This window comes from Schistocerca serialis, chromosome 12 (assembly GCF_023864345.2).
Source record: "Schistocerca serialis cubense isolate TAMUIC-IGC-003099 chromosome 12, iqSchSeri2.2, whole genome shotgun sequence".
Lineage (NCBI taxonomy): Eukaryota > Metazoa > Arthropoda > Insecta > Orthoptera > Acrididae > Schistocerca > Schistocerca serialis.
This window is the reverse complement of record NC_064649.1, coordinates 85,312,822-85,384,910: the sequence shown is the minus strand read 5'-3', so window position 1 is coordinate 85,384,910 and position 72,089 is coordinate 85,312,822. Positions and strand designations below refer to the sequence as shown.

The 72,089-nt window shown below is 46.4% G+C and overlaps 1 non-coding gene across 1 annotated transcript; it reads right to left on the bottom strand.

Moving 5' to 3' along the window:
* Positions 1 to 42,853: 42,853 nt before the first annotated feature.
* Trnat-ugu (transfer RNA threonine (anticodon UGU)) lies at positions 42,854 to 42,927 on the bottom strand. Its single transcript has one exon. It is a non-coding gene; the product is annotated as a tRNA-Thr (tRNA).
* Between the last annotated feature and the right edge of the window lie 29,162 nt (positions 42,928 to 72,089).

Sequence of the window (72,089 nt, the reverse complement as noted above, 5' to 3'; positions counted from 1 at the left end):
CGTTACCAGGGGGTACGTACGTGTCCTACCTGTCTACCCGGGGCGGGGAATTACGCGTTACCCCGTCACCGGCTACGCATGGAAGTGCGTGGGTCGGCCTTCAGACACGCACAGGGAGGAAGAAAGAGACAGGGAAAGGAAAGAAGAGAGGTCTCAAACGCCGCAGCGGAGAAAAGGGTAAAGAGAAGAGGTAAAGAGAAGAGGTAAGGAATAGAGAAGGACGAAGAAAGATGAAGACATACAAGCAAGGAAGGCGAAGAGTGCGGTACATTTACAAGCGTCCGTCTCCGGACGTAGGCACAAACCATACTCCCCAGAGGGGGAGAAAGGGAAGGGAAGGAAAGAGCCAGAGGTGAGGAGGGGGGGGGGCGAAGATGGGGGATGGGGAAGGATACGGAAAGGGAAGGTATGCAGCCCGGAAAGGAAGGAAGGCCACATTAGCTCGGGGTCCCGTGCTCGCTACACACGTATCCACAAAAGAGTTGTGGATCCCCTGGGGGGCTGACACAGCTTGAATTGGCAGATGAGTCCCGGTGGTATCCGTACGTACCAACTGAAGTCTTCTTGTCAACTCTTAGCAGTTATTGCGACAATATCTGGCGGCATGAGCTGGTTAACAACGAATTTATTTCTCATATCTTATTGAATTGACTTACAGTCACCAATAACTGGACTGACAGGCATAGATAGCCTACTTCATTTGCCTTTTCGGTATGATTGCTGTTACCCACCCTCCGTTTTCGGTGTGATTGCTCTGATCAACCCATGGCTGTGTGGTGTTGAATTACTAACCTTGGGAAATTGACTGCTACTGACTCCATCTCCTTGTCAAGCAGCATCGCCAAATTTGAACTATTGAAGTGTCAATACCCAGGATTCAATACTTGGACCAGAGCCACGTTGCAACAGCATTCATTAAAATTCGCTGCGTAAAATTTTAATGAGCCCCTAAATTCTTTGGGGAGCTAAATGCCTCAGGCGCCCGACTGACTCACGTCATGCCGACTTGTTAGGTTGTAAAATTAATAGAGATAGTGGTTTCAATCTTGATAAATCATGGAATCCGGCACCTGCTGTAATAAATTCGCAAAGACGTCGTCACAGTGTAGCTCAATGATATATCGATATGCCAACACGGATCAACTGCGGAGTCATAGATACAACTCACGCATTATGCACGTCTCTGCCGCCGACCAACGTCTCTGGCGCATTTGCATCTGTGGCCGCATGCGCAGTCGACTAGTACAAAGGGACGAAGCGAGCACTGAAGGGGCAGTCTTGCAGCTCACTCTGAAGATGGCTGAATGCTAGGGAGTTGAAATATTAGGAGATTTCTTGCGGCTGCACACCCGAAACTTAATGGAACAGTCTTTGCGCCGCCAAAACCTGAAGATCCTTTTACATTATTTTCATTCATTACGTATTTTGTCGTACCTTAACAGCTAACTGCCTCTCCATGTATTGTCGATCTCTGTAAGATTCACCCACTCAGTACTGCTACACTTTCTCTGGGACCACGTGGACGTCCTTGAACCTCACCCCACCACCCCTCCCTGCTGCCTTCAGGTTCGTTTGAGCAGTTACCAGCGGTCTCACGCGCATGCGCAGAGCTGAAGTCGCGTATGAGCAGTGTTTTCTCCCGCCTTCAGGCTACTTTGAGTGGGGCTGCCTGCTGTATGAACAGTAGTAGCAAGCTGCCAGATGCTACCCTGAAAAAATGTTTCTGGCGCAGCCAAGCAGCCAGATTCGCGCATCCGCAGAGCTGTGTGAGTTGGGGTGGGGTCTGCTCTCTTGCTGTTTACGATCCATCATCGTGAATTGTAAGGTAAGCATTTTATTTATTCTCATATGAAGTCACATTTACTAGGCAGAGTGCAAAGGAATTTCATGTGGTTGAAACGTGAAATTTATTAACAGTATTTATTCCAGATGTCCAGCGGATCTGAATCAGATTGAGTGTGGAGCGATGAGGTGCTGGAAATGTTCCAACCGCAATGGAGACAAAGGATCGAAAACAATGTAGAGAATGTAGCGCCACACTATAGTGACAGTGGATTTGTAGAACATTTTCGGGTGTGGCGTCACGTGGCAGATGGCCTTATAGGACCTTGAATTTCTGAATCTCTCATTATCAGGCAGGGGGAAACGGGAAACTCCTCCCACTGAAGCACATCTTGTTTTGTATTTTGGTGATCACGAAGCTGCAGGTTTCAGGGATGTTGCAGATGGGTTCAGTATCTGTATTTCTTCTGTGCTACGTGATATACAGATAGTTACTAACTTCATCAGTGATTTAGGATGAGAAGTTATACAGTCGACGTCCGCAGAAGAAAGAGTAGAGATTGAGGCTCATTTCCGGGGAAATGGATTGCCTCGTGCGATTGGGGCAATCGACGGCACACACATTAGAACTGATAGTCCTCAGAAAGATCACAGTCGTGTATGAATAGGAAGAATTATTTTTACATTCAACTGCTATTAGTTTAAAATCATACCGGTGGATTAGGGACTTATTCTTCGCCTATCCAGGCTCTGTGCATGACAGGAGGGTGTTCACACTACCAAATGCTCGAAGGAAAGTGTGGAGATTTTCATCATTTGGCTGGCAGTGCCTATACGTTCAGAAATACAGGGCATTTGTCCAGAGTGCAATGTGACTTCATATGGCACTCTCAAAAAAACACGTGTGTTGTAGAACACTGCTTTGGCCAGTTGAAGCAGCGTTTTAGAGAATAACACTTGAAATTGGGGAGTGTGAAAGAGATGGCGCACTTTATCCGAGCGTGCTTCACAATCTCGCCATGGAGGGTAACTTGGAGTTATGAGACTACGAAGGTACATATCGCAGTAACTATCATTATTGTACTACATTCACAATAATTTTGTAAGCGCTGCTGACAAGAATTCAGTTATTTGATTGGTTGGTTGGTTTGGGGGATTAAAGGGACCAGACTGCCATGGTCATCGGTCCCTTTTTCCAAAGACAAAGAACACCCACAGAGAATAAAAACAAGGAACAGAAGATATCACAGACGATACAGAACAAGGGATACTGAGACAAAGACAAGACAAAACAAAACAAACTAAAACCACACAGAGTGTGACGGTGGTTGGCCGACCATAGACATAAAAAAGGAAAGGCCAGCCACTTAGAAACACATTAAAAAAATCAGTGTAAAACCATAGGCCAAAGGCCAGAATCAACACAAAACAATAAAATACAACAGAAACACTCAGAGTAAATGATAAAATCCCCCTGCCCGAATAAAACGTAAAACTAAGTCAGCCATAGTGGAGTCGTCTGTTAAAAGGGCAGGGAGCGTAGCAGGCAGCGCAAATGTCTGCCTGACCACTGCTAAAAGGGGGCAGGCCAGCAAAATGTGGGCCACTGTCAAAGCTGCCCCACAGCGACATAGAGGAGGGTCCTCCCGGCGCAGTAAATAACTGTGTGTCAGCCGGGAGTGGCCAATGCGGAGCCGGCAAAGAACTACTGAGTCCCTGCGAGTGGCTCGCAGGGATGACCGCCACACAGCCGTCGTCTCCTTGACAGCACGGAGTTTATTGCGCATTGGCAGTTCGCGCCGTTCATCGTCCCATAGCGCCAAGATTTTGCGGCGGAAGACTGCCCGCAAATCAGTCTCTGGGAGGCCAATGTCCAGACATGGCTTACTGGTGGCCTCTTTCGCCAGGCGGTCAACATGTTCGTTACCCGGGATACCGACATGACCGGGGGTCCACACAAAGACCACAGAGCGGCCGCAACAGGCGAGAGTATGCAGAGACTCGTGGATAGCCATCACCAAACGAGAACGAGGGAAACACTGGTCGAGAGCTCGTAAACCGCTCAGGGAATCGCTACAGATAACGAAGGACTCACCTGAGCAGGAGCGGATATACTCTAGGGCACGAAAGATGGCGACCAGTTCAGCAGTGTAAACGCTGCAGCCATCCGGCAAGGTACGTTGTTCGGAAAGGTCCCCTAGAGTGAGCGCATATCCGACACGACCAGCAACCATCGAACCGTCAGTGTAAACAACACCAGAGCCCTGATACGTGGCCAGGATGGAATAAAAGCGGCGGCGGAAGGCCTCTGGAGGGACTGAGTCCTTAGGGCCCTGTGCCAAGTCGAGCCGAAGGCTAGGGCGACGAACACACCATGGGGGTGTATGCAAAGTAGCCCGGAAAGGAGGTGGAACAGTGAAACCCTGGAGCCCAGAGAGAAGCTCCTTGACGCGGACCGCTATTGTACAACCAGACCGGGGCCGACGTTCTGGCATACGGACGACCGACCGCGGGAACAGGAGACGATAGTTTGGATGCCCGGGCGAGCTTAGAACATGGGCAGCATAAGCGGCCAGCAAACGTTGGCGTCGGAACCGCAGTGGAGGTACACCTGCCTCCACTAGTACGCTGTCCACAGGGCTGGTGCGGAAAGCACCAGTGGCAAGGCGTATCCCGCTGTGGAGAATCTGGTCCAGCACCCGTAACGCAGATGGGGATGCTGAGCCATAAGCCAGGCTCCCATAATCCTGACGGGACTGAATTAACGCCTGGTAGAGCCGCAACAGTGTAGAGCGGTCGGCGCCCCAGTGGGTGTTGCTCAAGCATCTCAGAGCGTTTAGATGCCGCCAACACGTCTGTTTCAGCTGCCGGATATGAGGCAGCCAAGTCAACCGGGCATCGAAAACCACCCCCAAAAACCTGTGGGTCTCCACCACAGCAAGGAGTTCGTCGGCAAGATAAAGCCGCGGCTCAGGATGGACTGTTCGGCACCGGCAGAAATGCATAACGCAGGTCTTGGCTGCCGAAAACTGAAACCCATGCGCTACAGCCCAAGACTGCGCCTTACGGATAGCGCCCTGTAGCTGACGTTCAACAGCTGCAATGCCAGTAGAGCTGTAATAAAGGCAGAAGTCGTCAGCATACAGGGAAGTGGAGACAGAATTTCCCACGGCCGCAGCAAGCCCGTTAACGGCTATTAAAAACAGACAGACACTTAAAACAGAGCCCTGTGGCACACCGTTCTCCTGGACGTGGGAGGAACTATACGAGGCCGCGACTTGCACGCGGAAGGTACGACACGACAGAAAATTGCGGATAAAAATCGGCAGAGGACCCCGAAGACCCCATCCATGAAGCGTAGAAAGAATGTGATGACGCCACGTCGTATCGTACGCCTTCCGCATGTCGAAAAAGACAGCGACCAGGTGCTGACGGCGGGAAAAGGCAGTACGGATGGCCGACTCCAGGCTCACCAGATTGTCGGCGGCGGAGCGGCCTTTACGGAACCCACCCTGAGATGGAGCCAGAAGGCCCCGAGACTCCAGTACCCAATGCAAGCGCCGGCTCACCATCCGTTCAAGCAACTTGCAAAGAACGTTGGTGAGGCTAATGGGACGGTAGCTGTCCACCTCCAGAGGGTTCTTTCCAGGTTTCAAAACGGGGATGACAATGCCTTCCCGCCATTGCGACGGAAACTCCCCCTCGACCCAAAGACGGTTGTAAAGATCGAGAAGGCGCCGCTGGCAGTCCACTGAAAGGTGTTTCAGCATCTGACAGTGGATGCCATCTGGCCCAGGAGCGGTATCAGGGCAAGCAGCGAGGGCACTGCGAAATTCCCACTCACTAAATGGAGCATTGTAAGATTCTGGGTGGTTGGTGTGAAACTAAAGGCTCCGACGTTCCATCCGCTCTTTAATGGAGCGGAAGGCCTGGGGGTAATTCGCAGAAGCGGAACTCATAGCAAAATGCTCTACTAAGCGATTGGCAATGACGGAGTCAGTACAAACTGCTCCATTCAGTGAGAGCGCAGGGACGCTGGCAGGTGGCCGATAGCCGTAGACGCGTCGAATCTTGGCCCAGAGCTGCGAGGGAGTGACATGGAGGCCAATGGTGGACACATACCGCTCCCAGCACTCCTTCTTGCCTTGGCGGATAAGGAGGCGGGCCCGCGCACGCAGCCGTTTGAAGGCGATAAGGTGGTCGAGGGAGGGGTGTCGCTTGTGACGCTGGAGCGCCCGCCAGCGATCTTTAATCGCTTCAGCGATCTCAGGCGACCACCAAGGCACAGCCTTCCGCCGAGGGGACCCACAGGAATGGGGAATGGCAGATTCGGCGGCAGTAACGATGCCGGTGGTGACCGATTGAACCACCGCATCAATGTCATCGGTAGAGAGAGGCTCAAAAGCGGCAGTGGAGGAGAACAAGTCCCAGTCAGCCTTATTCATAGCCCATCTGCTAGGGCGCCCAGAAGAGTGGCGCTGTGGTAGTGACAAAAAGATCGGAAAATGGTCACTACCACACAGGTAGTCATGCACACTCCATTGGACAGACGGTAAGAGGCTATGGCTACAGATTGAAAGGTCAATGGCGGAGTAGGTGCCATGCGCCACACTGAAGTGTGTGAAGGCACCATCATTTAACAGCGAGAGATCGAGCTGCGACAATAAATGCTCAACGATGGCGCCTCGACCTGTTGCCACTGATCCACCCCACAGAGGGTTATGAGCGTTGAAGTCGCCCAATAGCAAGAAAGGTGGCGGCAATTGGGCGACCAGTGCAGCCAGGACATGCTGCGAGACATCACCATCCGGTGGAATGTAAAGACTGCAGACGGTAACAGCCTGTGGCGTCCACACGCGTACAGCGACAGCCTCTAAAGGCGTCTGGAGAGGGACAGACTCGCTGTGCAGAGTGTGAAGGACATATATGCAGACGCCACCATACACCCTTTCATAAGCTGCTCGGTTCTTGTAATAACCCCGATAGCCACGGAGGGCGGGGGTTCGCATCGCTGGAAACCAAGTTTCCTGGAGAGCAATGCAGAAGAAAGGGCGAAGGCTGAGAAGTTGGCGGAGCTCAGCTAAATGGTGGAAAAAACCGCCGCAGTTCCACTGGAGGGTGGTATTGTCCATGGCTGAGAAAGGCGTGAAAGGACTGGGAAGGCAATTTACGCCGCTTGTTCACTCACTGCCACCGATTCAGTACCCGTACGAGAGGCATCCATGGCGTCTGAGGGACCAGCGAGATCAAGGTCCTCAGCGGACGCTAGAATCTCGACTTCATCCTCAGACGCAGAGCGCGAAAGGTGCGGTGGGGTTGGTGCCACCGCAAGTTCTTTAGCCTTAGAGGTCTTTCTCTTGGACTTCTCTCGCTGAACCTTGGGTTTCACCGGCTGGGAAGGCTTCACCGATTCAGTCTCCGGGACAGAGGAGGATCGTGAAGCCCTACGCCCGGCTGCTGGTGAGGACTTATGCCACTGGTGGCCGTCATCCTTCCCGCTGGTGGAACCCTGGAAAGGGAGGGTCCCAAGGGAACTCTTACAGGCGAGAGTAGCCGAAGAAGTTAGACGCTTCTCCGGCTGAGAAGCGGGGACGGACGTCCCCGACGGGTGGGAGGAGGTTGCTCCTGAGGTAGGTGGTGCAGGAGCAACCGGTTGGGGAGAGCCCCCCCACGGGCAAGTGGGCAGAAGGAGTCGTACTGCTTATCGAGCTGGCTGGAAGTTTCGAAACTGATGGAGCTAGCACAGTTGTTGTAGCAGCTGCATACGAAGATGTCATTCTCACAGGATGGAGTCTGTCATATTTCCGTTTGGCCTCAGTATAGGTCAGCCGGTCCAGGGTCTTATATTCCATGATTTTGCGCTCTTTCTGAAAGACTTTGCAGTCAGGCGAGCAAGGTGAATGGTGCTCCCCGCAGTTGACGCAGATGGGAGGCGGGGCACATGGAGTATCGGGATGAGACGGGCGTCCGCAATCGCGACATGTGAGGCTGGAAGTGCAGCGGGAAGACATATGGCCGAACTTCCAGCACTTGAAGCACCGCATCGGGGGAGGGATATAGGGCTTGACGTCACATCGGTAGACCATCACCTTGACCTTTTCCGGTAACGTATCACCCTCGAAGGCCAAGATGAAGGCACCGGTAGCAACCTGATTGTCCCTCGGACCCCGATGAACGCGCCGGACGAAATGAACACCTCTACGTTCTAAATTGGCGCGCAGCTCGTCATCAGACTGCAAAAGGAGATCCCTATGAAAAATAACACCCTGGACCATATTTAAACTCTTATGTGGCGTAATAGAAACGTTAACATCCCCCAACTTGTCACAAGCAAGTAACCTGCGGGACTGGGCGGAGGATGCCGTTTGTATCAGTACTGACCCAGAGCGCATTTTAGACAAGCCCTCCACCTCCCCAAACTTGTCCTCTAAATGCTCGACGAAGAACTGAGGCTTTGTGGAGAGAAAAGACTCCCCATCAGCTCGTGTGCCAACTAAGAATCGGGGCGAATAACTGTTAACTCCATCCTGCGACTTACGCTCTTCCCACGGCGTGGCCAGGGAAGGGAACGTTTTCGGATCGTACTTCTGAGCATTAAATTGAGCCCGAGAACGCTTAGAGACTGCTGGCGGCTGGCCGCCAGCGAGAGATGATGTACCACGCTTCATTGCGGGTCATCCGCCCTGATGCCACCTACTCCGACCAAGGGCCCTCCCCACGGGCGCCACCCAGCCACAGCAATAGCCACCTGGCAGGATGGCCATTGTCGGGAGTCCTGATGCCCCAGGGAGATGGGCATCTACTCCTTGGCATACGTGGGGAGTGAACGGCGCAGGCATCAGTAGAGCGATCCCTGTGTTGTCAGGGGGCTACAACCAAGAGGGTACATGGCGGCCCCACCACAACGGACTGGCTACCGTGCTGGATGTTAGGTGACATGTGGTCCATGGGCGTCGTCAGTGCAGAAAATGGCCCTGCACAGTGCTTGGCAGAAAGTGCACGCAGGGGCGCATCGATGCCCAAGAGATGGAGAGCGGGCAAGACTGCAATGCAACGACGAATAAGATGGCGAAAGTTCTCAACACAACACGGACACAATGCACCAAGTAAGGCGCCCTTCCCCAATCGGCTCGCTCTTCGGAAAAATTTTGAGATATGGAGGTCAAACCCGACAGGGGACCATCACATAAGGCCGAAACGTTTGAGACTCCTTTTAGTCGCCTCTTACGACAGGCAGGAATACCACGGGCCTATTCTAAACCCCGAACCCGCAGGGGGGAGTTATTTGAATACTAAGCTTATGAGTGTATTTAAGTATCTGATCCACACAGGTGAAGATGATGAGCCAGTAGTTGGCTTTTACAACAGGGATGGCAAGTGGCATTACCAAGAGGAACCTTAGTTGCAGTCCAGTTGCTAATGTAAAAGCAGCACCAGATGCCCAATCACCAACATATGGCAACAAATGTAAGTAAAACCCTATCGGATAAAACTATACCCTCTGATTAACAGCTTTAGTTACTCCTTTTTTAGTATGGCAAATTACCGAAAAATTCTATAAATTGTTTAGCATTGGATCGTGTAGTCTTGTGACACGTTTGGTTATTTGTTCAAGATGGAGCTGTTAACATCAGAATTCGCGAAATCTCGAGGCCTCAGTGGACCTGAAATTCAGTGTCATTAGTGGTATCGTTTCAGTGATGTGAGTTTGTTTCGTAGCTGTTTGAAAGCATCCAGCTTTTTCACCGTGTTGAAGTGTACACACAGGGCTCGAGACATACATATGCATATCCCCTGTTAGTAGATCTGTCTCATCGACTCACCCGGCCTTGTACATGTGAGCGTGCCGGACAGCTGATGTTAAGACACCTGGGGGCAGACAACCTTTCCATACTGTGACCTAAATAGCACTGCCTATTAGATGTTAAAAATTTCATGTGAGCCACTAAAATGGACGACGAGCGCTATCGCCACTACCAACAACTCTCATACTGTAATCGTCTTCTGTCATCTTCTCTGTGGCCACACTATGTAATCTTTCCTGCTGCATTGTTGGGAACACCTAACAGGCCACATTTCTTATCTCGCCTCGAGCCGCACCTCTACACCATTTTCAAACAACACTACAGAAAAATATAGAACGACTAGATTTCATTTAACAATCACTATACAGATTGTAAATATATATGTAACGGTTAGACAAAAGTCTACATTTTACTGTGATGTCACCCATAACATATTTTGGCATGTTAAAATTTTGCAGTTTTGTAACTGCATAGTTCCTGAGGTATTTTATACCTAAATTTTCTTTCAATATCTTCTTTTAGCGCATGTAATTTGTCTGTCATATAGTGAACATATATACTTATTTTTTGTGATTTCAATGCAGTGAAAATGGAAGAACATTCTCAATAACAAAAATAAAATCGAGACCGAAACAAAATTCAATTCGAACTAAAAGTGGGGCCTTGTGTAAGCTAGGCCATATGTGAAGTGACAGACATGCTTACCACTAAGGTTATGTATCTTACTTTGAAGGAATTTTAAGTATCTGGGAAACAGCATTGGACATTTTCTTGTATATCTGATTCTGGCACAATAGAAATATAGGAGTGAAGGCGACCACTGACTGAAGTGAAATTCATTAATTTTTTGATAGTACTGTATCTACTGTTACCATGTTGCATTCGTGCATCTGAAGAAAAACAAAATTTACAAAGGGAAAATTGGAAGATATGGAATAATTTTTAACATAAGCACATACTTTTATGTTGTTGTGTTAACGCTTCATCACATCTGTAGCGTTGTGTGAACACACTGAATTAGAGCTGGCTGATGCTAAATTCCAGCTGTGAAATGATCTTGACAAATTGCAGTGCAGATGCCTGATATCACATGCTGCACTATGTTCAGTCTAGGGAACTTGATGGAAAAGAATGAGAAAGCTCAGAAAAGTAACAGACCATACAAATAGGTAGGTAGAGTGTGTGTTATCTGTTTGTGCTGCAAAGTGCCACAAGAATCTTGAAAGTCTGACCTGGAGGCACATTAACGTAGATCTGGTAAGCTGTCATCTGAATCACCCATGGCATCGGTTGTGCTGCTTATGTAGGATCACATACACGGTGCTCATGAATCTCACACTGACCTCGCCATGTGACATCCCTATCCCAGATTCTCTGTTTTCCACCACAGAGTCATGTTGCCCCAGCTTAAAAGCAGCATCTACGGCTTTTCGGTGTCCCAGTTGCTATCGAGTTTACCTTTCTCATGTGCATGTTGTCGATGTTGTGGTCGTCTAAATCTACTGTTGATATCTCGACTCATTTGTGAGTACAGTATGACACATGACAAAAATATTATTCCGTTATCACAGAAGATTGGGGTTTTTTTTTGTGGTTTTAGGGCGCAAAACTTCTATGGTCATTAGCGCCCAGCCCGTGACGTAGAAAACAGGAAAAAAACGAAATTTAAAATCAGCAGCAATGGAAACAAAGTCAGAAAATTTGAGAAACTAAAGGCAGAAGGAATGCTTAAAAGTCCACTATAGAAAGGGGTGACACATGACAAAAATATTATTCCGTTATCACAGAAGATTGGGGTTTTTTTTTGTGGTTTTAGGGCGCAAAACTTCTATGGTCATTAGCGCCCAGCCCGTGACGTAGAAAACAGGAAAAAAACGAAATTTAAAATCAGCAGCAATGGAAACAAAGTCAGAAAATTTGAGAAACTAAAGGCAGAAGGAATGCTTAAAAGTCCACTATAGAAAGGGGTTGGTTGTCCCCCAAAAAAAAGCTTCAAATGACTGACGTCATTTCACTGTCACTAATAAACTGTAGAACGCGGTCAGCTGAGTGCGTGTCATCTGGTAAAATCGACGATAGATCAGGCGATAGCTGTAGACGGGAGCGTAACGGATTAAAATAGGGGCATTCAATTAAAAGGTGTCTGACCGTCCACAGCTGAGAGCAGTGGGGACAGAGTGGGGGAGGATCACCGCTTAAAAGATGTCGATGACTGAAAAGACAGTGCCCTATCCGGAGTCGAGCTAAAATTACCTCCTCCCGACGACGCGTTCGGGAGGAAGAGGTCCAAGCGCAAGGAAGGGCTTTCACTTCCCGCAATTTATTGTGGGGAAGTGTTGACCAATGCACATGCCATAAATGAGTAACTTGGCGACATAAACCGCTCCGTAGATCGGTAAACGGAAGAGACTGAAGAGCTGGCCGAGGAAGAGAGACTGCAGCCTTGGCCGCTATATCGGCCGCCTCATTTCCACAGATACCAGCGTGTCCCGGGAGCCAGAGGAACGCCACTGAGACGCCCCCCAGGTGGAGCAAGCGCAGACAGTCCTGAATCCGGTGGACCAGAGGGTGCACAGGGTAAAGAGCTTGGAGACTTAGGAGAGAGCTGAGAGAATCTGAGCAGATTACGTACTGTATCCGCTGATGGCGGCGGATGTAGTGGACAGCCTGGAGAACAGCGTAAAGCTCTGCAGTATAAACCGAACACTGGTCGGGAAGCCGAAAGTGATTTGGGGTGTCGCCAACAATATAGGCACTCCCTACACCTAACGATGTTTTCGAGCCATCGGTGTAAATAAATGTGGCTTCCGTCATTTGTGCACATAGAGCAGCAAATGCCCGACGGTAAACAAGTGTAGGGGTACCATCCTTGGGAAATTGACATAGGTCTCTGAGCAAGTCGATCCGGGGACGGAGCCAAGGCGGTGCTGTACCCCAAGTTGTCAAGAGGTTTTAGGAAAGCGGAAGGAAAGAGAATGGAGCAGTTGACGGAAGCGGACTCCCGGGGGTAGTAGGGAGGAGGAGCGGCCTGCATACCCGACATCAAAGGAGGCGTCGAAAAAAAGGTTATGGGCTGGATTAGCAGGCATGGAAGACAGATGGCTAGCATAACGACTCAGAAGGACTGCCCGCCGATTGGACAGCGGAGATTCAGCAGTCTCAGCATAAAGGCTTTCCACAGGGCTGGTGTAAAAAGCTCCAGACACTAAACGTAATCCACGGTGGTGGATAGAGTCGAGACGCCGAAGAATAGACGGCCGAGCAAAGGAGTAGACTATGCTCTCCATAATCCAATTTCGAGCGCACTAAGGCGCGATAGAGGCGGAGAAGGACCACCCGGTCCGCTCCCCAAGAGGTACCATTCAGGACACGGAGGGTGTTAAGGGAACGCAGACAGCGAGCCGAAAGATAGGAAACGTGGGAGGACCAGCACAGTTTTCTGTCAAACATAAGACCCAAGAATTTAGCGACGTCGGAAAACGGAAGGTTGACAGGACCTAGATGTAAGGAGGGCGGAAGAAACTCCTTACGTCGCCAAAAATTAACACAAACGGTGAGAAACGGAAGCCGGTTTCGATGCTCCACGAGTGGAGGCGATCGAGACATCCTTGAAGACGTCTTTCAAGAAGGCTGGTCCGTTGAGAGCTGTAGTAGATCGCAAAATCGTCCACAAAGAGGGAGCCCGAGACATCAGGAAGGAGACAATCCATAATTGGATTAATGGCGATGGCAAACAGTACAACACTCAGCACGGAGCCCTGGGGTACCCCGTTTTCTTGGGAGAAAGTACGGGAGAGAGTAGTGTTCACCCGCACCCTAAATGTGCGCTCTGCCATAAATTCGCGAAGAAAAAGGGGCAGCCGGCCTCTAAAGCCCCAAGAGAACAGTGTGCGGAGGATGCCTGTCCTCCAACAGGTATCGTACGCTCTCTCCAGATCAAAAAATATTGCTACCGTTTGGCGTTTCCGGAGAAAATTGTTCATGATATAAGTGGAGAGAGCAACAAGATGGTCAACAGCAGAACGATGCTTTCGGAATCCGCATTGGGCTGGTGTTAAAAGACTGCGGGACTCCAGCCACCAAGCTAAACGGTAATTCACCATACGCTCCAAAACCTTACAGACACTACTCGTGAGAGAAATGGGGCGATAGCTAGAGGGGAGATGTTTGTCCTTTCCAGGTTTCGGAACGGGAACGACAATAGCTTCCCGCCATCGCCTGGGAAAGGTACTGTCGGTCCAAATTCGATTATAAAGGCGAAGGAGGTAACGCAGGCTATGGGTTGATAAATGCAGCAACATTTGGACATGGATACCATCCGGTCCTGGGGCGGAGGAGCGAGAAGAAGAGAGTGCATGTTGGAGTTCGCGCATGGAGAAAACAGTATTGTAGCTTTCGCGATTTTGAGAGGAGAAAGTAAGATGTCGCACTTCCGCTGCACGTTTCTTCGGGAGAAACGCCGGCGGGTAATTTGAAGAGCTCGAAATCTCAGCAAAGTGCTGACCCAATGAGTTAGAAATTGCGACGGGGTCCACTAAGGTATCATGCGCGACAGTGAGCCCAGAGACCGGGGAGAAACTAGGCGCGCCTGAGAACCGTCGAAGCCGACTCCAAACTTCCGAGGAGGGAGTGAAGTTGTTAAATGAGCTAGTAAAGAATTTCCAGCTTGCCTTCTTGCTATCGCGGATGACGCGACGGCATCGCGCACGGAGCTGCTTATATCGGATACAGTTGGACAAAGTTGGATGGTGACGGAAAATGCGAAGAGCACGTCGCCGCTCACGTATTGCGTCACGGCATGCCTCGTTCCACCAAGGGACTGGAGGGCGCCGGGGCAATTCGGAGGTGCGTGGTATTGAACGTTCCGCAGCTGTGAGAATAACGTCGGTAAAATGTGTGACCTCATCGTCGACGCTGGGAAAGCGACGGTCATCGAATGTCGCTAGAGACGAAAAAAGTGTCCAATCGGCTTGGGCAAACTTCCAGCGTCGCGAGCGCATATATGGCAGTTGAGGCTGCAGTCTAAGAACACATGGAAAGTGGTCACTCGAGTGTGTATCATCAAGGGCGAACCATTCGAAGCGCCGAGCTAGCGGAACAGTACCGACCGCAAGGTCCAAATGGGATAAATTTGCCGTGGAGGCAGACAAAAATGTGGGGACCCCAGTGTTGAGGCAGACTAAATCCGCTTGGTGGAAGACGTCTAGCAATAGTGAGCCACGTGGACAAGGATGTGGAGATCCCCAAAGTGGGTGGTGGGCATTGAAGTCCCCAACCAGCAAATAGGGGGGTGGAAGCTGATCAAGAAGATGAAGGAGATCAGCTCGTGTCATTGGTGTAGACGATGGAATGTATACCGTACAAAGAGAGAACGTGTATCCAGAAAGGGAAAGACGGACGGCGACAGCTTGGAAGGAAGTGTTTAAGGGGATTGGGTGATAATGGAGAGTATCATGGAGCAGAATCATGAGTCCTCCATGGGCTGGAGAGCCTTCAACAGAGGGGAGGTCATATCGGACGGACTGAAAATGAGGGAGAACAAAGCGGTCATGGGGACGCAGCTTTGTTTCCTGAAGACAAAAGATGACCGGCGAGTAGGATCGTAAGAGGATCGACAATTCCTCCCGATTGGCGCGAATTCCGCGGATATTCCAGTGGATAATGGACATAGGGTGAACAGAAAATGGAGGAACGTGACCAAGGGTGCTGTCAACTCAACGACTGCTCAGAGCTTGCGACCGACAGCATGGAATGGCATTCAGTCGAAGGCAGAAGATCCTGATCCATAGGTTGGTCAGGAGCAGCTCCTGCGACCAACGATCGGCCAGTTGACCGGCCACCAACAGTGCGCCTCGGCGACACAGAAGATGGCCGAGGGCGATTTCCGCCAGGTGGTGCTGTAGATGGCGGATAAGGAGAGGAACTGTGTTTCTTCGTAGCCTTCTTGGAGGTATGTTTAGATGATTGAGGAACCGATGGTTGTGAAGTTGCAGTACGGAAAAACTCTTCACGAGAATGCTCTTTTTTTGAAGACTTGGCGTCTGACTTTTGGGCTCGAGATTTAGCAGAACCCGACGAAGGGTGAGCCATAGAGTGGGCAGGCGAAAGAGGTGAGGTTGAACGGGCGATCTTTGCGCTGGCCGATCTGACGACCGTGGTACTAAATGTGAGGTCGCAAGTCTGCGTGGCCGCCTCCTTTGTTGGCCGAGGAGAAGCAAGGACAGTGCTGTATTTTCCTTTCTGAGGCACGGTGGGCTGTCGACTGGCGAGTAACTTTCGAGCAGCAAAGGTCGACACCTTTTCCTTCACTCTTATTTCCTGGATCAGCTTTTCGTCCTTAAAAACAGGGCAATCTCGAGAGGAAGCAGCGTGGTCACCCATACAGTTGATGCAGCGAGGGGATGGAGGTGGACAAGCACCCTCATGGGCATCCCTGCCACACGTAACACATTTGGCCGGATTGGAACAGGACTGGCTGGTGTGGTTGAACCGCTGACATCGATAGCAACGCGTAGGGTTTGGGACATAAGGGCGAATGGAAATTATCTCATAGCCTGCTTTGATTTTTGATGGGAGTTGAACTTTGTCAAATGTCAAGAAGACAGTGCGGGTTGGAATGATGTTCGAGTCAACCCTTTTCATAACCCGATGAACAGCCGTGACGCCTTGGTCAGACAGATAGTGCTGAATTTCTTCGTCAGACAATCCATCGAGGGAGCGCGTATAAACGACTCCACGCGAGGAATTTAAGGTACGGTGCGGTTCCACCCGGACAGGGAAGGTGTGGAGCAGAGAAGTACGCAGCAATTTTTGAGCCTGGAGGGCACTGTGTGTTTCTAACAACAGGGTGCCATTCCGTAATCTGGAACAAGACTTTACAGGACCCGCAATTGCGTCGACACCTTTCTGAATAATGAAAGGGTTGACCGTGGAAAAGTCGTGACCTTCGTCAGACCGAGAAACAACAAGGAACTGTGGCAACGATGGAAGAACCGTCTGTGGCTGAGACTCAGTGAACTTACGTTTGTGAGCAGACATAGTGGAAGGTGAGGAAACCATTGCGGAAGAATCCCCCATGATTACCGGCGTCTCCGGTGGCACGCTCCTCCCTTGTGGGGGCCCTCACCGAGGGCACACCCGCCTTAGGTGATTGTTCACACCTCAGGTCACGCCTCCCGACAAACGGACGGAGGGACCAATCGGCACTTTCGGAAGGTATCAGCTCGGGTAATCACCCCTCCCTGGGCCTGGCCTTTACCAGGGGGTACGTACGTGTCCTACCTGTCTACCCGGGGCGGGGAATTACGCGTTACCCCGTCACCGGCTACGCATGGAAGTGCGTGGGTCGGCCTTCAGACACGCACAGGGAGGAAGAAAGAGACAGGGAAAGGAAAGAAGAGAGGTCTCAAACGCCGCAGCGGAGAAAAGGGTAAAGAGAAGAGGTAAAGAGAAGAGGTAAGGAATAGAGAAGGACGAAGAAAGATGAAGACATACAAGCAAGGAAGGCGAAGAGTGCGGTACATTTACAAGCGTCCGTCTCCGGACGTAGGCACAAACCATACTCCCCAGAGGGGGAGAAAGGGAAGGGAAGGAAAGAGCCAGAGGTGAGGAGGGGGGGGGGGCGAAGATGGGGGATGGGGAAGGATACGGAAAGGGAAGGTATGCAGCCCGGAAAGGAAGGAAGGCCACATTAGCTCGGGGTCCCGTGCTCGCTACACACGTATCCACAAAAGAGTTGTGGATCCCCTGGGGGGCTGACACAGCTTGAATTGGCAGATGAGTCCTGGTGGTATCCGTACGTACCAACTGAAGTCTTCTTGTCAACTCTTAGCAGTTATTGCGACAATATCTGGCGGCATGATCTGGTTAACAACGAATTTATTTCTCCTATCTTATTGAATTGACTTACCGTCACCAATAGCTGGACTGACAGGCATAGATAGCTAACTTCATTTGCCTTTTCGGTATGATTGCTGTTACCCACCCTCCGTTTTCGGTGTGATTGCTCTGATCAACCCATGGCTGTGTGGTGTTGAATTACTAACCTTGGGAAATTGACTGCTACTGACTCCATCTCCTTGTCAAGCAGCATCGCCAAATTTGAACTATTGAAATGTCAATACCCAGGATTCAATACTTGGACCAGAGCCACGTTGCAACAGCATTCATTAAAATTCGCTGCCTAAAATTTTAATGAGCCCGTAAATTCTTTGGGGAGCTAAATGCCTCAGTCGCCCGACTGACTCACGTCATGCCGACTTGTTAGGTTGTAAAATTAATAGAGATAGTGGTTTCAATCTTGATAAATCATGGAATCCGGCACTTGCTGTAATAAATTCGCAAAGACGTCGTCACAGTGTAGCTCAATGATATATCGATATGCCAACACAGATCAACTGCGGAGTCATAGATACAACTCGCGCATTATGCACGTCTCTGCCGCCGACCAACGTCTCTGGCGCATTTGCATCTGTGGCCGCATGCGCAGTCGCGTGGTAGCCGAGTATGAAGGGACAAAGCGAGCACTGGAGTGGCAGTCTTGCAGCTCACTCTGAAGATGGCTGAATGTTAGAGAGGTGAAATATTAGGAGATTTCTTGCGGCTGCACACCCGAAACATAATGGAACAGTCTTTGCGCCGCCAAAACCTGAAGATACCATTACATTATTTTCTTTCATTACGTATTTTGTCGTACCTTAACAGCTAACTGTCTCTCCATGTATTGTCGATCTCTGTAAGATTCACCCACTCAGTACTGCTACACTTTCTCTGGACCCACGTGCCCGTCCTTGAACCTCACCCCACGACCCCTCCCTGCAGCCTTCAGGTTCGTTTGAGCAGTTACCGGTGGGCTCACGCGCATGCGCAGAGCTGAAGTCGCGTATGAGCAGTGTTTTCTCCCGCCTTCAGGCTAAGCAGCCAGATTCGCGCATCCGCAGAGCTGTGTGAGTTGGAGTGGGGTCTGCTCTCTTGCTGTTTACGATCCATCATCGTGAATTGTAAGGTAAGCATTTTATTTATTCTCATATGAAGTCACATTTACTAGGCAGAGTGCAAAGGAATTTCATGTGGTTGAAACGTGAAATTTATTAACAGTATTTATTCCAGATGTCCAGCGAATCTGAATCAGATTGTGTGTGGAGCGATGAGGAGCTGGAAATGTTCCAACCGCAATAGAGACAAAGGATCGAAAACGATGTAGAGAATGTGGCGCCACACTATAGTGACAGTGAATTTGTAGAACATTTTCGGGTGTGGCATCACGTGGCAGATGGCCTTATAGGACCTTGAATTTCTGAATCATTATCAGACGGGGGGAAACGGGAAACTGCTCCCACTGAAGCACATCTTGATATATTCGTAGTTTGCTGGTCACGAAGCTGCAGGTTTCAGGGATGTCGCAGATGGGTTCAGTATCTGTATTTCTTCTGTGCTACGTGATATACAGATAGTTACTAACTTCATCAGTGATTTAGGATGAGAAGTTATAAAGTGGACGTCCGCTGAAGAACGAGTAAAGATCGAGGCTCATTTCCGGGGAAATGGATTGCCTCGTGCGATTCGGGCAATCGACGGTACACACATGAGAACTGATAGTCCTCAGAAAGATCCCCAGTCGTATATGAATAGGAAGAATTATTTTTCCATTCATCTGCTATTAGTTTAAAATCATACCGGCGGATTAGGGTCTTATTCTTCACCTATTCAGGCTCTGTGCATGACAGGAGAGTGTTCACACTACTAAATGCTCGAAGAAAAGTTTGGAGATTTTCATCATTTGGCTGGCAGTGCCTATCCATTCAGAAATACAGCGCATTTGTCTAGAATGCAATGTCACTTCATATGGCACTCTCAAAAAAACACGTGTGTTGTAGAACACTGCTTTGGCCTGTTGAAGCAGCATTTTAGGCAATTATAACACTTGGAATTGAGGAGCGTGAAAGTGATGGCGCACTTCATCGGAGCGTGCTGTGTGGTTCACAGTCTCGCCGTGGAAGATAACGTGGAGTTAGGAGACAACGAAGGTACATATAGCAATAACTACCATTTCATTATTTTACTACATTCACAATAATTTTGTAAACGCTGCTGACAAATATTCAGTTATTTGAATACTAAGCTTATGAGTGTATGTAAGTATCTGATCCACACAGGTGAAGATGATGAACCAGTAGTTGGCTTTTACAACAGGGATGGCAAGTGGCATTACCAAGAGGAACCTTAATTGCAGTCCAGTTGCAAATGTAAAAGCAGCACCAGATGCCCCATCACCAACATATGGCAACAAATGTAAGTGAAACCCTATCGGATAAACTATACCCTCTGATTAACAGCTTTACTCATTTTTTAGTATGGCAAATTACCGAAAAACGCCATAAATTGTTTAGCATTGGATCGTGTAGTCTTCCGACACGTTTGGTTATTTGTTCAAGATGGAGCTGTTAACATCGGAATTCGCGAAATCTCGAGGCCTCAGTGGACCTGAAATTCAGTGTGATTAGTGGTATCGTTTCAGTGATGTGAGTTTGTTTCGTAGCTGTTTGAAAGCTTCCAGCTTTTTCACCGTGTTGAAGTGTACACACAGGGCTCGAGACATACATATGCGTATCCCCTGTTAATAGATCTGTCTCATCGACTCACCCGGCCTTGTACATGTGAGCGTGCCGGACAGCTGATGTTAAGACACCTGGGGGCAGACAGCCTTTCCATACTGTAACCTAAATAGCACTGCCTATTAGATGTTAAAAATTTCATGTGAACCATTAAAATGATCGACGACGAGCGCTATCGCCACTCCCAACAATTCTTGTATTGGAATCATCTTCTGTCGTCTTCTCTGTGGCCACACTGTGTAATCTTCTCTGGTGCATGGTTGGAAACAGCTGACAGGCCACATTTCTTAGCATCTCGCCTCGAGCCGCACCTCTACACCATTTTCAAACAACACTACAGAAAAATATAGAACGACTAAGTTTTATTTAACAATCACTATACAGATTGTGAATGTATATGTAACGGTTAGACAAAAATCTACATTTTGGCATGTTAAAATTTTTCAGTTTTGTAACTACGTAGTTCCTGAGGTATTTTATACCTAAATTTTCTTTCAGTATCTTCTTTTAGTGCATGTAATTTGTCTGTAATATAGTGAACATATATACTTGTTAATTTTTTGTGATTTCAATGCAGTGAAAATGGAAGAACATTCCCAATAACAATTACATCAAGACCGAAACAAAATTCAATTCGAACTAAAAGTGGGGCCGTGTGTAAGCTAGGCCATATGTCAAATGAGTGGTATGTATGTCTAAGGTTATATATCGTACTTTGAAGGAATTTTAAGTCTCTGGGAAAGAGCATTTGACATTTTCTCGTCTACCTGATTCTGGCACAATAGAAGTATAGATTGAAGGCGACCCCTGACTGAAGTGAAATTCATTAATTTGTTGATAGTACTGTATCTACTCTGTTACCGTGTTGCATTCGTGCATCTGAAGAAAAACAAAATTTACAAAGGGAAAATTGGAAGATATGGAATAATTTGTAACATAAGGACATACTTTTATGTTCTATTATTAACGCTTCATCACATCTGTAGCGTTGTGTGAACACACTGAATTAGAGCTGGATGATGCTAAATTCCAGCTGTGAAATGATCTTGACAAATTGCAGTGCAGATGCCTGAAGTCACATGCTGCACTATGTTCAGTCTAGGGAACTTGATGGAAAAGAATGGGAAAGCTCAGAAAAGTAACAGACCATACAAATAGGTAGGTAGAGTGTGTGTTATCTGTTTGTGCTGCAAAGTGCCACAAGAAACTTGAAAGTCTGTCCTGGAGGCACATTAACGTAGATCTGTTAAGCTGTCATCTGTGTCACCCATGGCATCGGTTGTGCTGCTTATGTAGGATCACATACACGGTGCTCATAAATCACACACTGATCTCGTGATATGACATCTCTGTCCCAGATTCTCCGTTTTCCACCACACAGTCATGTTGCCCCAGCTTAAAAGCAGCATCTACACCTTTTCAGTGTCCCAGTTGCTATCGAGTTTACTTTTCTCATGTGCCTGTTGTTGAAATTGTGGTTGTGTGAAACTACTATTAACATCTCGACTCATTTGTGAGTGCAGTATGACAAATGATCCATATTGCCTCAAATAGTATTATTCCCTTATCACGGAAGATCGTTATTGTCATGTATTTTGTTGACCACTTCATCACGTGTTCTGATGTATCTTGTTTATCTGTTTCATGGTATATGAATATTTTTGTTTTTATTCGTTTTTGTGCTGAATTAAGGAACTTGCCTAAAACTAATCTTAATAACGAACTTTCCCTTCATAATTTAATTTTTTTGACCCTGAACAACCCATTAATATTCCAAAAGTTCATTTCTAATATTACCTTTCTCCATATTTATCTTTGTCAATAATTATATTCTCTCTAGTCTGGTCATTTCAACAGCTTGATAATATGAATTTGTCTTGCATTTCATTTTATTGATCTTTTCCCCCTTTATAAAAAGCTAGTGATTTTTGGTTTATGGAACAATTTCTCTAAGACGAGAGATGGTTGAAGCGTTAGCTACCCATGTGGAACTGCTATGTTAAAAAGAGAAAAGTCCAATCAGAGCATTTTTCCTCTACGGACAGTGAGTATAGTCTATGCTGATGAATGTCATCTATAATAAAGCATAAATTCCATTTTGTGCAGCTATAAAATTAAATTATTAATATGTTTTTGTTCATTACTTTTGTCCATATAATGTAGCGAAAGTGTATTAGTGCCCTTTTCAGTTCATATAATATTTTACTTTTTAAGTCGCTTGTTAAAAATGAAAATGTGCACTCAGGTGTAAATTAGTTTATAATGAATGTGTGACGCTGGCAACTGGGATGAAATTGGGTGCCACTGACATCAAAAACTGCTGACCCCTGGCCTTTCTTCACGTATCGACACCTTGCCATTGAAGTTCGCCCTTACACTACTACAGTGAACTTCAGTAACGATGAAGAACGAGCGGCTGAATTGGAATTCATGTCGTTTATTCCTGCTACCAGTTTTGACACCGAATGGTGTCATCTTCGGGCCTCAAGCGTGAACTGCCATTCACAACCGTTCATGTGTTGTGAATGACAAGTTACTCTTGGGGCCTGAGGATGACTAGATACCAAGCGAACTGGTAGCCAGATTAAACGACATCGATTCCAACACAGCCGCAGGCTTTTCTACTATTCAAGTACTTCATGTCCGTCTGAAGTGATGGGTTACCAGCGACATTACAGACGAAGATCGTACGTATCTTTGCATCGAAGTTCAAAATTATGGCCGGAGTAATACTTTTATTCCGTTGCGTTGCGTGGTTTTAGTCCATGTCACGTATTTATGCTCTGTGAGAAATGTTGCAGATGTCATAGAGGGTTTTCTTTATGTTAGTGCCTGCTACTGTTTAATCGTCTGATGTAACCACTTGTAAAAAACCGAAGTTCTGAACAGTTTTTGTGGATATTGTAATAAATAGCACAGTCGATGGCCAAATTCGTACGACACTGATCCTACAACAAATGTTTAATGGGAAGTTTACCACCTGTGAAGTGCGAGCACACTAGCAGTGTGAGCAAGTAACAAGTCAGGAATGGATATTAAACGTTTTGTAATTGTGAACAGTGGCCTACTGCTTTTAGCCAGTTGCACAGCAATTCATCAGACAACGCTGATGAAATAATTAACAAGCGACGGGAAGAAATAAGGACCTCTAACTAAAGCAGGTGAAGAAATTCAAGGAGGCAAAAAGCTAACTAAGAAGAGTTGTATCAATGAGACATGTGAACAAGCTGTGAAGGCCAGGAAGAGAGCAAGGGCGGTACACATCCTGGACAGAATGTGCCGAACAACAGGAAGCAGGCAAAACCTTAAGAATAGAAACGAATAGGATTCGGAGATAATTCCTACACTGTATATATCCAAGGCAATATTATTAACTGTAAAAGTGAAATCTCTGTGTGGATGAATAATTGACTTTCTCCCTTTTTCCCAGCAGAACAGAGCCAGCAGCAAAGGATGCCGATGTTTTACATTAGAGGCACTTTCTATGGGTATCCAATGGAAGCCCTACTTAGTACAGGTGCGGTATGGCTCTATGGCTCTCCCCCCTCCCCCTTTGGGAGTCTCTGCGTTGTGCGCCTACCTGTGACTCAGCATCTCTGCTGTATTATTATTATCGTATCGTCTATTAATATCTTCAATATTAATGTATTAAATGTACTAATGGATATAGCCTGCGTCTGAAGGTTACATTAATGTGCAAACATTTTAAGTAACTGGTTGAGAATTTCTCAAAATGACTTCTTTTATTTGTACATTAATGTAGGTGGTATGTCATGGTTCTGTTATTGTGTTTAACATTTTTTCACCCTACCTCGAAACTTAAAAAAGCTTAGATGGTTCTCCTGACACTAGTTTGCTATCTTCCTGACAGGAGCCAAAACAGCTAGCGTATGAGTGATCTTCATTGAGCGATGGGGTTTGGGCTGCCATGTGGGTGAGCCCTGGCCTGACAACCAAGGTGTGCAGGGAGTAATCTGCTTCATCCGCCAGGTGAGTTAGTCTGTCGGGCAGTGGCATATTCCTTTTATTTATCCTCGAGAGTTATTAAATGCTGAAGATACACGGAGTGCCTTTCCATATGAGAATACAAAGGTTCAAGGAGAAACCGCAAACATATCTGAAGATGGAGAAAGAGCAATGAGGAAACAGAAGGATAATAAGATACGGTAACGGCAGAGATGTTGAAGGCAGGAGAAGGAACTCTTCAGAAAGAGCTATACAATCTCATAAGAAATCCCAGAGGAGTGGAAAACACCCGCAATCATCCCACTGCATCAAAAGAACAGTAATAGAGATTGTACGAAGTACAGAGCCATTTCTGTCTTAAGTGTACCTTATGAAGTTTTATCTTTACTAATACTTGAGAAACTTACGCCATTTGCAAAATATGTTGTACGAATTCCCAGGCAGGCTTCCAGGAAGTACGATCGACCATCAATCGATTATTCACCATGTAACAAATCTGGGAAAAGTGCTGGGGATTCAACCATTTGTTTCTGTAAACGTTCGTGGCCTTCTCGAAGGGTTGTGACAGTATTGTCAGGTTCAGAATGTACAACATCCTGAGGGAGCTTAGTATACGCATTACGTTAATAAATGTGGTCAAGGTGTGCACAGCGGAGATGAAAGCCAAAGTCAAATACCAAGGGGAGCTGTCCAAGGAGTTCCAGATCAGAATGGGTGGGAGACAAGGTGGTATTTCACTGCTATTATTCGACCCGGTCCCAAAGAAAGTAATCCAAGAAATAAAGAGAGAGAAAAAAGGGGTGACACTAAATGGTAGGACAGATTTATTGTGTTGTGCAGAAGACAGCGCAGTTCTAGCAGAATCAGTGGAAGCGGCAGCAGAAACTGTAGAGGACCTAGCACAAGGTACAAGAAAGTTGGGGGTACGGATTAATACGGGAAAGACTGAAGTCATGGAGGTATAAATAGAAGCCCCTAATGACATCCCATTACAGGCAAGGATATCGATATTTGCTCAAGTGGAAAATCTTGAACACCTAGGCACACGGTTCAACAGGCGAAATAATTTGAAACGGGGATAAACCAACGTATTGTGAATGGGTCTAAAACTGATTTCAGTATAAAGCAGATAATATCATCCAAGGATGTCACGTAAGACCGAACTGAAGACCTACTATGCCATTAAAGAGCCGGTATTATTGTATGGGACCTAAGCCTGAAGCCCAACAAGGAAGAATGAAGAAACCTTGGGTCTTTGAAAGAATAATTACGACGACGGGCTTTAGGCCAGTCCATGAAGGGAGTGTAATATCCCTTCGCCCTGCTAGCTACTGGATGTGAACCGACCGGTTCAACAACCTTCCTATCGTTATTGGTTTAATGTTAGTATATATCGCGAGGTGGTGCGTTTCGTCTGCGTGAGCGACATTGTTATTCTTTTACTCCACATTGCACCATGGCGAGCGAAAGAAAGTAAGAAAATCGGAATGTGAGAGGACTCACCAACCCACACACCCGAGGCAGGAGTCGAACCTCCGACGTGGGGGAGCGTTAGGACCGTGACAAAGCGCCCTGGGCTACCCAGTCTTTACGTGGAGTCCAGTAACGGCCGGAATACAGTCCGTTGCACTTCATTAGTAATCCGTCATATTTAATTTTCATCGAAAGATTCTGTGATGGACTATTATGTACTACAAACTAGTATAGGACTTCGAACATTTCGTGGTCTATGTTTTCTCTAGTACCTGCTTCAATAAATGGTCAAAAGCACAGAGAAAATTTTCCCTGCTAGAAGATTCATTTCACTCGCAGACGATCATCGAATAACGAAATGGGAATGGTTGTGTTCCAATTCGAGAAGATCCTATAGAAGTTCTATCTCACATTACAGCACAAGAGTTACTTTTCAACCTATAGGAAATGACGTATGCCGTGGGAATAGTCGACACCGATCGTAAGGATGTTCCTCAGAGACACGAACTAGGCCACTGCACGCACCAGTTCAGTGACATCGAGATTAATATTACTAGCTTGAAAACAATTTCTTTTTTGCTGTAGCAGAAGTAGTTGTTTGCTTCGCGAATTACACCTTTGTAATGGCTGACGACCCGGACTGTCCCTGCTACTCCTTATCCATCACCCAGTCGTCCTTTAACTACTGGGTTCTCCCTTGGAACTTCGCCCTTCACTTCCGGATGCTAATTAGGTGTTCGTCTTTGAAGGAAAAAATCATGAAGACGATTTTTGAGCCCGTCCACGAAAGGAGATCGTGGAAACAGACAAATCCAGAATTTTATGAGCTGATGCAACCGAAGATTGTTCAAAAACTGAAAGCGCGAAGAGTAAGATTGGCAGGCCACATTGCTAGGAGCCAAGGCACCTGTAGTGCAAAAGCCGTGCATATGGGAAGACCTGATGGTAACTCGTCCAATCGGAAGACTTCTAAAACGATGGATGAGCTACATGAAGACCTTTGCCAGCTGTGAGTCACAACAAATGGATCCAAACTGCACAAGGTCGTCATCTATGGAGGAACACTGATGTCAGTACATCACCTACAGGGTTCTCGATCGCCGAATTCATGATGATGCGAGGTAAGCAACAATGGTGCCGGAAGAGGTTGCACAAAACTGTATAGTTTATTAAGAAATTAATTTTCCAAAAAAACATGCAAGCTGCAGGACATTTTATCTGGAAAAATTGTGAGGCTTGTCACAAATAGCAGTAAAAGTGATGACAAACGAACGGGGCGGAAATTGTCTAAATATCTGCAAGACACGTTTCGTAACGCAGTTCCTGGCTTCAAGCTCTTCCTATATTTGCAGATCTGAGAAAGTAGTGGGTGTTTAAATTCAACCAAGTGTGACTTCGCGACAGATGTTTGATACTCTTCATGCTATTATTTTATGAACTAAGTGAGTGATTTCAAAAAGTCATACACGAACGTTCGATAGGCTGAAAGGTCAAAAAACAGTGACAATAAGCTATCCCGTCAATATTTTACTTTTATGGTCAAGTAGTTACTTCCATGAATCTAACCTTCATTAACAACGACGTATTAAAAGCTTCAATCCGTTCGCGGGGTGATGCTTCTAATTTGCAACAAGAAAATGGAATTAATCATTCGCTGAAGACAAGTTGGAACTTAACAAGCTGTTTCTGCATGCGAGTTACGAGTTTAACGACAGCGACTGTAAGGATCAAGCGACCTACCGAAGTTCTCTATATTGTAATTGGGTTCTGTGTATCTAATGGCAGATTACCTGTGTGATATGACGTTTTGAAAAGGAATCATTTAGAAATGCCCACCTGTGTTACAATGTATATACCATGGTGGCGACTTATGAGTACCTCACCGACAGATGGAAGGAGATGTTGGCCGGACGTCGCGCGTATGCCACCGGCCCACATTGTTTGGACGTAAGTAATACCCTGGCATACGAAGAAAATTTTCCGGTGCACGAGCACAGCACAGCACCGAAAACTGACTCGTGGCCAATTTACACCCAGGCAGTACTGTCAAAGCGCTTTCTGCCGAGTGCACTGTATCTCGCTCGAACTTCTCTGAAGGCAGGTGGAAAGGCTATCCATTTGAAAATATCGCCGTGTATCTCCCGAAAGCAACCAAAATTTACCACCAGATGGAGGCACCTGCTCATACAGCATTTTGGTTTGAAGATGAACACAGGCGTGGTTAAAACCCGTTAGCAGAGTAAATTTATTCGGAGCCCCTCAGCAACGTTCGCTAAGGAGTAGAAATCATAAATTTTATTTCCAACACTTTCTGACGGGGAGGAAGTTTGAAGTTTTCCGTAATTCGGCCACGAGAATTCACCCGCAGCCCTGGTTGCAACAATTCGAATTCTCCTTTCCTCCGACGTGGCCAAGTGCACACAAAATTGAATACATGTGCCGTTACCTCAAAGGTGAGCCAGCAGTGCATATGAGGTCAATTGCACGCAATTGCAACTCACTCAGCGAATTTCGACAACGTTTTCTTTCAATTCATAGGTCAGTAGCAGCCCTAAGTCTAGTAAAACACGGACTAATCACGCTACCAGAACTCAACCGGGCGAAATTCTCCAGCCCTGTGCAGATGTTCAAACACATGCTGCAGGCGAATGAGTAGACGATCCACATGGGCCTGGGGAAATTCTCATTTGTCTGCGAAAATTTCCCATGCAATTGTGCCATGTTATCCTTGAAGGACGATGTAAGGACGATGTAAGGACGATGTAAGGACGATGTAAGGACGATGTAAGGACGATGTAAGGACGATGTAAGGACGATGTAAGGACGATGTAAGGACGATGTAAGGACGATGTAAGGACGATGTAAGGACGATGTAAGGACGATGTAAGGACGATGTAAGGACGATGTAAGGACGATGTAAGGACGATGTAAGGACGATGTAAGGACGATGTAAGGACGATGTAAGGACGATGTAAGGACGATGTAAGGACGATGTAAGGACGATGTAAGGACGATGTAAGGACGATGTAAGGACGATGTAAGGACGATGTAAGGACGATGTAAGGACGATGTAAGGACGATGTAAGGACGATGTAAGGACGATGTAAGGACGATGTAAGGACGATGTAAGGACGATGTAAGGACGATGTAAGGACGATGTAAGGACGATGTAAGGACGATGTAAGGACGATGTAAGGACGATGTAAGGACGATGTAAGGACGATGTAAGGACGATGTAAGGACGATGTAAGGACGATGTAAGGACGATGTAAGGACGATGTAAGGACGATGTAAGGACGATGTAAGGACGATGTAAGGACGATGTAAGGACGATGTAAGGACGATGTAAGGACGATGTAAGGACGATGTAAGGACGATGTAAGGACGATGTAAGGACGATGTAAGGACGATGTAAGGACGATGTAAGGACGATGTAAGGACGATGTAAGGACGATGTAAGGACGATGTAAGGACGATGTAAGGACAATGTAAGGACGATGTAAGGACGATGTAAGGACGATGTAAGGACGATGTAAGGACGATGTAAGGACGATGTAAGGACGATGTAAGGACGATGTAAGGACGATGTAAGGACGATGTAAGGACGATGTAAGGACGATGTAAGGACGATGTAAGGACGATGTAAGGACGATGTAAGGACGATGTAAGGACGATGTAAGGACGATGTAAGGACGATGTAAGGACGACAAAGGGTTTCGAGCAGAGCCGCAGCCGTCGGAGCAGATGGCACTCACGATGTAACGGGACACCTGGGCGACACAGAGCGAGCGATTGTTGGCAGCGTCGCTGCTCTTCACGAAACTCTGGTAGAGCAAATGATGCCAGTGGTCGCCGATCGCCGAGAGGGAATCTGAGACACCCCGGAGGGGTAGAGATATGGAAATGAGCAGTGACGGCAGACTAAGGAACGGTAGTTATGACCAGCCCTGGCATGATTATCGACCAAGCAATGGCAAGGGCGCTATGAATAGTGTGGGTGGTCCGCCAGTTAGCCTAGAAATTCGTCCAGCAAACCCCGGACACAATCCACCTAATGCCCCTAATCAAATGGAACAATGACAGTTGACTGATGCAGAACGCATCAACCTACAGAGGACCAGTGCTGTTGTCGATATTGGAGTACATTTGATTGACGAGGACGATATTAGGGAAGATTTGTTTAGCGAGGGCCACAGTATGTGTATGCCAGCAGTAAGCCCAGTCATTTGTTTCCATTCGAGGAGTTATCCTCGATATGGGCAGCCCTTTTTCGTGAGGCAGAGTAAGGTGTGAAGAGACAGGGGAGAGGAATCACGGTCAGGGGCGCGATATAAGGAAAAGTGTCAAAATACAGCCTCGTATAAACTTCATTTGTCAATGTCATGAGTGAGTTCAATTTTTTGTAATGCCACTAATAAACATGGCCATGATACTAGGGACTGACTGTCTTGTGACAGCCAGAGCGAGAGCACCAGCAGCAACGAGTACTGTTTGTATAAAGCGTTTATTTTGCATTTTGTTTACGACCTTCCACTAAGGAAGGGATTCTATTTGTGTTTATCTGCTCTGCATAGTAACTAACAGTTCTTGATAAAACTTTACGTAGTTTTCGTGTTAGATTTCTTAGTGTTTTCTTGATCGTTTAGAACAGAAAGCGCCCTAAAACCGTCTTGTTTGTTTCGCGGCCGTTAGCCACTAGTCACTTGAATCAGCAGTTGTCTTGTGACAGCCAGAGCGAGAGCACCAGCAGCAGCGAGTACTGTTTGTATAAAGCGTTTTTGTACTTATTTGCTGCGCTTAGCTTTTAAATAGTTTTTCTGGGAAAACCTAGCGTAGTTTTCGCGTCTCGTATTTCAGTGAGTGTTTCTTGATTATCAGAGTAGCTCATCAGAAGATTATCTTGGGAATTTGTCACCGTATAGAGTAGGGTAAACATAGTCATGTGTAGGGACTGTGGTTGTTGTGAGCGGACGCAAGGAGAATTGGCCACTCTTCGGGGGCAGGTGGAGGCTTTGTCTGTTAGGCTCATCGAGCTCGAGGCGCAGGCGTCGGCTCATAGTGGCGTTGGGGCAACTGTGGTGAGACCTATGCCTACTTCGGTGGCCTTGGAATCACATGGAACCCCTGATGTCGCTGCGTCTTCCGGCAGTGAGCATCTTACCGGTCAGCCATCACTCCAGGGTGAATGGCGGACAGTGGTGGGCTCGCGCGTGCCTGGCCGAAAGGCGAAGGTGGGATCTGGCCGCGTGGCAGCTGCCTTACCCCTTTCCAACAGGTACGGGGTGCTTCCTAGTGGTGATGACATCGTTTCCGAGCCACCACAGGATGCCTCGCCTGTTGGGCCAGTGGCCGATTCTCCGGCAAGGTCCCGACAGTCACAGAGGGCGGGCCTATTAGTTATAGGGAGCTCCAACGTTAGGCGGGTTATGGAGCCCCTCAGGAAAATAGCGGGTAGGTCGGGGAAGAATGCCAGTGTGCACTCGGTGTGCTTGCCGGGGGGGTCTCGTCCGTAATGTGGAGAAGGCCCTTCCGGCAGCTATTGAACGCACTGGGTGTGACCGGCTGCAGATAGTAGCACATGTCGGAACGAATGACGCCTGCCGCTTGGGTTCTGAGGCCATCCTTGGTTCCTTCCGGCGGCTGGCTGATTTGGTGAAGACAACCAGCATCGCACGCGGAGTGCAAGCTGAGCTTAATATCTGCAGCATAGTGCCCAGAGTCGATCGCGGTCATCTGGTTTGGAGCCGTGTGGAGGGTCTAAACCAGAGGCTCAGACGACTCTGCGACTATAATGGTTGTAAATTCATCGACCTCCGTTATTGGGTGGAGAACTGTAGGGCCCCCCTAGACAGGTCAGGCGTGCACTACACACCGGAAGCAGCTACTAGGGTAGCAGAGTACATGTGGCGTGCACACGGGGGTTTTTTAGGTTAGAGGGACCCCCCCTTGGGCGAAACGATAAAATACCTGACGGCTTACCAGAGAGGACATTATCATCGTTGATAAAGAACGTCCGTCCTCAGAGACCAAAAACAGGAAAAGTTAACGTAATATTGGTAAACTGCAGGAGTATCCAGGGCAAGGTTCCTGAATTAGTATCTCTTACTGAAGGAAATAGTGCGCATATAGTATTAGGAACGGAAAGTTGGCTAAAACCGGAAGTGAACAGTAACGAAATCCTAGACACAGAATGGAATATATACCGCAAGGATAGGATAAACGCCAATGGTGGAGGAGTATTTATAGCAGTAAAGAATTCAATAATATCCAGTGAAGTTATTAGCGAATGTGAATGTGAAATAATCTGGGTTAAGTTAAGTATCAAAGGTGGGTCAGATATGATAGTCGGATGCTTCTATAGACCACCTGCATCAGCAACCGTAGTAGTTGAGCGCCTCAGAGAGAACCTGCAGAACGTCGTGAAGAAGTTTCGTGATCATACTATTGTAATAGGGGGAGACTTCAATCTACCAGGTATAGAATGGGATAGTTACACAATCAGAACTGGAGCCAGGGACAGAGACTCTTGTGACATTATCCTGACTGCCTTGTCCGAGAATTACTTCGAGCAGATAGTTAGAGAACCAACTCGTGAAGCTAACGTTTTAGACCTCATAGCAACAAATAGACAGGAACTTTTCGACTCCGTGAATGTAGAAGAGGGTATCAGTGATCATAAGTCAGTGGTTGCATCAATGACTACAAGTGTAATAAGAAATGCCAAGAAAGGAAGGAAAATATATTTGCTTAACAAGAGTGATAGGGCACAAATCGCAGAATATCTGAGTGACCACCATCAAACGTTCATTTCTGAGGAAGAGGATGTGGAACAAAAATGGAAAAAATTCAGAAACATCGTCCAGTACGCCTTAGATAAGTTCGTACCGACTAAGGTCCAAAGCGAGGGGAAAGATCCACCGTGGTATAACAATCATGTACGAAAGGTACTACGGAAACAAAGAAAGCTTCATCATAGGTTTAAGAGTAGTCGAATCATAGCTGATAAGGAAAAGCTGAACGAAGCGAAAAAGAGCGTAAAGAGAGCAATGAGAGAAGCATTCAACGAATTCGAACATAAAACATTGGCAAACAATCTAAACAAGAACCCTAAAAAGTTTTGGTCATATGTAAAATCGGTAAGCGGATCTAAATCCCCTATTCAGTCACTCGTTGACCACGATGGCACCGAAACAGAGGACGACCGAAGAAAGGCAGAAATACTGAATTCAGTGTTCCGAAACTGTTTCACTGCGGAAAATCGTAACACGGTCCCTGACTTCAGCCGTCGCACGGACGCCAAAATGGAAAATATTGAAATAAACGATATCGGAATTGAAAAACAACTGCTATCACTTAGTAGCGGAAAATCATCCGGACCAGACGAGATACCCTTAAGATTCTACAGTGATTATGCTAAAGAACTTGCCCCCTTTCTATCAGCAATTTATCGTAGATCGCTGGAAGAACGTAAAGTACCTAGCGACTGGAAGAAAGCGCAGGTCGTTCCCATTTTCAAGAAGGGTCATAAATCAGATGCGAATAATTATAGGCTTATTTCGCTTACGTCAATCTGTTGTAGAATAATGGAACATGTTTTGTGTTCTCGTATTATGACGTTCTTAGATAATACAAATCTCCATCATAACCAACATGGATTCCGCAAACAGAGATCATGTGAAACTCAGCTCGCCCTATTTGCCCAAGAAATTCACAGTGCCGTAGACACTGGCGAGCAGATTGATGCCGTATTCCTGGACTTCAGGAAGGCATTTGATACGGTTCCGCACTTACGTTTAGTGAAAAAAATACGAGCTTACGGAATATCGGACCAGGTTTGTGATTGGATTCAGGATTTCCTAGAAGAAAGAACACAACATGTCATTCTTAACGGTTCAAAATCTGCAGATGTAGAGGTAATTTCGGGAGTACCGCAGGGAAGCGTGATAGGACCTTTATTGTTTACAATATACATAAATGACTTAGTTGACAACATCGGTAGCTCCGTGAGGCTATTTGCAGATGACACGGTTGTCTACAAGAAAGTAGCAACATCAGAAGACTCGTACGTACTCCAGGAGGACCTGCAGAGGATTAATGCATGGTGCGACAGCTGGCAGCTTTCCCTAAACGTAGATAAATGTAATATAATGCGCATACATAGGGGCAGAAATCGATTCCAGTACGATTATGCCATAGGTGGTAAATCATTGGAAGCGGTAACGACCGTAAAATACTTAGGAGTTACTATCCGGAGCGATCTGAAGTGGAATGATCACATAAAACAAATAGTGGGAAAAGCAGGCGCCAGGTTGAGATTCATAGGAAGAATTCTAAGAAAATGTGACTCATCGACGAAAGAAGTAGCTTACAAAACGCTTGTTCGTCCGATTCTTGAGTATTGCTCATCAGTATGGGACCCTTACCAGGTTGGATTAATAGAAGAGATAGACATGATCCAGCGAAAAGCAGCGCGATTCGTCATGGGGACATTTAGTCAGCGCGAGAGCGTTACGGAGATGCTGAACAAGCTCCAGTGGCGGACACTTCAAGAAAGGCGTTACGCAATACGGAGAGGTTTATTATCGAAATTACGAGAGAGCACATTCCGGGAAGAGATGGGCAACATATTACTACCGCCCACATATATCTCGCGTAATGATCACAACGAAAAGATCCGAGAAATTAGAGCAAATACGGAGACTTACAAGCAGTCGTTCTTCCCACGCACAATTCGTGAATGGAACAGGGAAAGGGGGATCAGATAGTGGTACAATAAGTACCCTCCGCCACACACCGTAAGGTGGCTCGCGGAGTATAGATGTAGATGTAGAATGAATGCACACCACACTGTAATTGACATAGCTGGAGGTGTTATGACTGTTGTTGCCAGGAGCAACCCTGTCATGTGTTTTGTGCAAGGAGTCTGAGGTGAGGTGTCAAATCTCACCTTAGAACTGTGCCGCGACCTGGGCAGGTCGTTTTTGTCGATCTTATTAGTGACCTGGACTCACAGTCTAGTGAGCATGAGAGGAACGCTGTTTTCACGAGCATTGTGAACAGATGTATTGCTGGTACAGGACCCACGGAAACTATTGAGTATTTTCAGACTCAACAGGGGTGATCAGTGGATTTCTGTACTGCTTTACGGTGCGCGACCATCTACCGTTTGTTAAACCCTACGCTATTCCACTGTTGTACATCTGTAGTGTGGAAGCCGAAATAAGTAGGAAGCTGAAACAGGGTGTAATAGAGCGAGCAGGGAGTTCCTGTAACTCACCGTTACTCGTACGAAAGTGGGAAAAATCCTTGCGTTTGGTGCTGCACTCATGGCAAATACGATTATTATGTCCGAGACAGATAGGCCAGAAGGACTGGAGGAACTTTTGCAATTTATTCACGGTGTGAATGTTTTTACCATCAGTTGACCTCTGGTCAGCTACTGGCAAATAATGCTCAATTCGTTACGCAGGCAATACTCTGCATTCCTCTGCTATGGAAGTTGCTACCATTTTGAACGCCTCCATTTTGGGTTGTTTCTTCAGCCACTTTCGTAACAGGCCTGAATAGCATACTACCTGACGACTTTAAGGCATGTACAACTGTGTACGTGGACGTTCTTATTGCAGAGAAGTCATGGAGGAACACAACCGGGTTCTAAATCGATTGCTTGAGGTATTCGAGAAAGCAGGGGTAACTGAATCTGGACGAATCACATTCGGGAGCGAAAGTATTAAGTTTCTGGGTCATAGTCTGTAAGCAGATGGGGTTCATCCGGACTGACAAAACTGCAGCGATTGCGGAGTGTGTGACTACTTCAAAGTGTGAGATTAGGGGTTATTTGGGACTCTGCAACTCCTAGAAACATTTCACTGTTTTGTCAACCCCTCGTTTGATTGCACTGACAAGTAAGAACACAATTTGGATGAGAGATGAACAAGCACAGAGCGATTTTGACTGGCTAAAAAGTGAACTGGTTAATATTCCATTGCTCACGCACCCGGATCTGAATCAGGAGTTTTGCCTGATGACAGCTCACTAAGTGGGCTGGGAACGGTATTGTTCCAGACGGATGGTGGAACGGACCCGTCTACCTGGAAAACTATTTCGTTCACCAGCCGTGTGCACTGAGTGAACGGAACTACTCTGTCACAGAGCTTGAAACCCTGGCCATGGTCTGGGCGTTCAAGAAATTCCGCTACTATTTGTTCGGGCGCAAGACTAGGGTGTAGAGCGACCATAGAGCATTACAATTATTAATGAGTGCCAAGATTAATCATCTTAGGCTAGGGCGGTGGACGGTATTTCTCCAGGAATACCATTTCACGATGGAATATATTCCTGGGCCCAAGAACATCATTGCTGATGCTCTGCCTCTGATGCCTATCAGGCTCAACCATGCTGAAGATGGTCCAGTAGAAGAAAATTTTAGTGTTTATACCTACAATACCGTGTTTCTTGACTTCCGCAAGGCGTTCGATACAGTTCCCCATAGTCGTTTAATGAACAAAGTAAGAGCATATGGACTATCAGACCAATTGTGTGATTGGATTGAGGACTTCCTAGATAACAGGACGCAGCATGTCATTCTCAATGGAGAGAAGTCTTCCGAAGTAAGACTTATTTCAGGTGTGCCGCAGGGGAGTGTCATAGGACCGTTGCTATTCACAATATACATAAATGACCTTGTGGATAACATCGGAAGTTCACTGAGGCTTTTTGCGGATGATGCTGTGGTGTATCGAGAGGTTGTAACAATGGAAAATTGTACTGATATGCCGGAGGATCTGCAGCGAATTGACGCATGGTGCAGGGAATGGCAATTGAATCTCAATGTAGACAAGTGTAATGTGCTGCGAATACACAGAAAGATAGATCCTTTATCATTTAGCTACAAAATAGCAGGTCAGCAACTGGAAGCAGTTAATACCATAAATTATCTGGGAGTACGCATTAGGAGTGATTTAAAATGGAATGATCATATGATGTTGATCGTCGGTAAAGCAGATGCCATACAGATTCATTGGAAGAATCCTAAGGAAATGCAATCCGAAAACAAAGGAAGAAGGTTACAGTACGCTTGTTCGCCCACTGCTTGAATACTGCTCAACAGTGTGGGATCCGTACCAGATAGGGTTGATAGAAGAGATAGAGAAGATCCAACGGAGAGCAGCGCGCTTCGTTACAGGATCATTTAGTAATCGCGAAAGCGTTACGGAGATGATAAACTCCAGTGGAAGACTCTGCAGGAGAGACGCTCAGTAGCTCGGTACGGGCTTTTGTCAACGTTTCGAGAACATACCTTCACCGAAGAGTCTAGCAGTATATTGCTCCCTCCTACGTATATCTCGCGAAGAGACCATGAGGATAAAATCAGAGAGATTAGAGCCCACACAGAGGCATACCGACAACCCTTCTTTCCACGAACAATACGAGACTGGAATACAAGGGAGAACCGATAGAGGTACTTAAGGTACCCTCCGCCACACACCGTCAGGTGGCTCGCGGAGTATGGATGTAGATGTAGATACAATACATGGCATTTGAAAATTATGTCACTGCAACACTAGGTAATATCGGGGCAGAGCAAGGCAAGGACTAAGTTTTACATCACATCAAAGAGTAATTGCACAATAAAACTTGCGCGGCCATGAGGCAGTATTGTATGGAATGGCGTCCTATTTAAAAGGCGAACCCTGGATGACTCCAGGTGGCTGTTAGCTATTCCCGAGGAACTTGTGAATAAGCTCGTGTGGTACGTGCATCTGAGCTAGGGTCACTTTGGTGCGCGGAAACGCTTGGAGAAGCGGAGGGAAACCTATTTTAATAATATTCTTTGGCGTATCCGTAAAGTAATTAGGGTATGCGAGTCCGGTCAGCAAACCAAGCCACCCACTGTGTCGTTTGCTGCACCAATGCACACGATCATTCCCAGTAAACTAAGGGATCTCTCAGCACCAGACCTATTTGGTCCACTGGTGCTCACTCCATGAACGGATTTGGTTACATATTCGTGGCGGTAGAGTTACGTCAAAATTCATCTGCCTCACCCTGCTGCGTAATACGAGGTCGTTGGGATCCAGAGCGGCATTCCGTATTACCCTCCTGAACCCACCGATTCCATATTCTGCCAGCAGTCATTGGATCTCGACCAACGCGGGCAGCAATGTCGCGATACGATAAACCGCAATCGCGATAGGCTACGATCCGACCTTTATCAAAGTCGGAAACGTGATGGTACGCATTTCTCCTCCTTACACGAGGCATCACAACAACGTTTCACCAGGCAACGCTGGTCAACTGCCGTTTGTGTATGCGAAATCGGTTGGAAACTTTCGTCATGTCAGCGCGTTGTAGGTGTCGCCACCGGCGCCAACCTTATGTGAATGCTCTGAAAAGCCGATTTGCGTATCACAGCATGTTCTTCCTGTCAAGTTTCGCGTCTGTAGCACATCTTCGAGGTGTAGCAATTTTAATGGCCAGTAGCGTATATGCCTAAAAACAAACGAAACACTAAAAATACAAAACAACAAAAAGCAAAAATAAATTAAACAAAACCGACAATCTGCCCCACAGGACATACAAGAATAGTGTACACTGCACATACAGAACATACCCCAAACAGGCCAACAACAGTAAAACAAAACACTAAGCAGGAGGAAATGTCTACAGACAACACCCTCCACATTAAACCGGCTCTGAAGTATGAGGCCAAATATTAGTGAAAGCAGCAGCATACAGATCGTTCCATCAGAACCACCTGATGATGGCTGGAAGGTTATTTGCCGAAATATCGTGGGACTTCGAACGATCGCATCCGGCTGGACACCCGAGAGCCCTGGGAACAAAACCGCCTTTGTTTCAGTGACTGCCACCCCAACTCACGCATCAAATCAGTGGTACTCTCACCCTTACTGCGCGGTAACACGAAACGAGCTGCCCTTCTTTGCACTCTTTCGATGTCCTCCGTCAATCCTACCTGGTAAGGTTCCCATGCCGCGCAGCAATATTCCAGCAGAGAACGGACGAGTGTAATGGTAGCTATCTCTCTAGTGGGTTTGTCGCATCTTCTAAGTGTTCCACCAACAAAGCGTAGAAATTCGTGGAATTGAGAGCTGTCCTCACCTACAAAGTTTTCCTTCCCAGGAATCAAAGTATATGTATGGACGCTGTCATTTGGTTCTATATCAGATACAGATTTTGTGGGAACCTCAACCCAAGCGATTTTAGTTTGCAACAACATGCAAGCTATTCTGTCACTATTATAAAGCCAATTACATCAACATTACAGCCTTATCAATATGCTTCGCCCTCTACTTTTCTCCATTTACAAAATCGAGTAAGTTACTAAACTAATTCACAATTATCTGAATCTATCAGTCTCTCGCAAAGGCAACTACATGTTCACAGCTGAACAGTTTCTTCGGACTAACGGCGTATTTTATTGGTGAGGAGACTAAGCAGTGCCTTCGAGGGGTTGCTATCTGAAGAAATGTACTGAAGAAAGTATTTCAAATTGAGTAAAGCTTTTTATTACCAAAAGTGATCAAAGTTTAAATTCACTGCCGTAGTAAAGCGCTATGTTTCGAACATGGACTTGAACCTTTAAATCTTTGAATACAGGGGTCAGCACAGGAAACTATACTTCAAGAGAGCCGTTTTATTTTTTGTATGTAGCTGATAACTACAAGAAAATTTAAATGTCACATATCAACTAGTTACGGGCAGGACTCAATTTTGGAGTTCAGTTATACAATCAGTCGGTTCCAAGGAAGCAATGACTAAGGAGCTGCAGGAATTCTCTAATTAGACATTTTCATGGTTTGTGTTATCTACAGCTGTATACAGCTATTCAGGAGTTTGTAATTTTGAACTTTTAAAGGTGAAATTTTTCGTAAATCGTAAAATTGCAACACACGTAAGGGAAATTATTAATCCTCGAGGTTTTTCAAGGCGCATTAGAAAATGTGAATAATGTAAAGTCTGTACACTGGAGAGCAAGTCATCTAACTTTCATATAATTTAGTTAACGTCGAGTGAGCAGTTCTGATACGATCCTCGCAATGAACCGTTCCGCCAGTGTGTTTCCTAGGGCAGCTACCGCAACTGCCGACAGCTCCAGGTCTGAATTCTCAACTACCTCAGCTGTTTAAACGATTACGCAGGGGATCGTGACAAAGCCTACGTCGAATAAAATAGTCACCCCTTGATACCGCAGTCAGCTTTGTAATTAAATGCTTTCATACTAATCTTTTCCATTGATCATTGTAACCTAACTAATGCTAATGCAACTAGGAATAAACAGAGGGTTCCAAAAAATGTATCGACTGTTTAAAAGCCCATAACTGGCAAACTAATTGAGTTGTCTCATCTTTGGTAGTGTAATGGTAGTTCCGGCAATCGGCACACAAGCGTTGTATTGCGTTTTGTCAGATGAGTAACCAGGTAGTGTTTTATTCTTTGTTGCACCTAGTTACCCGAGCAAACCTGGCTGGTGCAAGGCTTACATTCGATGAAAGGAAGCCAATTTTGTAGTGGTATTTTAAGTATGAAAACATTAATGAGGTTCAACGACAATGGCGAAATGAGTATCAGAGCCATCTACACATTTAACGATTCGTCGCATTCGAGACGTATTTGAAGCCGAAGGCTGTGTTAAAGATGTACACAAACAACGATGCGGACGACCTGAAATGTAACAAGTCCAGCTAACTCCCGTCGTGTGTTACAACAACTCACTCGCTCACCACAGAAGTCTGAGACACTATCCGTGAAACTGGAGTGAGTCGCTCAAGTGTTCGGCGAATTTAGAAGACGGCAAAGTGGAAGTCCTACATCCCACGATTGCTTCACGCAATGAACGAGGACGACAGATCGTGGAATGGAGTACTACGAGTGGTTTGCTAAATTGGTGCGCAACGATGAAGAGTTTGCAGAGATGATTATGTGGTGTGATGAGGCACAGTTCAAACTCAGTGGTACAGTAAATCGCCACAATTGCATAGACTGGGGCGCCGAAAACCCGAACGTCCATGTAGACAAAGCCCTGAATTTGCCAGCAGTAAATGTGTGGCGTGGGTTGTCTTACCGGGGCTCGATTGGGCCATTCTTCTTTGACGGCACAGTTACTGGAGAGGTACCTTCAGAAGCTTCAGACATCCATTTTACTTGCCATCCGAGACGGGAAGAGTTTACTTTCAACAAGATGGTGCCCCAGCCCACTACCAAAATCGTGTTAGGGCGTATCTCGACGAATATCTACCACGAAGATGGATAGGCCGTAGAGGTGCAGTGGAGTATCCACCACGTTCCCCAGACCTAACTTCTATGTACTTTCACCTGTGGGGAACACTAAAGGACGACATTTATCGACAAAAGCCACGCACATTGGATGAACTTCGAGAATCCATCTTATATTCATGTGCCTATAGCCAACTGAACACGTTTCAGTCAGTAGTTCGTGCTGCAGTTCGGCGGTATTGTTTGTGTGTGGATGTTAACGGTGATCATTGCCAACACCTACAGTGATATCTTTAAGTTGGACTTTAAGCTGCACTTTCACCAAAAATGAGACAACTCCGTCAATTAGTTTGCAAGTTATGTACTTTTAAACTGGATAAATATTTTGGATCCCTCTGTATTACCAAATGAAACGTTAATTTTTTGAAGAATAGAGGTTAACTAGTTTTCACAAGTTTTTTGCACACATTAACACCTGTTAGCCCTTCTACGCATTTCGTGCTCCTTAAGTGAATTTATAAATAAACCGACTGTCGTCCAACTTTCTAGTATTTTATTCTGCTACCAGTTGCAGTATGATACATCCAGATGTCAGGCGTACGTAACATTGTGTATCATTACATTCCAGTGCCAGTTTTTCCAGCGATTCTTGACACCATAGTTATGAGCAATAATTTGACATACTAGCTTCATTCGATTCTAGCTGAAAATGAGATCGGAACCAGTAGTGGAATGGAATAATTGGCAACTGTAGCCGACAGGAATGAACATAAACTGGCTATTAATTTGCCTCTGAAGGACTATACAGAGACAACTAATTAAGCTCTTATTTTAAAATAGCATACATAATTTATCGTTCGATGCATTGTGTAATTTGTCTTCAACTTTCAGTTATAGCCTTGACGGTGCGAATGGTTTGAATATTTGTTTAAAACTGTATACAGTAGTACGTTTTGGTTATGTACAACTCATGCTGAGTGCAACCGAAACTTTCATGTACTTCCGATCCAGAAGTGTTTCACATATGACATGCAACGCAATCACACACCACTGCAGATATCCTTCCTGTAGAAGTGCTAAGTGTGGTCCGCGAAGTACCGTACTCTGTCAGAACTATCACCGAACCTTTTTCCTGTTTCACCTTCAGATGCCATCGCTGTTTCCTTCAAAACTCTTTCGCAGTCCAAGTAAATGTCAGTCACCTCCCACCCGCAACAACATGTATACAGCCCACTTGCTGTGCCACCCTATAGCAGAGACAAGCCCGATGGATCGCAAGCAACAACAACCTTTATTCCCTGCTGCTTTTGCTATAGAACCGAGACCATAATATTACAAGCGTTTCGCATTATCTACATGCGAAATCCAGAAATACTCCGATAATTTATTTAAGAAGCTATGTAAAGCGACTGCTAAATGATTAGGCTTGACTACTTTTTTGTAAATAAAAGACGTGACTAATGCAAAGGAAGAAATTTACTCACGTTGTTAGTTAAGCAGCTCTGGGCCAATGATTTTCTTATTTATTCAAGAACGGACGAAACGTATTTCGACGCTGCTGAACCTCATGAAATCATTCTGAACGATAAAGAATAGTCATGAGAAGGGCCGTAAGCTACAAGACGAGGCTGTTAGCTACAGTATGATTTCTAGTTAATGGCAGATGTTCAAAATGGTTCTGAGCACTATGGGACTCAACTGCTGTGGTCATCAGTCCCCTAGAACTACTTAAACCTAACTAACCTAAGGACATCACACACAGCCATGCCCGAGGCAGGATTCGAACCTGCGACCGTAGCAGTCGCACGGTTGCGGACTGCGCGCCTAGAACCGCGAGACCACCGCGGCCGGCGGCAGATGTTCCTACGAGCTCAAATTCAGTAGCATCGCCGTAACTATCTAAAATAAATGATAATTAACTGAAACCAACAGCTGCCGACAGGTTTATATACCTCAATGGGGACAGCTGAAAATGTGTGCCCCGAGCGGGACTCGAACCCGGGATCTCCTGCTTACATGGCAGACGCTCTATCCATCTGAGCCATCGAGGACACAGATGAATAGCGCGACTGCAGGAACTTACCCCTTGCAGTCCTCCCGTGGTTTGTGGTTTTTGTGGTTTTAGGGCGCAAAACTTCTATGGTCATTAGCGCCCAGCCCGTGACGTAGAAAACAGGAAAAAAACGAATTTTAAAATCAGCAGCAATGGAAACAAAGTCAGAAAATTTGAGAAACTAAAGGCAGAAGGAATGCTTAAAAGTCCACTATAGAAAGGGGTTGGTTGTCCCCCAAAAAAAAGCTTCAAATGACTGACGTCATTTCACTGTCACTAATAAACTGTAGAACGCGGTCAGCTGAGCGCGTGTCATCTGCTAAAATCGACGATAGATCAGGCGATAGCTGTAGACGGGAGCGTAACGGATTAAAATAGGGGCATTCAATTAAAAGGTGTCTGACCGTCCACAGCTGAGAGCAGTGGGGACAGAGTGGGGGAGGATCACCGCTTAAAAGATGTCGATGACTGAAAAGACAGTGCCCTATCCGGAGTCGAGCTAAAATTACCTCCTCCCGACGACGCGTTCGGGAGGAAGAGGTCCAAGCGCAAGGAAGGGCTTTCACTTCCCGCAATTTATTGTGGGGAAGTGTTGACCAATGCGCATGCCATAAATGAGTAACTTGGCGACATAAACCGCTCCGTAGATCGGTAAACGGAAGAGACTGAAGAGCTGGCCGAGGAAGAGAGACTGCAGCCTTGGCCGCTATATCGGCCGCCTCATTTCCACAGATACCAGCGTGTCCCGGGAGCCAGAGGAACGCCACTGAGACGCCCCCCAGGTGGAGCAAGCGCAGACAGTCCTGAATCCGGTGGACCAGAGGGTGCACAGGGTAAAGAGCTTGGAGACTTAGGAGAGAGCTGAGAGAATCTGAGCAGATTACGTACTGTATCCGCTGATGGCGGCGGATGTAGTGGACAGCCTGGAGAACAGCATAAAGCTCCGCAGTATAAACCGAACACTGGTCAGGAAGCCGAAAGTGATTTGGGGTGTCGCCAACAATATAGGCACTCCCTACACCTAACGATGTTTTCGAGCCATCGGTGTAAATAAATGTGGCTTCCGTCATTTGTGCACATAGAGCAGCAAATGCCCGACGGTAAACAAGTGTAGGGGTACCATCCTTGGGAAATTGACATAGGTCTCTGAGCAAGTCGATCCGGGGACGGAGCCAAGGCGGTGCTGTACCCCAAGTTGTCAAGAAGGTTTTAGGAAAGCGGAAGGAAAGAGAATGGAGCAGTTGACGGAAGCGGACTCCCGGGGGTAGTAGGGAGGAGGAGCGGCCTGCATACCCGACATCAAAGGAGGCGTCGAAAAAAAGGTTATGGGCTGGATTAGCAGGCATGGAAGACAGATGGCTAGCATAACGACTCAGAAGGACTGCCCGCCGATTGGACAGCGGAGATTCAGCAGTCTCAGCATAAAGGCTTTCCACAGGGCTGGTGTAAAAAGCTCCAGACACTAAACGTAATCCACGGTGGTGGATAGAGTCGAGACGCCGAAGAATAGACGGCCGAGCAGAGGAGTAGACTATGCTTCCATAATCCAATTTCGAGCGCACTAAGGCGCGATAGAGGCGGAGAAGGACCACTCGGTCCGCTCCGCAAGAGGTACCATTCAGGACACGGAGGGTGTTAAGGGAACGCAGACAGCGAGCCGAAAGATAGGAAACGTGGGAGGACCAGCACAGTTTTCTGTCAAACATAAGACCCAAGAATTTAGCGACGTCGGAAAACGGAAGGTTGACAGGACCTAGATGTAAGGAGGGCGGAAGAAACTCCTTACGTCGCCAAAAATTAACACAAACGGTCTTACTGGGTGAGAAACGGAAGCCGGTTTCGATGCTCCACGAGTGGAGGCGATCGAGACATCCTTGAAGACGTCTTTCAAGAAGGCTGGTCCGTTGAGAGCTGTAGTAGATCGCAAAATCGTCCACAAAGAGGGAGCCCGAGACATCAGGAAGGAGACAATCCATAATTGGATTAATGGCGATGGCAAACAGTACAACACTCAGCACGGAGCCCTGGGGTACCCCGTTTTCTTGGGAGAAAGTACGGGAGAGAGTAGTGTTCACCCGCACCCTAAATGTGCGCTCTGCCATAAATTCGCGAAGAAAAAGGGGCAGCCGGCCTCTAAAGCCCCAAGAGAACAGTGTGCGGAGGATGCCTGTCCTCTAACAGGTACCGTACGCTCTCTCCAGATCAAAAAATATTGCTACCGTTTGGCGTTTCCGGAGAAAATTGTTCATAATATAAGTGGAGAGAGCAACAAGATGGTCAACAGCAGAACGATGCTTTCGGAATCCGCATTGGGCTGGTGTTAAAAGACTGCAGGACTCCAGCCACCAAGCTAAACGGTAATTCACCATACGCTCCAAAACCTTACAGACACTACTCGTGAGAGAAATGGGGCGATAGCTAGAGGGGCGATGTTTGTCCTTTCCAGGTTTCGGAACGGGAACGACAATAGCTTCCCGCCATCGCCTGGGAAAGGTACTGTCGGTCCAAATTCGATTATAAAGGCGAAGGAGGTAACGCAGGCTATGGGTTGATAAATGCAGCAACATTTGGACATGGATACCATCCGGCCCTGGGGCGGAGGAGCGAGAAGAAGAGAGTGCATGTTGGAGTTCGCGCATGGAGAAAACAGTATTGTAGCTTTCGCGATTTTGGGAGGAGAAAGCAAGATGTCGCACTTCCGCTGCACGTTTCTTCGGGAGAAACGCCGGCGGGTAATTTGAAGAGCTCGAAATCTCAGCAAAGTGCTGACCCAATGAGTTAGAAATTGCGACGGGGTCCACTAAGGTATCATGCGCGACAGTGAGCCCAGAGACCGGGGAGAAACTAGGCGCGCCTGAGAACCGTCGAAGCCGACTCCAAACTTCCGAGGAGGGAGTGAAGTTGTTAAATGAGCTAGTAAAGAATTTCCAGCTTGCCTTCTTGCTATCGCGGATGACGCGACGGCATCGCGCACGGAGCTGCTTATATCGGATACAGTTGGACAAAGTTGGATGGTGACGGAAAATGCGAAGAGCACGTCGCCGCTCACGTATTGCGTCACGGCATGCCTCGTTCCACCAAGGGACTGGAGGGCGCCGGGGCAATTCGGAGGTGCGTGGTATTGAACGTTCCGCAGCTGTGAGAATAACGTCGGTAAAATGTGTGACCTCATCGTCGACGCTGGGAAAGCGACGGTCATCGAATGTCGCTAGAGACGAAAAAAGTGTCCAATCGGCTTGGGCAAACTTCCAGCGTCGCGAGCGCATATATGGCAGTTGAGGCTGCAGTCGAAGAACACATGGAAAGTGGTCACTCGAGTGTGTATCATCAAGGGCGAACAATTCGAAGCGCCGAGCTAGCGGAACAGTACCGACCGCAAGGTCCAAATGGGATAAATTTGCCGTGGAGGCAGACAAAAATGTGGGGACCCCAGTGTTGAGGCAGACTAAATCCGCTTGGTGGAAGACGTCTAGCAATAGTGAGCCACGTGGACAAGGATGTGGAGATCCCCAAAGCGGGTGGTGGGCATTGAAGTCCCCAACCAGCAAATAGGGGGGTGGAAGCTGATCAAGAAGATGAAGGAGATCAGCTCTTGCCATTGGTGTAGACGATGGAATGTATACCGTACAAAGAGAGAACGTGTATCCAGAAAGGGAAAGACGGACGGCGACAGCTTGGAAGGAAGTGTTTAAGGGGATTGGGTGATAATGGAGAGTATCATGGAGCAGAATCATGAGTCCTCCATGGGCTGGAGAGCCTTCAACAGAGGGGAGGTCATATCGGACGGACTGAAAATGAGGGAGAACAAAGCGGTCATGGGGACGCAGCTTTGTTTCCTGAAGACAGAAGATGACCGGCGAGTAGGATCGTAAGAGGATCGACAATTCCTCCCGATTGGCGCGAATTCCGCGGATATTCCAGTGGATAATGGACATAGGGTGAACAGAAAATGGAGGAACGTGACCAAGGGTGCTGTCAACTCAACGACTGCTCAGAGCTTGCGACCGACAGCATGGAATGGCATTCAGTCGAAGGCAGAAGATCCTGATCCACAGGTTGGTCAGGAGCAGCTCCTGCCACCAACGATCGGCCAGTTGACCAGCCACCAACAGTGCGCCTCGGCGACACAGAAGATGGCCGAGGGCGATTTCCGCCAGGTGGTGCTGTAGATGGGACACGCCTTGGCGGAGAAGGAGAGGAACTGTGTTTCTTCGTAGCCTTCTTGGAGGTATGTTTAGATGATTGAGGAACCGATGGTTGTGGAGTTGCAGTACGTAAAAACTCTTCACGAGAATGCTCTTTTTTTGAAGACTTGGCGTCTGACTTTTGGGCTCGAGATTTAGCAGAACCCGACGAAGGGTGAGCCATAGAGTGGGCAGGCGAAAGAGGTGAGGTTGAACGGGCGATCTTTGCGCTGGCCGATCTGACGACCGTGGTACTAAATGTGAGGTCGCAAGTCTGCGTGGCCGCCTCCTTTGTTGGCCGAAGAGAAGCAAGGACAGTGCTGTATTTTCCTTTCTGAGGGACGGTGGGCTGTCGACTGGCGAGTAACTTTCGAGCAGCAAAGGTCGACACCTTTTCCTTCACTCTTATTTCCTGGATCAGCTTTTCGTCCTTAAAAACAGGGCAATCTCGAGAGGAAGCAGCGTGGTCACCCATACAGTTGATGCAGCGAGGGGATGGAGGTGGACAAGCACCCTCATGGGCATCCCTGCCACACGTAACACATTTGGCCGGATTGGAACAGGACTGGCTGGTGTGGTTGAACCGCTGACATCGATAGCAACGCGTAGGGTTTGGGACATAAGGGCGAACGGAAATTATCTCATAGCCTGCTTTGATTTTTGATGGGAGTTGAACTTTGTCAAATGTCAAGAAGACAGTGCGGGTTGGAATGATGTTCGAGTCAACCCTTTTCATAACCCGATGAACAGCCGTGACGCCTTGGTCAGACAGATAGTGCTGAATTTCTTCGTCAGACAATCCATCGAGGGAGTGCGTATAAACGACTCCACGCGAGGAATTTAAGGTACGGTGCGGTTCCACCCGGACAGGGAAGGTGTGGAGCAGAGAAGTACGCAGCAATTTTTGAGCCTGGAGGGCACTGTGTGTTTCTAACAACAGGGTGCCATTCCGTAATCTGGTTGGTTGGTTGGTTGGTTGTTTGAAGTTAAAGGGACCAAACAGCAAGGTCATCAGTCCCTTGTTTCAAATAGACTCCATTCTGCTAACAGGACATCTCAGTATAGTCAGAAAAATAAAACGGAAAAAGGGGAAACGTAAAAGGGCAGTCACGTTGTCATTAGTAAAAACAAATGAGGGAAGTTGGCAAGAGAACGGACCCAACACTATGCTGAAGCAGCATAGGCAAGACCACCTGTGACTTAAAAGGTACAACTGCTATAATGCAGAAAGTACGGATGGAATGGAAAAACTAACCAAGCCTTAAAAAGAAGGGGTAAAAACAGAGTAAAAGGGAAAGAAAAGAGGATTCCGGTCAGGGAGGTGAATCGGGAATCTCTGAACACTGCCTACAGTGGGAGACACCCAAACACTCACCGCCCTGCCCCAACACCAGAGGGAGATTAAAAACTTTAAAACTGAGAATAAAAACCACTCTCCCGGAGGAAACCTAGAACCAGAGAGACCATCCGGGAATCGTCAGCCAACATCAAAGGTAAAGTGTGGGGGAGTCTGTACTTAGCACGCAGCGCCAAAAGAAGGGGGCATTCAACCAAAATGTGGGCCACTGACTGGAAGGCTCCACAACCACATAGCGGGGGTGGCTCATCACGCAAAAGGAAACCATGGGTCAGCCTGGTATGGCCAATGCGGAGACGACACAGTGTGGTCGAGTCCTTGCGGGAGAGGCTAAAGGAAGAACGCCATGGGCCTGGATTCACCTTAATGGCACGAAGTTTATTAGACAGTGGAGTAGCCTCCCAAGAATTGGCCCATGACTGTGCAAAGTGGGATTTGATGTGAAGCCGTAAATCCGCTGCAGGAGGGGTTACAGAAAACGGGGGATAAGTAACTGCTCCCCCAGCCAAACGATCAGCGAGCTCATTACCCGGGATACCCACATGGCCCGGGACCCATAGGAAATCAATGGAACAATCAGCACGGTGAAGATCAGCGAGATGGTCATGGATGGCAGAGACCAAGGGATGGCGCGAAAAACACCGGTCAATAGCAAGAAGGCCACTCAACGAGTCCGTACATAACAAAACGCGGTTGTGTTGGGATTGTTTAATAAAGGTAAGGGCCCGGGAAATTGCCATCAATTCCGCAGTAAACACCCCACATGAGGGTGGCAGTAGATGATTTTCCGTTCCAACAAAGGACGTGAAGGCATACCCAACATGATCAGCAGATTTAGAGCCATCAGTGTAAAAAACAACAGCATCCCGAAACTCCCATAAAATTTGGCGGAAAAAGGAACGGAACACCACCGGGGGGATGGAATCTTTCGGACCGCAGCGGAGATCCATCCGAATTCGAGGCCGAGGAACTAACCAAGGAGGGGTGGAGGGGAGGGAGCGAGGAAGACAGGACAAAGAAGGAAGCCGAAAATCACGGGTAAGAGACGCAAGGCGCAGCCCAACCGGTAAACCCGCCCGAGGGCGGGAGTCAGGCGGGCGACGTCCATGGTCTGGGAATAGGATATAATAGGAAGGATGAGCGGGAGAAGAACGGATAGTAAGGGCATAAGACACCAGAAGCTGGGACCGCCGAACAGAAAGGGGGGGGATCCCAGCTTCAACCAAGAGACTATCAACAGGGCTCGTAGGGAATGCACCGGTGGCCAAACGGATACCACGATGGTGGACTGGATCCAGCACGTGCAGCGTGGAAGGAGCAGCTGAACCATAAACTTGACAACCATAGTCCAAACGTGACAGAACTAGAGCACGATAAAGACGGAGGAGGAGGGAACGGTCCGCACCCCAAGAGGAGTGGGCAAGGAAGCGAAGGACATTGAGTTTTCGGAAACATCCTACCTTCAGGAGTCTGATATGGGGCAGCCAAGTGAGCTTGTTGTCGAAAAGAAGACCTAGGAAACGAAACTGTGGAACCACAGGCAATCTTTGTGCAGCGAGATAGAGCTCTGGATCAGGGTGGACCGTAGTACGGCGACAGAAGTGGACCACCCGCGATTTTAAAGGAGAGAATTGAAACCCGTGTGAGAGGGTCCATGCAGAGGCACGCCGTATAGCCACCTGGAGCTGCCGTTCTGCAGATGGCATCGAGGAGGAACTAACCCAAATGCAGAAATCATCCACATACAGGGCAGGGGCGACCAAGGGACCGACAGAGGCCACAAGTCCATCGATAGCAATGAGGAAAAGAAGGACACTCAAGACAGAACCCTGTGGGATGCCCGTCTCCTGGGTCCGTGGAGAACTAAAAGCAGTACCAACTCGAACTCTGAATGACCGATGGATCAGGAACTGGAGGATAAAAATCGGGAGTGGGCCCCGAAGACCCCACTGATGAAGGGTTAGTAAGATGTGATGGCGCCAGGCCGTGTCATAGGCCTTGCGAAGGTCAAAAAACACTGCAACCAAATGGCGGCGCTGGGAAAAAGCCTGCCGAACTGCGGATTCCAAGCGAAGCAAATGATCGATTGGAGATCGTCCCTCTCGAAAGCCACACTGGTAAGGGGACAATAGATCCCGAGATTCGAGGACCCAAGTGAGCCGACGGGCTACCAGCCGTTCAAGTAACTTACAACCAACATTGGTCAAACTAATTGGCCGATAGCTGTCAACAGATAGGGGGTTCTGACCAGGCTTAAGGACAGGAACCACAATGCTATCCCTCCACTGAGAAGGGAAGTCACCCTGGAGCCAGATACGGTTAAACACCCGAAGAAGATGGTGCCGTTGTGGAGCACTGAGATGTTGAAGCAGCTGGTTATGAATGGAATCTGGGCCAGGGGCCGTATCATGAGAAGAAGATAGAGCAGAAAGAAATTCCCATTCAGTGAAAGGTTCGTTGTAAGATTCTGACTCACAAGTGGTGAAACATAAGGTGACAGCTTCAGCCTGCTGTTTTTGATGAAGGAAAGCAGCTGGATAGGAGGCCGACGCTGATGCCACTGCAAAATGGGTCGCAAGATGTTCTGCGAGAACTAATGGGTCCGTACAAATGCCATCTGGGAGGTGAAGGCCTGGGAGGGTGGACTGCCGATGGCAACCTTGGAGAGAGCGAAGTGTAGCCCATACCCGTGACAGAGGGACAGTGGAACCAAGGGAAGAAACGAATCGTTCCCAACATATCCGTTTGCTCTGTTTAATTAAATAACGGGCTTTAGCGCGAAGGCGCTTAAAGGTAGAAAGGCTGGCTACAGATGGGTGCCTCTTAAAGTGTTGCAAAGCTCGACGGCGATCACGGATGGCAATGGCAATGGCCGTACTCCACCACGGGACTTGCCGACGACGAAATTGTCCAGATGAGCGCGGGACAGCAAGGTTAGCAGCGCGAACAATCGCGTCAGACACGTCACGTAGGACGTCATCAATACAACCCAACAAAGAGGGAGAAAACTCGACCTGTGCAGTATATAGAGGCCAATCGGCGCGGTGGAAAGACCAACGAGGTAACCTGTCCATCGGGGAGCGGGAAGGGAGCGTGATAATCAACGGGAAATGGTCACTATCACAAAGGTCGTCGTGTGGCGACCAGTGTAATGAAGGGAGGAGAGAGGGAGAAGAAAGAAAGATCAATGGCAGAAAAGGTACCATGACCAGCACTGAAATGAGTAGGGGAGCCATCATTAAGAAGGCATAGGTCGTGGTCTGCAATAAATTGGTCTATAAGAAGACCTCGTCTAGATGGAAAGGCACTGCCCCACAAAGGATGATGAGCATTAAAATCCCCAAGGAGGAGGAAGGGAGGAGGAAGTTGCTGAAGAAGGGTGGTTAAGGCAGCAGGTGTAAGTGTCCTGTCAGGAGGGAGATAAAGATTGCAAACTGTGACTGCAGGGTCTAAGTGGACCCTAACAGCAACCGCTTCCAATGTAGTGTGGAGAGGAATCCACGTGCTAGCAATGTCTGTACAGACCAACGTACAAACGCCACCAGAAGCCCGCAAGGGTCCGACCCGATTTCGACAGAAAACACGGAACCCACGGAGGGTCGGTGAGTGAGCATCAGTAAAATGAGATTCCTGGAGAACCACACAAGCTGCTGAGTACGACGAAAGAAGAGATTTCAATTCCGGAAGGTGACGATAGTAGCCATTACAATTCCACTGGAGAACCACAGAACGATGGTTTAAATGAGGGCTGAACACGCTAAATCCAGTCATACCGCCGGGTCCCCACCCGTCACCGACAAGGAGGGGGCGACATCCATAAACGACAGGTCAGAATCCGGTTGTGAAGCCGGGGAAGGGACCTCTGGTGACACCAGAGGCTCTTTGTCCCGGGACTTATGTTTCTTCTTCTTTTCAGGCTGAGATCGAGGAGGGCTGTGTGGCATAATGGAGCCAGCTGCAGCAAGATCAGGAACAGAAAGAGACCGGGCGACCGGGGGGCCGATAGACCGCGGCTCTCGCGGTCGCCGCGCTGCAGCAGACCTTTGACCTGGAAGGTGCCGGGAAGGGGCATCCCGGGAGAGGCGCCCTTGACCGGCAGACGCCGAAGGAGTGGGACACTTCTCCGGCTGGGGAGGGGGAGCAGCGCCCAGAGGAGAAGGGGTGGGAGCCGCAGGGGAGGGGGGAAGGAGAGGGGTCCGGGATGGGGGTAAGGAAGGGGGAGGAAGGGATGAAGATGTAACCAAGGCGTAACTAGATGTCATGGACACAGGGTGCAATCGTGCGTATTTCTTACGGGCCTCTGTGTAGCTTAAACGATCAAGAGACTTATACTCCTGTATCTTTTTTTCTTTCTTATAGACGGGGCAATCTGCTGAACGAGGAGAATGACTACCACGACAATTTACACATACAGGAGGGGGAACGCAGGGACTCCCCTCATGGAGTGGACGTCCACAGTCACCACAGAGAGGGTCCTGGGTACAGCGAGAAGACATGTGGCCAAAACGCAAGCACTTAAAACACCGCATAGGAGGTGGGATGTACGGCTTCACATCACAGCGATAGACCATAATCTTAACTTTCTCAGGAAGGGTATCCCCTTCAAAGGCCAGGATAAAGGCACCAGTATCAATACGATTATCTTTAGGACCCTTCTGAACACGCCGAACAAAGTGAACACCCCGCCGTCCGAGATTGTCCCGAAGTTCCTCATCAGTTTGAAGGATGAGGTCTCTGTGAAAAATTACACCTTGTACCATATTTAGAGACTGGTGAGGGGTAATGGACACGGGAATTGTGCCAAGATGGGTACAGGCACGAAGGGCCGCAGATTGGGCAGCCGAAGCAGTTTTTATCAGCAACGAACCCGACCGCATCTTGCTCAGGGAGTCCACTTCGCCGAACTTGTCTTCAATGTGTTCCACAAAGAATAAAGGTTTGACACTGGTGAAAGTATCTCCATCAGTCCTGGTGCAAACTAGATAACGGGGGAAAGGTTTTGCCCCTAGACGACGCGCCTGACCCTCCTCCCAGGGGGTAGCCACGGAAGGGAAGGCCGAAGGGGCAAGAGAAGCAGCACTTGAGGAATCAGTACCACGCAGAGAGACGGCCGCAGAAGAGCGGCCAGAGTTTTGGACCCGTATGCGTTTCATCTGCATAGCGTCCGCCCTGATACCACCCACTCCGATCAGGGGCTCTCCTCACGGGCGCCACCCAGCCACAGCAAGGGCCGTCTGGCACGGCGGCCATTGCCGGGAGTTCCGATGCTCCAGGATGACGAGCAACCACTCCAAGGCATGCATGAGGAGGTCACAGCTCAGGTATCAGAAGTGTGATCCCTGTGTGTTCAGGGGGCTCAACCAAAAGGGTACATAGCGACCCCACCACACGGGCTGGCTACCGTGCTGGCTATACACCCTAGCATCAGACAACGACGTAAAAGAAAAGGTGGAATGTACTATGAGGGCACACGTCGGAGACACTAGGTAAGGTGCTCTTCCCCAAATGGCTCACACTACGGAAGAGAAATTTTGGAATGGAGGTCAAACCCCAGAGGGGGACCAAGGAACGCCAAAAGGAGGAGATGATTACGCAAAAAAAGCCGGAGTGTAGAACCAACAGAACCAGGAGGATAGCGGGGCCAACATAAGCAAGGACACCAATAGAGAGAGAGGAGAGGGCGAGAGGAAAGGGGTATGGAGGGGAAAGGAGGGGAAGGGAAAGGAAAGGAAATGCAGCCCGGGAGAGAAAGAAGGCTGCAATGGCTCGGGGCCCCGTGCTCGCCACGCACGTATCCACGAAAGAGTTGTGGACCCCCTGGGGGGTCCGTAATCTGGAACAAGACTTTACAGGACCCGCAATTGCGTCGACACCTTTCTGAATAATGAAAGGGTTGACCGTGGAAAAGTCGTGACCTTCGTCAGACCGAGAAACAACAAGGAACTGTGGCAACGATGGAAGAACCGTCTGTGGCTGAGACTCAGTGAACTTACGTTTGTGAGCAGACATAGTGGAAGGTGAGGAAACCATTGCGGAAGAATCCCCCATGATTACTGGCGTCTCCGATGGCGCGCTCCTCCCTTGTGGGGGCCCTCACCGAGGGCACACCCGCCTTAGGTGATTGTTCACACCTCAGGTCACACCTCCCGACAAACGGACGGAGGGACCAATCGGCCCTTTCTGAAGGTATCAGCTCGGGTAATCACCCCTCCCTGGGCCTGGCCTTTACCAGGGGGTACGTACGTGTCCTACCTGTCTACCCGGGGCGGGGAATTACGCGTTACCCCGTCACCGGCTACGCATGGAAGTGCGTGGGTCGGCCTTCAGACACGCACAGGGAGGAAGAAAGAGACAGGGAAAGGAAAGAAGAGAGGTCTCAAACGCCGCAGCGGAGAAAAGGGTAAAGAGAAGAGGTAAAGAGAAGAGGTAAGGAATAGAGAAGGACGAAGAAAGATGAAGACATACAAGCAAGGAAGGCGAAGAGTGCGGTACATTTACAAGCGTCCGTCTCCGGACGTAGGCACAAACCATACTCCCCAGAGGGGGAGAAAGGGAAGGAAAGAGCCAGAGGTGAGGGGGGGGGGGCGAAGATGGGGGATGGGGAAGGATGGGGAAAGGGAAGGTATGCAGCCCGGAAAGGAAGGAAGGCCACATTAGCTCGGGGTCCCGTGCTCGCTACACACGTATCCACAAAAGAGTTGTGGATCCCCTGGGGGGTCACAGAAGATTGTTAGAGGCAATACGGACCATTTATTTGTTTACCACTTCATCAGGTGTTCTGATGTATCTTGTTTATCTGTTTCATGGTATACGAATATTTTTGTTTTTATTCGTTGTGCTGAATTAAGGACCTGGCCTAGAACTTATCTTAATAACGACCTTTCCCCCTCATAATTTAATTTTGACCCTGAGAAACCTATTAATATTCCGAAAGTTCATTTCTAATATTACCTTTCTCCATATTTTTCTTTATCATGAATTATATTCTCTCTAGTCTGGTCATTTCAACAGCTTGATAATATGAATTTTATTGCTCTTTTCCCCATTTATAAAAAGTTAGTGATTTTTTGTTTATGGAAAATAATTTCTCTAATACAAGAGATGGTTCAAGCATTAGCTACCCATGTGCAACTGCTACCTTCAGGAAGTCCAGTCAGAGCAATTTTCCTCTTCCGACATTCAGTATAGTAATTTATATAATGGAATTTATATCTTATTATAGATATGACATTCATTTTGTGCTGCTATAAAATTAAGGTATTAGTATGGTTTCTGCATTACTTTTGTCAATATAATGTAGCAAATAGATTATTAGTGCCCTTTGCAGTACATATGATTATTTTACTTTTTTGATTTGTTAAAAAATGTTCACAATACATGAAAATGTGCACTCAGGTGTACATTACTTCATAATGAATGTGTGATGAACTTTGGTCCGTTTTTTTATATCTTCTGTTTCACTGAAAGTGCTAAATATGAGCTCCCTTTTTTATTTTTCTGTAGGAAAAACTAAAAAATATAGAGACCTAGCTGCTCGAACTATGTAAGCAAATCTCATAGGTTAAAAGTGAGACAGTAGTTGTAACACTATGGGTAAGTGATAAGAGAGCCCAGGCAGCTTCTTGCTGAGTAGGGTCTGAAGTATGTGAAGGTGCGAAGGGGTGGGGGAGAGGGGGGTGGGGGGAACCTATAGTCGCTTGCGGGGAGGGGGGGGGTTTCCGGCCAGAGGGCGGGAGTCTCTCCCCACAATCACCTTTAACACTGGAAGTGGTAGAATATTATAGGCTGGAGTAAAATCCGCTCTCGATCTCAGGACATTCAAAACTTTGGTAGTTGCTGTTCCGCCATCCGCAAGCATCTGATGTAGACAAGCTGGGCGTATGCCGCCGATCAGCCAACAGGGCGCACTCGACAAGAACACGTGCCATCTGCAGTAGACTACAGCAGCTGCAGTGTGGAGGATCCTCCTGACGCAGAATGAACTCGTTTGAGTATCGTGTGGTCGATGCCCACTTGCCACAACCTAACGGCATCTTTCTGAGGTACCTGGAAAGATGGATGACAGCTTCGTGAACATGTCGGCCGCTTTCAACTTGTTTTGGGTCGTAGCAGCCTGCCATTCCAATTCCACAGCCTCCAAATATTGTGTCGATATTATAAGCCTGCGTCTGTGCCTAGTATCCTGATATGAGGTTGATCACTTGTAGTTGCATCCTTAGCTAGACGGTCGGCGAGTTGATTTCCTGGAATGTCTATGTGGCTCTGTGTCCATATGAAGGCAACTCCCTATCCAGAGCAGTAGGTGTCATCCAGTATGTCCTGGGTGATGGCGACCAAAAGGTTAAGGATACCACAATGTTACACCTTTTAAGCAACTCGTCCATCTGCACAGATAAGAAAGTGCGATAGGTCAAATCCCAGACGTCGACGAAAAGCCTGAGTGATGGCAACAAACTCTGCAGTGAGTACTTCTCGTGTCCCTGTGCATGCGCAAAATGTGTATCCTAACCTGTCTCCCACTTTCGATCTGTCTCTGTAGATGCATACCGACGTAGTACAATCGTGGAGAATTGAAATGAACACGTGTCTGAGAAGGATAGCACCAGCGCCCTTCTAGGGGCCACGAAAGAGGTCCATCTGTATCACAGGACACCGCACAGCCCACGAGGGGTGTCGAAGTAGAGCTGTAGGAACACCGACTGACAGAGGCTGCTGGAGCTCTTTCAGTACAATACCGAGTCGGAACCGGGCTGGTCTTCCCAGTTTTGCGAGATTCGCTGACAGTCTGGACTGGTGGTTGTGGAAAAGATTTGAGTGACACGTATGTGTAGGCACGTGACTGATGGTGGCTGGGTAACTTGCCAGAAGCTGATGCCATGTAACCTACAGCGGTGGGACACTCGCTTCCACCAGGAGGCTGTCGCCAGGGCTCTTTAGGAAGACCACCGTTGCCAGCCGCAAGCTAGTGTGATGGTCCAGCAAGCTCAGTATAAACGGTGCTGCCGACCCACAGTTAACACATTCAGAGTCGAAGCAGGTTAAAATTAGCACTTTGCAAAATTTCCGAAGAACTGTTGGGTCCGTAGTCCACGAGGAATGGCTAAGAGAGCAGAGCTTTCAGCTTTTGCGTTTAAGTTAACCTTGAGCCACAGTCCTGAGTCGACAAAAATACCCAGAATTAAAAGCAATTTGTGTAAGGTCTTATGGGGCCAAACTGCAGAGGTCATCGGTCCCTAAGCCTACACACTACGCTATAAAAACGCGCCAGAGGGAGGGCTCTAACCTCGGTCGGGGGGAGCCGCACGAACCATGACAAGGCGGCTGGGACGGCGCGGCTACCCAGTCTTAATGTGGAGTCCAGTAACTGCCGGAATACAGTCTGTTGCATTTCAAAGGTAATCCTGCTATTTGATTTTGATCAAAAGTTTACGTAATGGACTATTATGTACCACAAACTAGTATAGGATTTCGAACATTCGGTGGTCGACGTTTCCTGTAGTACCTGCTTCAATAAATGGTCAAAATCACAAAGTTTTCACTGCTATCATCGAATAACCAAATGCGAATGCTAGTGTTCCAATTCGAGAAGGTCCTACAGAAGTTCTATCTTTCATTACACCCCGAGAGTAACTTTTCAACGTGTACGAAATTACGTATGCCGTGGGAACAGTCGACACCGATCAAGAGGATGTCCCTCACAGACATACGAACAGGGCCATTACACGCACCAGTTCAGTAACATCGAGATTAATATTACCAGCTTGATAACAATTTCCTTATTGCTGTAGCAGAAGTAGCTTGCTTCGCGAATTACGACATTTGTAATGGCTGACGACCCCGACTGTCCCTGCTGCTCCTTATCCATTACCCAGTCGTCCAGTTGTTGCTGGAACTGCTGGGTTCTCTCTTGGAACTTTCGTTCCATTCGCCCTTCACACCCAGACGCTAATTACGTGTTCGTCTTCGAAGGAAAATTATGAAGAGAATCTTTGGGCCTGTCCAGGAAAGGAGCTCGTGGAAACGTAGACAAATCCAAGAAATTTATGAGCTGATGCAACTGAACATCGTTCAAAAACTGAAAGCGCGGGAAATAAGATTAGCACGCCATATTGCTAGGAGACAAGGCACCTCTAGGGCAAAAGCCATACATATGGAAAGACCTGTTGGTACTCTACCCAAAGCGATGGATGAGCTACAAGACGACCTGTGCCAGCTATGAGTAACAAATGGATCCAAAGTGCAGAAGGACGACATCTATGGATGAACATTGTGAGATCGGCACATCACCTATAGGGTTCTCGATCGCCGATTTGATGATGCGAGGTAAGCAACAACGGTGCAGTAAGAGGTTGCACTATAATGAATTGTTTATTAAGAAACAATGATTTTCCAAAAAACCTGGAAGCTGTAGGACATTTTATCTGGAAAAATTTTGAGGCTTGTGACAAATAGCAGTAAAAGTGATGACAAATGAACGGGGCGGAAATTGTCTAAATATCTGCAAGACACGTTTCGTAACGTAGTTCGTGGCTTCAAGCTATTCCTATATTTGCAGATCTGAGAAAGTAGTGGGTGTTTAAATTCAACCAAGTGTGACTTCGCGACAGATGTTTGATACTCTTCATGCTATTAATTGTTTCATGAACTGAGTGAATTATTTCAAAAAGTCATACACGAACGTTTGATAGGCTGAAAGGTCAAAGAACAGTGACAATAAGCTATCCCGTCAATATTTTACTTTTATGGTCAAGTAGTTACTTCCATGAATCTAACCTCCATTAACAACGACGTATTAAAAGCTTCAAGCCGTTCGCGAGGTGATGCTTCTAATTTCCAACAAGAAAATGGAAATCATTCGCTGAAGTCAAGTTTGAACTTGCCGAGCTGTTTCTGCATGCGATGTACGAGTTTAACGACAGCGACTGTAAGGGTCAAGCGACCTACCGAAGTTCTCTATATTTTAATTTGGTTCTGTGCATCTAACGGCAGGTTCCTACCTGTGTCAGCTGATGTTCTGAAAATGAAGCATTTAAAATGCCCCACTGTCTTACACGCTATATACCAAGTTGGTGACTTATGACGACCTCACCGACAGTTGGAATGAGATGTTGGCCGAACGTGGCGCGTATGCTGCCGACCCGTATTGTTTTGACTGCAGTAATACCCTGGCACCGGAAGAGAACTTTCCAATGCGCGAGTCCAGCAGAACACTGAAACTGACAGTACTGCCTGGGAGTAAATTGGCCAAGAGTCAACGGACTTTCTGCTAAGTGCACTGTACCTTGCTCCAAGTTCTCTGAGGACAGCTGGAAAGGGTATCCATTTGAGAAGATCGCCATATATCTCCAGAAAGCAACCAAAATTTACCACCAGCCTGAGGCTCCTGCTCACACAGGATTTTGGTCTGAAGATGACGACAGGCGTGGTCGAAACCGGTTAGCAGAGTAAATAAATTTGTGACCAAGACTGATTTTAATAGTAACTACGAGTAATGACATTGATCACCCTCTGCTCTCACGATGTATAACCAAAATTCAGATTGTCGCAACGCACTATTACCAAGGGGTGGAATAACGCAGTCACTTATCTGGGGGACTGCAGCCAGCAACACACCAAATAAGAATAGCTAATGCGGGAGGTAAGGAGCCGTTTTCTTAATTTTAGTACGCCAAAATTCCGTACATTGGTGGAGAAAATAAGCGAGATGAGGACGTGGTCCCTGATATATGGATTTCTCGGAACAGTGCAAGCGAATAGCTAACCTACAGAATAATGATTTTTTACAGTTTTAGGTGGGAGAAAGGAGACTCGACAATTCGACCGCTGGCTAGAGCTGTGTGATTTTTTAAGGTAACCCAGCGCAAGCAGAGGCAGGAGACACGATACATACTACTATGTGGAGCACAGACCCGAAGACTAAGTTTCACGACAGAGACGAAATGACACTGATCTGCTTTCCGCTGGATACCTCATAGTGACATTCTTCTCTCACGGACTTACCGCTCCATGTGACAGCTTGAATTGGCAGACGAGTCCCAGTGGTATCCCTCTGTACCACCAGCAGTCTTCTTGTCAACACGAACAGTTATTGTTACATTATCTGGCGACATGAGCTGGTTAACAAGGAAAAAAGTTGTAGTATCTTTAATTCACTTACACTCACAAATAACTGGACTGACAGGCATAGTTGCATAGCTAACTTCATTTCCCTTTCCGGTATAATTGCTGTTATCCATCCTCCCTTTTTACGTATAATAGCTGTTATCAACCCATGGCTCTGTGGTGCTGAATTACTAACACTTGAAAGTTCACTATTACTGACGCTACCTCCTTGGTAAGCAGCATTGCCAAATTTGAACTATTTTACTGTCAATATCCAGGATTCAATACTTGGACCAGAACTCTTTCAACAGCATTCATTAAAATTCGTTGCCTAAAATATTATTGAGCGCCTGAATGCTTGGGGGAGCCAACTGCCTCTCAGTAGCCCGGCTGAGGTATTATGTCAGACCACGAGGGCTCAGCCCGATCGCCTCTTCGTAACTTAACGTCCTCGAATGACATATGAAACCAATCAGTGCTCTAAATGTGGCCAACTAAATGCTTCATACACTTCTGGCAGCTTACGAGACATCGATATCTTTAGATCATTAGAAGTAACAACTGTTATTGACCACAAATTTCAAGAAATGCAGCAGTTTTGTCCTTGAGTGCAGGAAGAGTAGCTATGAAAGCTTAAAAATACTATATTCTTAACATGAAAGCAAAGATAATTAACTACACAGGAGAAACTGTTATACTCTTCACTCACTATGTTAGACTGAGATGTCGCATTGAGGTTCAGAAGGAAAAAAATCATCAGAACGTTCATTTTTGTTCACGGAATAATGTCATGAATCATAGGGGAAAATGTGTATCAACGTACAGTGTATTAACCTATTTTGATACAGGCGGTACTTATTGTCTTCGCTTTCAATGTAACCACCAATTCAAATCATTCAGTATCTGTTGGCTGTGTTACGAATTACATTGTCCGTTGACACATCAGAAAGAAGTGAATACCAGCGTGAAAGTGTATGCTAGAGAGGTACACCGATGGCAGTTTTGATTTACGGATGTTACACTCAACCAAGCCCATGCAACTGGACATCTTTACGCAATGCAACTCGCAGAAGCTGTCAGTTTGGTCCAGAAGGAATACATTTCCGGTCGTGTTACTCGAAATGTCAATGCCTTTCCAGTTATTCTAAGATTGTCAGCACGCTACAGGGAGCAGGTCTGTACAAGGTGAGTTGGACAAGGTCGCCAACATATTGAAAATCCCCACGAGATTTCAAGCAATCCCTGCGTTGCAGCGTATTACAGATACCGACAGAGTACTGGAAGACTCTCTGCGAAGGGCCACTGGAGATGCAGTACGAATCATACTAAGTTACGAAGAGGGCTTTACCACCTGGACATTGTTCCAGCATCCTGCTTGACATCCTGCAGCCTGTATGTCTCGCGAAGCCTGGACATTGACGTAACTGAATCGCCGGCAGAATTGTGAACTAAACCCCAGTAACACCTCCGTAAACTTTTCCAGATTTTGCCACATGGGTGCAGTGCTCTGAAACGCCGAAGAGGGCATAATTTTTACGGGGTCCATCACTGAAAGTTTAATGACGAGGATCTTTCCACTTTGAAATGTTATGTAAAAGATCGAGGACGTTATGATGCTTTGTTGTGTACTTCATTGTTGAGAGATGAAGGTATGATTTACGACTGTACCCAGTCGTCAGTTATTGCTCAATGGAGTAAGGGAGACGGCCTAAGCCATTTTACCCTCCTTTTGAACAGTATAATTAGTTGATGCGACTATATTTTTCCATAAATTACTTGTTGAATGTTAATCCAGTTTCTTCTTTGTAATAATTAGCAGTGGGAGTGTTACCTTCCTGCAACTTTAGGAAACCTTATGTACCACAGATCGAAAAGCTTCATAGTTGAAAAGTAGCAGTTAGCTGGCATGATTTTCTCCTACAGGAGTTATGTTGACGACACCACCATTGTATTGAATGGAACAGATATTTAACGAAATGAATATGCGACTAATTTTGAGTGACTAATATGATGTTGGGAATGAATTTGAAAACTGAGGAATGTATTTCCTGGCTTTAGAAATGTGTTACAGTTGAGCCAGTTTTTCGAAAGCCACAACAAACATTCTCAGATAGCAGCCAGTTCCTGGCAATTTAGCTGTGTGCCAATCATCGATTCCCAAAAGTATCTAAGGAGATTGAAGAAAAGACTGCAATGGTCTGGAGATGGCAATACAGTTTTATTTGCGAGAGAATAGTGCACACAGTGGAACATGAGAGGTAAGAGAAAGATTGCGTAGTAACTGGTTTGAGGGAGGAAGATGGATGAGAAATAGTAGTATAAAACGAATTAAAATAGAACAGCCATTCCAAGAATACTGAATCTGCATGAATGGGAAAAGGCAGAGGATAAGGAGATTAACATGAAGCGTAAGAGGAACAAAGACACTGCACAAACTATTTTAACAAATGTGCAGAAAGGAGAGGAAGTTATATTGTGACCAAGCTTATAGCTGACGTCTGAAGTATTGGAGGCTATGCTGACCCTTGACATGCTGAGCTTCTCTCTCACAAGTGTATCACAACGTGTGCAGCAACTAATGGAAGTTACCACAGATTTTAAAATCTGTAAAGGTTCGTTTACGACTCTTACACCTTCCAAATAACAAACTTTATTTTCCACTATTCTGGACTACTGTTGCGCGGTCTGAACGTCGTCCATGTTCTCAGTTAATCCTTTCTGCTAAAGATCAAACAAGAGCGGAACGTTTATTACCGCGATATAGTAGTGTGTGTGTGTGTGTGTGTGTGTGTGTGTGTGTGTGTGTGTGTCACTGAAATGACAACAATTTCGAGCGAAGCTACAGTCGCACTGGAGAACACCTTTCTTTCATAGGTGTCCGCCCCAAATTCTGTCACCAACATTTTCCTCCGAAGACGGAACAGCTACACAGGGAGAAACTATGATTTTAAAATGAGGGGTACAGTGCTCACACAGGAACATGGAAGTGACTATTTTCCACACATTGTACTTTCGTTATAACAATTTCCTGCCATTATCATTCGTTTAATTAGGTATAATTTTAGTGCTAGGTATAATTTTAGTGCTAGTTATAATTTTTCGTTTTATTGTTTTATTCTTTAGAGTCCAGTATAGTCATTTCACCCTTACTTCACTACTCTCTTGGGTCTGCTTCTAATGATTAAGTTACTGTGAATATACTACTTTACTCATAAGCAACACAATCCTTGATATACTGTTTTCTCCATCATCCTTTTACATTATTGCTCTACTTCACAATCATTTTTGTGGTTGTTTCCTGTTACATTATTATTTTCTTCCATTACGTATTTGCCCATACGTTAACATCTCACTGTCTCTCTATGTATTGTCGATCTCTGTAAGATTCACGCACTCAGTTTCTCTGGGCCCACGTGCCCGTCCTTTAACCTCCCCCCGTCTCCCCTCCCTGCTGCCTCTAGGTTCGTTTGAGCAGTTACCAGCGGGCTCACGCGCGTGCGCACAGCTAAAGTCGCGTATGAGCAGTGTTTCCTCTCGCTTTCTGGCTACTTGAAGTGGGGCTGCCTGCTGTATGAGCAGCAGCAGCAGCAGCAAGCTGCCAGACGCTACCCGGAAAAAATGTTTCTGCAGCAGCCAAGCAGCCTGATTCGCTCATCCACAGCGGTGTGTGAGTTGGAGTGGGGGCAGACTTCACGTGCGTGTTTACTCTTCATTCTTTTCGAATGATGATGTGGCAGTATTTCTGCTCTCTTGCTGCTTACGCTGCATCGTCGTGAATTGTAAGGTAAGCATTTGATTTATTCTCGTATGAAGTCACCTTTACTAGGCCAAGTGCGAAGGAATTTTATGTGGTTGAAACTTGAAATTTATTAATAGTATTTATTCCAAATGTCCAGCGAATAAGAATCAGACTGTGTGTAGCGATGTGGAGCTGGAAATGTTCCAACCACAGCAGAGACAAAGGATCGAAAATTATGTAGAGAATGGGCTGCCACACTATAGTGACAGGGAATTTGTAGAACATTTTCGGGTGCGGCGTCACGTGGCAGATGATCTTAGCGAAAGGTTTAGGAATTCAAGATTCTATAATTATCAGGCAGGCGGAAATGGTAACTGCTCCCACTGCACCACATCTTTATGTTTTTGTGCTTCACTGGCCACGAAGCTGCAGGTTGCAGGGATGTCGCACATAGGTGCGGTATCTGTATTTCTTCTGCGCTATGTGTTATACAGATAGTTATTAACTTCATCAGTGATTTACGAAGAGAAGTTATAAAATGGACGTCTGCTGAAGAAAGGGTAGAGATTGATGCTCATTTCTGGGGAAATGTGCGATTGGAGCAATCGACGGTACACACATTACAACTGATGGTCGTCAGAAAGATCACAGTCGTATATGAATAGGAAGAATTATTTTTCTATTCAACTGCAAGTAGTTTCCGATGATAAATGACGGATTAGAGACTTATTCGTCGGCTATCCAGGCTCTGTGCCTGACGGTAGAGTGTTCAGGACGTCCACACGCTACCAAATGCTGGAGGAATATTTGGAGATTTTCATCTTTTGGGTGACAGTGCCTACCCCCGCACCATAAATTTATTGATACTGCTCATACATACAGAGAATTTGTCCAGAGTGCAATGTGACTTCAATATGACTCTCAAAAGTAACAAATGTGTTGTAGAACACTGCTTTGGCCTGTTGAAGCAGCGTTTTAGGCAATTATAACACCTGGAATTGGCGAGTGTGAAAGAGATGGCGCACTTCATCCGAGTGTGCTGTGTGCTTCACAATCTCGCCGTGGAAGATAACTTGGAGTTAGGAGACAACGAAGGTACATACAGCAATAACCTGTATCATTTCATTATTTTACTACATTCACAATAATTTTGTAAACGCTACTGACCTAAGCTTAATATTCATATAACTGAATTCTTGTGAGTGTATTTAAGTATCTGATCCACACAGGTGAAGATGAACCAGTAGTTGGCTTTTACAACAGGGATGACAAGTAGCATTACCAAGAGGAACCTTAATTGCAGTCCAGCGGCAAATGTAAAAGCGGCACCAGATGCCCATCAACATATGGCAACAAATTTAAGGAAAACCGTATCGGATAAAACTATGCCCTCTGATAAACAGCTTTAGTTACTCCTTTTTTAATATGGCTAACTACCGAAAAAGGCCATAAATTGTTAGCACTGGATAGTGTAGTCTTCCGACACGTTTGGTTATTTGTTCAAGACGGAGCTGTTAACATCGGAATTCACGAAATCTCGAGGCCCCAGTGGACCTGAAATTCAGTGTCGTTAGTAGTATCGTTTCAGTGATGTTAGTTTGTTTCGTAGCTGTTTGAAAGCTTCCAGCTTTTTCACCGTGTTGAAGTGTACACACAGGGCTCGAGACATACATATGCATGTCCCTGTGAGTAGATGTCTCATCGACTCACCCGGCCTTGTACATGTGAGCCTGCCCGGCAGCTGACGTTAGAACACCTCGGGCAGTCAGCCTTTGCATACTGTGACCTAAATAGCACTGCCCATTAGAACTGTGTTAAGAATTTTATATGAACCATTAAGATATCCGACGAAGAGCGCTATCACCACTCTTAATTTTCGTATTCTAATGGTCGGCTGTCTTATCTGTGGGCGCACTTTGTGATCTTCTCTGCTGCTCGGTTGGAAACACCTGACTGACCACAATTCTCAGCATCTCGCCTCTAGCCACACCTCTGCACCATTTTCGAACAACACTACATAAAATTGTAAAACCACTGACTTATTTAACCATCACTATACAGATCGTGAATATTATATTTATACGGGTTAGGCAAAAATCTACATCTTACTATGATGTCAACCATAACATAATTTGGCCTGTTAAAGGTTTTCAGTTTTGTAACTACATAGTTCTTCAGGTATTTTATACCTAAATTTTCTTTCAATATCTTCTTTTAGTGCATGTAATTTCTAATATAGTGAACATATATACTTATTTTTTATTTTTGTGTTATTTCAATGCAATGAAAATCGAAGAACATTCCCAATAACAAAAATAAAATGAACACCTAAACAAAATTTAATTCGAACTAAAAGTGGGGCCTTGTGTAAGCTAGGCCGTATGTCAAGTGACAGTGGTAAGTATGTCTAAGGTGATATATCTTACTTTGATGGAACTGGAAGTCTCTGGGAAACAGAATTGGACATTTTCTTGTATATCTGGTTCTGGCATAATAGAAATAAAGTGAAGGCGACCACTGAATGAAAAATTCATTAAGTTTCTTGAAAATACCTACTCTCCCTCGCATATGCACGAACGCAACATGGTATCAAAATTTATGGAGGGAAAATTGGAAGATATGATTTAACAATAGAACATACAAGTACGTGCATATATTAACTCTTTATTACATCTGTAGCGTTGTGTCAACTGACGAATTAGACCTGCCTGACGCTGAATTCCAGTTGTGAAATGATCTTGCAAAATTCCAGTACGGGTGCCTGAAATTACAAGCTGGAATATTTTCAGTCTAGGGAACTCTACGGAAAAGAATAGAAACGCTCTGAAAAGTAACTGAGACCATAGAAATAGGTAGGTAGTCTGTGTGTTAGGGTAAGAAACTACCAAACCACACAAGGCACTAAGTTGTACAATCCTGGATCTGTCTGTGCTGCAAAGTGCCACAAGAAGAAAGTCTATCCTGGAGGCAGAGTAACGTATATCCGGTAAGCTGGCATCTGAACACCCATGGCATCAGTTGTGCTGCTTATGTAGGATCAGAAACGCGGTGCCAATAAATCATACAGTGACCTCGTGATATGATCATTGTAATGTCTCTTGCAGTGGTCTCTCCACGATATTTTCAGAAATTTTATAAATTATATAACTCAGTACATATCTCGAAATATCTCTTCTTATCTTACCGATTATCAATGCAAAGTAGTTTAAAGCCCAATTATTCCTTGGAGCGTCCATTTACTCCATGGAATAGCTTCTCTGCTATCTATGTTTTCTCTTATGAAAAGAATAAAAAACTTCTTGCCGATTAGTCGAAAAAGAATGATCTATTTGTACGTATTGTTGAGCGAGTCGCCATCTTGAGGAGATTCTGTATGAGAAGGAGTTTAATACATGAACTAAACTAAAGTAAGTGTGTGAGTATTAGTTAACGGATTATTATTATTGACAGTGTCAGCTTACTACGCCATGTTGCACGGGATCAGTCGGGAACGTCTGATTTACACTGGACGAACCTGCCGTTTTGAATGCTCAAGATATCGAGTTACTTCAAATAAATAGGCTAACACGGTCTTACCAGCAGATCTCCGGTCTTCCCCATGTGATCACCGAAAGTTAATAATTATTACAAATGTTTCCAGGAGATCGACTGACAAGCTACGTCGTACCGAGACTTCGAAATTGCTTCACTGCCTTATGGAATTTAAGTTGAGCTTAATTTAATCAGGACAGAACAGTATTGAACTGTGTGAATGTGATAAGCCTGCTTTGTCAATGAAAATTCCCTTAATATACGCATGTTTTTACTATCCTGATCAGTGAAGCTAAATTAGGCCAGTGTGAGAGAGGTTCTTTAAATTTTAGAAATATTAAATCATGTCCCAGGTCCTCTGTTTTCCACCACACAGTCATGTTGCCACAGCCTAAAAGCAGCTTCTACGGCTCTTCAGTGTCCCAGTTGCTATCGAGTTTACCTTTCTCATGTGCCTGTTGTTGATATTGTGGTCGTTTAAAACTACTACTGATATCTCGACTCATTTGTGAGTACAGTATGACAAATGATCCATATTGCCTCAACGTGAAAGACTGTTCTTGTCATGTAATTTGTTGACCACTTCATCAGCTGTTCTCATATATCTTTACTATCTGTTTCATGGTATATGAATATTTGTGTTTGGTTAGTTTTTGTGCTGAAATAAGAAACTTGCCTAGAACTAATCTTAATAATGACCTTTGCCCTCATAATTTAGATTTTTTGAACCTGAGAAACCTATTAATATTCTAAAATTTCATGTCTAATATTACCTTTCTCCATATTTTTCTTTATCATGAATTATATTCTCACTAGTCTCATGAATTTGCTTTTTCATTGCTCTTTTCCCCTTTTATGTTCCATAAACATAAAAATCACAAATGTTTGTAAATTCTCTAAGGCAGATGGTTCAATTTTCAGCTACCCATGTGCAACTTCTATCTTAAGAAGGAAAAAGTCCAATCAGAGCATTTTTCCTCTACCGACAATGAGTATAGTAATCTATGTTGATGGAATTTATGCTTTATTATAGATGTGACATTCACTTTGTGCTGCTATAAATTTAAATTATTGATATGTTTTTGTCCATATAATGTGCGAGCACACGAGGAGTGCGAGCACACGAGGAGTGCGAGCACACGAGGAGTGCGAGCACACGAGGAGTGCGAGCACACGAGGAGTGCGAGCACACGAGGAGTGCGAGCACACGAGGAGTGCGAGCACACGAGGAGTGCGAGCACACGAGGAGTGCGATCAAGTTACAAGTCAGGAATGAAGATAAAAACGTTCTGTAATTAACTGTGGCATATTGTTTTTATCCAGTTGCGCAGGAAATCAGACAACGCTGTTAACAAGCGATGGGAAGAAATAAGGAACTGTAACTAAAGCAGGTGAAGAAATTCTAGGAGACAAAAAGCTAACTAAGAAAAATTGGATCAATGAGACATGTGAACAAGCTGTGAAGGCCAGGAAGAGAGCAAGGGCGGTACACATCCTGGACAGAATGCGCGGAACAACAGGAAGCACTCAAAACCTCACGAATAGAAACGAATAGGATTCTGAGAACAGAAAAAAGAAAGTTCATGAACAATATGACGAAATCGAAAAGGCAAATACAGTTTCAGACAGCAGGGAAATGTTCCAGATGTTGGACCATGCGAGGAATGGTCAGAGAAACAAAACTTCAGTTATTGATGATAAGAATGGAGATATCCTAACATACAAGAAAGAAGATCTTAATAGGTGTAGAGAATATTTTGGAGAGTTATTAAATGCTGAAGATACATGAGTGCCTTTCCACATGAGAACAATACAAAGGTTCAAGGAGAAACCGCAAACATAACTCAAGATGGAGAAAGAGCAATGACGAAACAGAAGGATAATAAGGTACCAGGAAGAGATACGGTAACGGCAGAGATGTTGAAGGCAGGAGAAGGAACTCTTCAGAAAGAGCTATACAATCTCATTAGGAATCCCAGAGGAGTGGAAATCACCTGCCACCATCCCACTGCATCAAAAGAACAGTAATAGAGATTGTACGAAGTACAGAGCCATTTCTGTCTTATTTGTACCTTATGAAGTTTTATCTTTAATAATACTTGAGAAACTTAAGCCATTTGCAAAATATGTTGTATGAATACCCAGGCAGGCTTCCAGGAAGTACGATCGACCATCAATCGAATATTCACCACGAGACAAATCTGGGGAAAGTGTTGGGGATTCAACCATCTGTTGTGGTAACGTTCGTGGCCTGCTCAAAGGGTTGTGACAGTATCCTCAGGTTCAGTATGTACAACATCCTGAGGGAACTTGGTATACGCATTATGTTAATAAATGTCGTCAAGGGGTGCACAGCAGAGATGAAAGCCAAAGTCAAATACCAAGCAGAGCTGTCCAAGGAGTTCCAGATCAGAACGGGTGAGAGACAAGGTGGTCATATTTCACTACTGTTATTCAACCTGGTCCAAGAGAAAGTAATACGAGAAATGAAAAGGGGGAACAACGGGGTGACGCTAAATGGTAGGACAGATTTATTGGGTTATGCAGACGACATTGGTATTGTATCAGAATTAGAGGAAGAGAAGGCAGAAACTGTAGGGGACCTAGCACAAGGTACAAGAAAGTTTGGGGTACGGATTAATACGGGAAAGACTGAGGTCATGGAGGTATAAATAGAAGCCCCTAATGACATCCCATTACAGGCAAGGATATCGATGTTTGCTTAAGTGGAAAATCTTGAATACCTAGGCACACGGTTCAACAGGCAAAATAATTTGAAACAGGGAAAAAAACCAACGTATTCTGAATGGGTCTAAAACTGATTTCAGTATAAAGCAGATATCATCCAAGAATGTCACGTAAGACCGAACTGAAGACCTACTATGCCATTAAAGTGCCGGTATTATTGTATGGGACCTAAGCCTGAAGCCCAACAAGGAAGAATGAAGAAACCTTGGGTCTTTGAAGGAATAATTATGACGACGGGCTTTAGGCCAGTCCATGAAGGGAGTGTAATATCCCTTCGCCCTGCTAGCTACTGGATGTGAACCGACCGGTTCAACAACCTTCCTATCGTTATTGGTTTAATGTTGGTATATATCGCGAGGTGGTGCGTTTTGTCTGCGTGAGCGACATTCTTATTCTTTTACTCCACATTGCACCATGGCGAGCGAAAGAAAGTAAGAAAATCGGAATGTGAGTGGACTCACACCAACCCACACACCCGAGGGAGGAGTCGAACCTCTGACGTGGGGGAGCGTTAGGGCCATGAGAAGGCGGCCAAGGCTACCCAATCTTTATGTCGAGTCCAGTAACAGCCGGAATACAGTCCGTTGCATTTCATAAGTAAACCGTCGTATTTAATTTTCATCAAAAGATTCTGTGATGGACTATTATGTACTACAAACTAGTATAGGACTTCGAACATTTCGTGGTCGATATTTTCTGTAGTACCTGCTTCAATAAAGGGTGAAAAGCACAGAGAAAGTTTTCCCTGCTAGAAGATTCATTTCACTCACAGACGATCATCGTATAACGAAATAGGAATGGTTGTGTTCCAATTCGAGAAGATCCTATAGAAGTTTTATCTCACATTACACCACAAGAGTAACTTTTCAACGTATAGGAAATGACGTATGCTCTGGGAATAGTCGACACCGATCGTAAGGATGTTCCTTACAGACACACGAACAGGGCCACTGCACGCACCAGTTCAGTAACATCGAGATTAATATAACCAGCTTTAAAACAATTTCTTTTTTGCTGTAGCAGAAGTAGTTGTTTGCTTCGCGAATTACACATTTGTAATGGCTGACGACCGCGGTTGTCCCTGCAGCTCCTTATCCATTATCCATTCGTCCAGTTGCTGCTTCAACTGCTGGGTTCTCTTGGAACTTTTGTTCCATTCGCCCTTCACATCCGGACGCTAATTGCGTGTTCGTCTTCGATGGAAAAATTATGAAGACGATTTTTGAGCCTGTCCACGAAAGGAGATCGTGGAAACAGACAAATCCAAGAATTTTATGAGCTGATGCAAGCGAAGATTGTTCAAAAACTGAAAGCGCGAAGAGTAAGATTGGCAGGCCACGTTGCTAGGAGACAAGGCACCTCTAGAGCAAAAGCCGTGCATATGGGAAGACCTGATGGTAACTCGTCCAATCGGAAGACTCAGAAAGCGATGGATGAGCTATATGAGGGCCTTTGCCGGCTATGAGTCACAATAAATGGATCCAAACAGCACAAGGTCG